A 71,917-nucleotide genomic window follows, 5' to 3' on the forward strand; every position below is an offset into this window, starting at 1 on the left:
TGCTTTTGGGTGCTGAGAACTTGTAACTGCAGGTGACTGTGGTGTTGTGTCTGCTGAAAATTAGGCCGTGTACATGCCAAGGAGACACAATCAACCCTAAGACCAAGGCTGGACTGCAGATCTTGCCTATGACTCTGCTCCACCAGCCAAAGACCTTGCCTGTCTTACTGCTCCTCAAGCACTTGAGTGAATGCCAGTGGAAGGATGGGGCCTTTGTGTTGCAGCATCTTTCTGGAGAGAGATTAAACCACTTCGGACTCAAAAATGGTTACTTAGGTGGGACTCCTGAGTGCAGAGTTGGACTCTGTGTTTCAATTTCCATGTTCTGTGGGCACCTGTGGCAAAACAGATTCCTTGGGATAACCCCTCCATTGTGCAGTGGTCTTCCCCATGTCTTTCCTTAGACAGCAGTACAGGCAAGGGGTTTGCTTTGAAGATGGCTTTTTATGGAAAGATGGAAATGCATTTACAGAATGTCTGAAATTAATAAAAGTTTAAGTAAACTTGATAGAAAAAGAACTCTTTCTCAATTACATGGTACGCCTGCAATTGATCTTCCCAATTCTTCATCTATCAGGGCAGTGTACCTCAGTGACATCACTGCTCATTGATAGCACTGCCACGACTCAGAGCTTTATCAGAATTGTTTCTGCTAGTCACTTTGTGGTGGTTGCCTGCTTTTTCTTTTTGTTTCAAGGCTTATTTGTTTCTTCTCTGTTCAGCATCATTGTATCCTGGCAGCTGAGTTGCAAGCAGATTAGATTATTTTATTTTTAAAACGTTTTTGTCCTAGAACAAGTAAATACATATGCACACTTCAGCTGTCTGCTGTCATCTGTTCAATGGGAGCAGACCTGAACCTTCTGACTTTGAGAGCTCAGCACTGGATCAGCCTGGAGGTGACCCAGCCTCAGCAGTTCATCCCGTACAGTTCTTATGAGGACTGCTTCTGGTCTTTTGCCCCTGACAGTATTAGGGCAGCATCTGGCTCTTCCTCAGCTTCATCTAATGCTACTATCAGCCCCCCCAAATTTTTCCTTTGTGTTCTGAGTTTTGGTTTACTGCTATATTTTCATTTACACAGCCCCCTGACTCCCTTTAGTTTTCTTGCCCCCTGCTCCAAAACTGCCAGTGCTTCTTGTGTTCAATGGATCCCAATTTGTATCATAGAATTTACAGATATGTGCAGCAATCATTTAACCTATGACTGGTATGCAGCCTTTTTTTGGTATTCGTGTCAGGCTTGTCTTCAGAACAGTGGTTAGAGATCATGCAGTTTACTGTATCTGGTTGTTGAGGTGGGGTTGTGGTTTTATTTCACCCTCTCAGTCTCTGTCTCTGTGTCTGCAGTAGGGTTTCTGCCTTTACGTGTGGATTAACAATTTAGGTTTTGTTTTACTCTTCCAAAATACATTACTAATCAAATATCTTAAAAGTTAAATCAGGTTTTGGCCCATATGATGCAAAACATCTAGAGAAAAAACCTAAGAAAACTACAGCTTGGATGTCAAAGACGTGGTGGTGGTGGTAGGCAATGCAGCTCTTTGCTGCAGCAGCTCTACTGAGAAGGGACTTGTTAAACTGTGTAGAGGCAGGTGTAATTGGAAAAGAGCTGTTGGACCATTTCACTGAACAGCTATTATCCACAGAACACATGCAAGTGAAGTGTTGGTTTGTAGGGCTTGGATCATACCATGTACCTTTATGTGAAACTCTCTCCTTTGCTTGTCCGTAAAGGAAGGAAGTTCAGTGCCATGATTTAAATGTGAACCTTGAAAAAAACCTTGTCCCTGTGACCTGACATGCTTTGTAACTTTGATCTGTGACACAGCAGTTCCTTGATATGCCAGCAGTTCAAGGCATTGGACATGCAGATAAGGTCCTTTCACTCCACTGAATTATGAATGAAAATATATACCTTCTAAATCATAAATCTCATCGCAGACAGTTTTCAAAAGAGAAGTTGTATTCTTGGTGAAGTTGCAGGTTAGCAAAGCAACTAACTGTGTCTTATCCTGTGTCATGGGCTAACTTTTGATCAATGAAATGAACATTGCTCTAGGGAAATGCAGTTCTTGGGATCATCACTGATCTGTGAAAGAGGAAAATTGACTTTAGAGAAGTCTTCTTGAGATGGGTTCCATTCACTTCACATCGATAGTAAGGCTCATTCTACTTCAGCTGGCATCGGGCACAACTGGTCCTTCCCTGTACAGCAGAGCCAAAGCATGAGTGCAATTTAAAGAAAATGCATACCAATTCAACAAATATATGTGTATGTGCTTAATTATGGGTTTTTTTTAATGAACCAGGGTCTTAATTCTGCTGTGATTTGCCATCAGGCAGTGAGATATAGTACACCAAAGACTGATTATACTTAAGCTTGTATGTTACTCCATTAATAAGCTGATTTTGTTGTTGTCTTTTGCCAGCTAATAAATCTGGCTTTTATAAGTAAGTTAATCGTTATGTAATTGGGATGGATATTGTCAGGAGCTGTGTTGTTTTTCCATAGCGCATTGAATCAAGAACAAGAGATCAGCAGAGTTGTTGCTGTAGCCTGATGGCCATATCAGCAAACAGAACATTCGTTCTTCCAGTCCTTTTTGGTGCTGCTATCAAGTGGTGGGGAATACAGACAGCAGGTTGGCATTGTCCTTGATTCCAGCCTTGATTCCAGGCTCCTACATATGGGTACATGTGTCCATTCTCACAGGAACACAGAATAAAGCAGCTGTTTGGTTTTATGGGTAAAATGTGACAAAGTCACCAGTGTCAGATCTCAAAGGGATTTCCCTCTGAGGTGTGGTACTGGTTTACTTTCACAGATCCACCCAGCAAATGCAGTGCTCAGCCTGGGATGAGCTGGCTCAGAAAGCTTACTGACTGCCAGGAATTGGAGCCATGGTGAGAGACTCCTGCATCCTTTGCATCATTGTTTTCAACCATTTGAAAGTGCAGTCATCTGAAACTTCTCTTTGATATCCTGTTTGTTTGTCAGTCAGTGGTGTCAGGAGCTTCATAAATATTCAGCAGTGTAGCCTTTCTGACTTTCAGCTGGTGCTTTAGCCTTCTTTAGCAGGAATGAAAGCTAAGCCACTGAGACTTTAAAAATGGTGCTGACTCATAACCTAGAAAACTTAAAGATCAAAAATAGATTGAGGTACTATATTCCTCTACAGATGCTCCTTTAATTTTGGTGGTTTGAATGACCATAATTATATATTTTAAAATAGCCATTTCCCATCTCTTCTGGCTCTTGAGAAAACAGATGCAAAATAAGCAAGGCAAGGGTGGGCATGGGGAAGGTGTGTGTGCAGCCTCTGTGGCCTCTCTGTTTTAGTTTAGTTTTTATTACAGGTGAAGCTCTTGGGGCTCTGGGAAATGTTGCCTCCACTTCCCATCCTGTGTGTGGCCAGATGTAGGTTGTCTGGACTGACAGAGCCAGTGTGTGGAGGCAGAGATAAAGACTGCTCACATTCCTAAAATCCTTCTTTTTATTTTTGTCCTAATGAACTCAAGGAGGGCTTCTAGATTTATAGGGGTTTTTTTTCTCTGCTTTTCTGGCCCAACAAAATCCTTGCTGTGCAGCATCAGCCAAGGGGGCAAGTGCCCATCACATGGATGAACTGCTCCAACCAAAGGCATGTTGAAGAGCAAAGGGGTACCATGAGCACTGGTGTAACAAAAGGCAGCAGCTTCCAGCCCATTTTGTAAGGAACCTGAATCTGTCTTTGACTTTAACATATGTCTTGAAAGCTCCTGTTGAGTTGACCCACTGTGGGAGCATGGAGGAATACTCAATTTCTTGGTCCACAATGGGACTGAAGTTAATGCTGACTTGCTAAGTCTTGTTAGTAGTTACATGAGGTCTGGTAGCTTTGAGTATGAGCAGTTGTCAGGGTCTTGGGAAGCTTTAAAGAAGAAAAATTGCAAATGGGTCACTTTCAGATTCAGTAACAGCAAAGTGGGTGTTTTCTCTTTTGGCTTGAGCAACTTCCTTGGCCTGAGTCTCAAACTGGGTGCCTGAGTCTGTTGATGAACCTTGCCATGATGATCATGTCAGATCCTCCGGCTTGCCTGAATAAATCCTACTTACTTGTCATCAGAAGAGCATGTAACTGTTTTCACTTGCAAAACAACTGATTATGTATCCATAGAGCATCCTCCTCCAGCCCCAGTTAGAGGCTGAAGCCTATGTGACAATGTATTTTCTGAGCGAAGCCTTGTTAATTGAGCATGTAAATGTGTAATTGTCTGTACAGTTATTCAATTGACACATTTTTAGTTTGCATACAAATAGGGGAGCACAGTCATGCAGTTGAGCAAACTGTCCAAGATCATATGCTTAAATAAATATGTGCATTCTGCCTACAGATGTAAACACCCTTAAAAAGATCAATCCAGTTGTGGTCACCTCCTCCTCTCTTTTTGTATGTGGATGTGTTAATCTGCTGATTTTCATCCAAGTCTGTAACATACCATGGATTCTGTGTTACCTCGGTCCTTTCCCTACTAAATATGTTTCATTGGTGTGGGAAATGAGAGTTACCATAGGAATTGTTCAGAGGTTGCCCTTAATGTATGTGCTTGCTTTTAGTGAAGCAGTACCTTGTGCTTGCAATGACTGGTGCCTTTAAAAATGTTCCATGCATACAAAATATTAATTTGAAGTGTGGAGGTTTTTTAGAGGAAAGGCTGCATTAACAATGGGAGTTGTTGGCAGTTGCAGTCCAGTGCAACTTCTGAGAAGCAAAAAAGGGCATATAATTTGCAAATAATTGTACAATTGGAGTTTTCTCTGCACTCAGTGGTTTCTCTGCTTGGAAGCTGTTGATCTTCAAAGAAAGGGTGATCTGGCAGTTTTGTTCTGGAAATTCTTGTCTGTTCCAGTGAATAAAACTCCTAACAGCTGTTGGAGTTCTGCAGTGTTCATTTACTGTGAAAGAAAACACAGTAATACCATCTTTCTTTATAACTCATCCTTTTTTTATATAGAATTGAGCACCACATTCAGTCTTTTTGAGGTGGTTTGAGATAGAAGTATATAGGAAGGTAGTTTCAATAACATGCAAAAAATTCCTGAATAGGGATAGAGCTGTGCCATGGATATGATTGACAGCTTTATCCAGCCAAGGGTAGTCTGTTCTTAAAGTAATGCTTTGGTTGGGGGTGTGAATGGTGTCAGGGTTGGGGATGACATTTTAATCTGAGTGAAAACCAGTCCTGTAACAGCCCTGTCTCTTCATTTCTCCACAGATGTCGCTCCTATGAGGATTGCTGTGGCTCAAGATGCTGTGTAAGAGCTCTCTCTATCCAGCGACTATGGTATTTTTGGTAGGTCCAGGGCATTTGGGAATTTTGTGTTTGTCCTTGACTGTTTTGTTGGACTTAAATCAGGGTATTGGCAGCCATGGTATTTTAAAGTACAGTAGGTGCAAGTATGCAGTAAGGTCTATGTGTACATCGAAATGAAAGGACTTTGGTTTTTTTCTTACAAAATTCTCCCGATTTAGTAAGAAAACACTGAAAGAGGAGGTTGATCATGTCAGGTTGATCTTTCCTGCTTTTGCATCCTGCTGCATTGTACAGGCAGAGGTTTCACTTTTATCCAGAGTTGCTGAATTCTTTATGCCCGTCCCAGCTACTGCCTAGCAGCAGCATTCTTCCTTTTTTGTTGGGCGCTCAGTTTTAAAAGTGGATCATATAAGGAGGATTGTGCTTTTAAGCAGGGTTTAATATATTCTTGCCAGCTGAATTGAGGCTTCAATTAAAAAGGAAGAGAAGTACATTTATGGCTATGAGGATTTCACTGGAGATGACAGCAAAGGAAAAGAAGGCAGAAAGACTGAGCTTGTGAAACTAGCAGCTCAGTAATCTGGATAAAGCTTAAACTAATCACTGTTATATGCATAATGAAAAAATAAGGTAAATTCCTTTTGGAGTGGAATTTATAAAAGCACCTGAATAAAACCGTTTCATTACAGTTGAGAGAAAGCAAATGCTCTCCTAGAAAACCTGATTTCAGGTATTTTTATGTGGAATTTGAATACTGATTTAAAACAAGCCTTCAAAATTGAAACAAATAAACAGTGAAAAACAGAAGCCTGACATATACTATAATACAGAGATTTCCCAAAGCTGACTGTGGGATTTCAGTGTAGAATCCTTACTGATGTAAGTGAAGAGCTCTCTATCTCAATCCCTGGGGTGACGTCATAAATCTCTGTTTTTCTGTTCAGAAAAAAATCCTTTGCAGGAACACTGCCAAAGGGGAATGTATTAATATTGGCTCAGGGAAAAAGAACCTCCTTCTGCTCTCATTTCTAATGTAGAAACAAGAACAGGGTTTGACCCTTTGCATGAAATAACTCTAGCTGCCATGCTGTGCCACACTCTTCCTCTCAGGCACCCAGGAATTCTCCAGAGGAGATAAGGATGGTGTGTAGGCTTGCTTCTGGCCAGCTTCCTTCCCTTCCAAAAAAGCACAGTTGTCATTGTCTTCCACTAAAAGGCCATGAAACAAGATGGCAGTTACAGGCAGAAGAGCCATTCGTGTTTACAAGAGCTTGCATGAGTCACTGGAGTGCCTGATAACTGATTAAGGAAACAAAGTGAAAGCCGCTGTCTGAAGAACAAAATCTGATGTTCCCTTGCTGCATATTCCTGTTTCCACAGCACCAGGGCAAGGGAATGATGAGGACAGTTCAGTTAGGTTGGAAAAGGAGCTGAGAGGAGGCGAGTCTTTTTTTATTGAAAATGTAATATCCCATGTAGGAAGCACAAAGCAAAGTTTGTCACCATCAGTACTGAATGTGTCAGTCTTCTGGCTTGAGCTTAAGTGTCACCTACCATATTTCCCATGGGAGACAGAATTAAAATGTTGAGTTAATTTAAGGACATCTGAGATTCTTCTTTTAATGGCAAATGCAGAATAGTATTCCTCTCTGTACTTCATAAACCTCCTGAGCAGCCTAGATGCTCTAAGCCTGGGGCCTGCCTCCAAGATGCATGGTTTGAAACTGTACTGACCTGGAATTTCAGTTTTGCATCCCAGTGGCCAAGGTCAGGCGTGAACGTGAACTTTTGAAAAGCGTTTTACTTTCGGGTTACATGCCGGAAAACATTGACAATAGTACTAATCACTGAAAATGTCCATAATGTATCCGTAAGTGTCCCATGAGTGCTATCCCAAATGACAGATCTGTTCTTAAGAGGCAACCTTGTTAAGAAACCCTGTTAAAAGTTGTAGGCTGACGTATTCTCAGTGAACAGTCTGGATTTAAATGCTGCTTGAATGTGCAGGTTTTGACTTCTCTCTTCTTTTTGCCTAGGTTCCTTTTGATGATGGGAGTTCTGTTCTGTTGTGGAGCTGGTTTCTTTATCCGGAGGCGGATGTACCCTCCTCCATTAGTAGAAGAACCTACTTTTAACGTGTCTTACACCAGACAACCAGTCAACACTGCATCAGGTCAGAGACTGCTCATACCAGTTCCACTGGTTTCTTAGTTTGGTCAAGGCACTTTAAAAGGGTGGGTTTTGAGCTTTTGTTTCGTTGGTTTTTGGAAACTGCGCAATTTGTACAAGGGATTGCACTGCACTAAAACATGCAGCCACCTCCTGCAGTGAATGATGTCTTCAGCCTTTCCAACAGCATAATTCAGCTGCAGTGTACAGAAGTGGTTTTGAAACATGGGATGACAGGACTTCCATTTCTGTTTTGGTTCCTAATACCTTTACAGCTGCGTGTCCATGCATGGAAGGAGGCTAGCAAGCTCTCCCTTTGCAGTGTAGACAAAATGATAGGTGTCCAAATTCAACAGTCGCATGAAGAAAGAGTTTTAAATACAATTGATATCATCTGGCAGAGGTGAAGGAAAGCCTAGCATTTTCTTCCACAATCTGGCCGTCTTGAAAGTATTTTGGTTTTGATTTGCCTTCAATGTTCCGTGTTGCAGTCTTTCTGTGGCAAGGTGCTCTTTTCCCCCTTGTTAGTCTGATTGCTGTCTCTCTGGTAGGTAACAACTGTGAGCACCAGGAGGACCTACCTAGTGAGGGCTCCTCTGGCAAAAGTGCTTTCTAAGTTTGTCATTTCTTCCCCTCTGTTAGGTAGTTCCAGTTGGGAGCTCTCCTAGGTCTAAATGGTTAAAAAGAAGTTACAGACACAAACTGACACTTTATTCACCCTCCTTGTTTAAATCCTAAGAGGTTTTTTTTAGGGCTTCCATTCTGCATCTGTTTTTCTCCTTGACTGAACAGAGAGTATTTTTCAGGTGGGGGGGAGCCAATCCAACCAGACTAATATTTTTAAGCCTGAAAAATAGCCTTGAGTTTATGTGAACAGGGAGTGTCTTTGGCCTGATTGGTAAACACCAGATGTAAATTTAGAGCACAGTTTTACTCTTTTGTGGTGCTTCATGGAACATAAATTGTGGGCAAATATAAAATAAGCACAAGCTCTTTGATGACCTGATTATGGCACCTGCTTCCAGACTGTCATTACTGTCACTTAAAAGTTTTGGGCTCTGAGCTAACGCCACCATTTATTTTATTTTTTAGTTTTAGTTTTTCTACTGTTCTAGAAATATTCAACAGCAAAAGCAGTGAGAATTAGTAGTCAAGCAAGTTCCCATTTTCCACTAGTTACTCTTCCATATTTGGTCCCAGTAGCCAATTCACTGTTGAGGTGGAGCCCTCAAAATGTGGCTCATTGCCTGTCTCCCTCCTTCCCTGCAGAGACAGCAGCAGCATCTTCTGCAATCCCAGCAGCATCTGCAGGGAGTGTTTTTCTGGTGGCCTGACTGGGAGAACTGAAGGGGAAGATCCCTTAGAAGCTGTGTCATTATAGGAAACACAGACTGGCACCCACAGAAGAAAACCTGTTGCTCAGCCATGACTTTTTTCCCAGTCCATCTTTATTTAAACAGACAGAGAGAAAGAGAAGAAAACTAACTTACATCTTGAGATGGAGACAATCTGTGACTTCAGTTGCATTATCTTCCACCACCCACTGCGATATCTGAGGAGGGTTGCACACCAGCTTTGTTCTTACGACAGCAATCTCTGTTACTCCTTATGTGTCATAGCCAAGGAATTTTGTGTTTGGCCATACATTCCCTCTCCTTGTCCCTGCAGGCTCCGACGTCATTTCCTAAATTTAATCTGTGCAAAGCAATCTTGTCCCATTGTGTTAGGCAGCAGTAACTGGCTACAGCTTGGCTCTTTGCTTCATGCAGGTTCACCTCTAAGCTGTATGACACCTAGGAGGGAAATTATTCATCTGAGCTGCACTCTGCCTTATCGGCAGATCCAGGATACCACAGAATAATATGTGAAGTCCTTTTGTAAGACCTGAGACCTGAGTCAGGGCCACAGTAGAGACTCCTTTGTCCATCTGGGATCCCACACCTCTCCTCTCTGCAGACAGAGAAGCTTTTCTGTCAGGGCAACTGAACAGAGGGTGCTGTTTTCCCTTTCAAATGGTAGTTGCTTGGGGCAGTGGTGCCGTTTGTTTCACTAAGTGATTTCCATTGGATGCAGAACTGAAACTTTCTGGTGGTATCTGAAGAACTGAATGCAGTCCTGCCAGCCTGGATTTTTTCTGGAAGGGAGAAAGATACTCCTTGTCTTTGCTCTGATGAACACTTTGAAAAACCTTGTCCAAGTGTGCAGAGCACAGGCCCTGGGAGAGCACAACTTGATGCTGCTGCTGTTGCTGATACTTTTTCTTTCCTTTTCTTTCTTTCAGGGTCACAACAACCTGGAGTGCCGTATTACACAGATCCAGGAGGACCTGTGATGAATCCCATGGCTATGGCTTTCCATGTCCAGCCCAATTCCCCACAAGGAAACCCGGTTTACCCACCCCCACCTTCCTATTGCAACACACCACCTCCGCCCTATGAGCAGGTGGTGAAATCCTCCACGTGAGGACTCTGGCTCTCTGACCTGACTGTGTGAGAAGGTGCAATTGCAAAATGACCAAGATGGAGGGCACCTGCCCTTTTGAACACTTGCTAGTTCTCCAAGTCCTCTCTCCTTCCCTTCCCTTCCCTGCACCTTTCCTCATTAAAGTTACTTGCAAAGGGGTGATTTTTAATTTTTTTTCTTTTTTTTTTTTTAGTAGAAGTGGATTTTTTCTTTGTCTTCAAAATGAGAGAAGTTGTCTTTGTAATGCTTTTAATGGAAACCTGTATTTAAAACCTGTATGTCTTTCTCTTTATTTATAGTTTGTTTCAATCAAGGTTTTAATTGCATTGTGGCAGGTTACTGATAGCAGTTCTTGCAACCCCAGGGTGATGTGCAGCCTCCTAAGACCCCACAGAAATGCCCTCATCTAAGGGAAACTACAGAGGATAAAGGTAGAAACAGCAGAGCAATGATTTTACCAGAAATTGTGACTATCATCTTTTGCTTTTATGATTTTCTTTTACAGTTTAGTTCTGATGTATAACAGAAAGATGCTCTGATAAAAGTCATTGTGACTAGAGTACCAGCGTTGGTTGAGTCATGGCAGGGGCTCTGCCAAGTGCCCTAGAAAAGAGGGAGTTGTTACTGTAAATGATGCATCCAAAAAGTTAAGGACTAGGACTTGAGTGTTTCTTGACTCTCACCTGCACTCTGCCTCTGTGGTTGGCATCTTGGCTTCCCTTGTTTTGCCAGTGCTGAGATTGTATGAAACAGACAATGACCTGGATGTTGGCAACAAGAGGGAGGTGTTAAAACCTCAGAGCTACTTGTGCCTCTTGACAGAACAGTTAGAAACACTAAAATACATAGGTTTTCTTCCCTAAATTGTAAAATATTTACAGAAAGAAGGGATGGGAGCATAGGTACAAGTTTACTCCATTTGATGTTGATGAGAGTTTAGTCCCTGAGAAACAGTATCTTTCATTATAGTCTTACTGCTGCCACAAAGTGTACCAAGTAAAGCTGTCATCTTCAGGTGACAGATGTGTAAATCTGCTCTCCTCTCTAGGTCAGAAAAATAATAACATTTTGGGGCAGGTTCTTAATAGCATTCTTTGACCTGATGCACAGATGGTTTGGCTTTCAATATCTCTTAGCTCTTCATGCATTTTGTTGTGAGTGCTCATGGTCAACCCTCTGAGTGACCACAAATGAACACTTTCAAATAAACACAAAGCCCCTTTGCCTCTCAGGGCTCTCACACCCATCCATGTCTAGCAAGAATGTGAAGCTGCTCTGAAATGACTTTGTACTAATGAGACCTTCTCCCTTTGTGCATATTCAGAGTCATGTCACCGAGCAGTGACAAAAAGAAGATGCCATTGCCTCCTGTTGCTGAAGGACCTGCAAAAACAGCATAGCTGAGGGTTAGGAGTCCAATGTGGTCTTTTGAGTACCAGGTGAATGCTCCTGTGTCATACCAGCCAGTGCACAGAGGTCACTGAGGTGGTTTGGAGTAATTTGAAGACCTGTGTTGCACAGGCAATCAAAGCTTTATTGTGCTGTTGTTCTATGCCATGGCTTCTGAGAACTTGTTTCTAGGTGTCAAGCTGGATTTGCAGAACATCCCTTTTGCTGTGAATATGATTGTCTAACAGAAAAAAGACTGTTTTCTGCTGGTGGAGTTAGTAGCCATCTGGAGCAGAGCTAGCCCTAGTTCGTTCCTGCATACCTGACTTGGGTGAAATGGTAACCAAGGCTTTCCCTTACTGTGCATCATAATAAGGGAAAAAGCAAAGTACTTCTGTGTGGGCAGTCTAGGCTTGGGGGACACACTTCAGATAACAAAAAAGTACATTTTATATATGAATACTAGGTCCATCTGCACATCCCAACTGTATATATTTTCTGAATTAGCATGCACTTGAAGTGTAAAAGCTGTGTATGTCACTCAGTATGGTTGTGTTTACGGAATAATTTTTTAAAAGGAAATCCAACCTTTTTTTGTCAATAGAAATGGCAACAGACCTCATGTTAGTAGGTAGATGTTGTTAAGTCCTTTTGTATTATGAAATGTATCTATGACAGCTGGCATTGTCCATTGTCCTGGACACATTGAATAGAAGCCTTTGTACAGTGAAATTCAACTTCAGGTGAAGTTTTCCTGAAGTCTGGCTCGTTTATTTCCTAGTCTTGATGGATGATACTACCTTGTACAACACAGGGAATTCTCTGCTAGCAAACTTGCTCAGTCTTTTCTTGAAAACACAACACCTGCATGGGCATCCATAAGCATTACTTGCAAATTGTTTACGTGCCTTTCCTCTAGTTGCCTCACCAATTCCAACAAGATTTTACTTGGCAGTGGTGATGCCCTAGGAGGTGCCGGCTGCTGCAGCTTTGCTGAAGTGAACTTCCCCATGGGGGTTTGGTGCTTTATCTGCTGGGATTCTCTGGGTGCAGCTACTGCATCCTCTCTCAAACACAAGAGAGATTTTAGTGCCTTGCTGATGAGGCAGGGTGGAGTCTTGACTGCAAAGTAAGATTGGTGGTGGTAGCTGGGAGCCCTGGGGATGTGTGGGGCACTCTCCTGCCCCTTCCAGAGGCACTGGACCAGTGTGCAGCTGACTCCCCGCCGGCCTTTGAGATCTCTCTACCTCAGGACGGTGATTTTGTGTCTTGTGCCCATCTGTCTCCTGGTTCTTGCAGTGAGGTTTGATCCGTGGGGGTTAAACACCTTGACAGGGCTTGGCCAGAATGGAGATGCTTTAGGGGAGCCACTGAACCTGGGTGGGGAGCCAGGAACATGAACAATGGTTAACACCTTGAGGTCCTTTCTTCAGTTATGCATCCCCAAAACTTGTCTGGTATACCTCTGAGGAGGCAGGGACCAGGCAGGGAAGGACACCTTTGAGGTCTCTGCTGCTGTGAGCTGGCAGCAGGGAGGAGGAGAAGGGAGTCAGTGCCCTTCTGCTGAAATCTCCAGCTACGCTGCTTTATGAGAAAAGACACCCCAAGGGACTATTGGTACACCTTGCCCAGAGCTCTGGTGGAACCTGTGCTTCACCACTTCGGGAAGTGATACTGTAGTGACAACTTTTTAGGGTTTGTGAGTGTTTTTCTTTTTCTTTGAAGCTTCTGTGACAGCTTACACTGCTGTGACAACAAACAGCTGGGCCTGTATTTTCCAAAAAGGTATTCAGATCATGTGAAGAAGCAAAGGATGTATTCTTTCTTCCCTGATTTATAAATATGCAGCTCCAAAACCTCAGAAAGGTTAGCTTTATATGCATATATCCAAAATGTCACTTCTTGGCACACAGGTCAGCCAAGAAGCCACAACACTTTTGCAGATAGTGAAGCCTATTTTCTTTCATTTTTCTTTTTCTGATCTAACATTGCTAATTGGGTAGGTGAGCCAGGGATGCCTTTTTAGGCCCTGTGGCTGTGGGAGCCCTCCCCTCTGATGCCCTGTCACCAGGAGCTGAACTGCCTTACAGTTTGTACTATTTGACAGGGAAATGACTACGGAGACACCATGCAGGGGAAGATCCAGCAAAGGACAGCTTTTACAAAGCAACTGCTAGATAATAAGGCAATTAAAGATGAGAGGTGCAACTGGAAGCCACTGTTCCAAGCTGCCATGTGCTGCAAGGTGAAGGGGACAGCAGAGGAAGCAGCGGGAACAGTGACAAGCAGCCCTGCCTTCCTGCACAAATCTGTTACTTTAGCTTTATTTAGTGAGAAAAATCACAAGGATGGATGTATCTCTACTTGTCCCACTCTGTTTCTCTCCTGCTGCCTAACCCTATCTTATCTAATAGCTACAAGCTGGATTTACCACAATCCACTTGCAGATGTCAAGGAGAAGCAGTGGTTTAAAGTCAGGTCCCTGTGCACAAATCACACTGGCCCTGAGTCTGAATTGACATGAAACCAATGGAAACAAATGGGAAAAAAAATGAACACTTTCACCAGGAAAGGCTGCTGCATCAAGCACCCTCCTGGGCAGAGCTCAGCTCGGTGCTGCCTGGCTATGAGGGGACACACAGCACACATACTTCCCACGTGTCTCTCATATGCTATTTACATGTTACAGAGATCTGCTGTGCTAGAAAAGCCCCAAGGCAGTTATGCACCTACACTGAATTTGTACAGATTATCTACAGAACAGAACTGATCCTCTTAATCCAAAAAAGCAGCAGTTTCTCTCAGTGGCCAAGATGGCCATGAGTGGCACAAAGGGCTCTGTGAAACAGAAATACTTCCCCTTGCTTGCAGCATACTTGATGTTCCCTTCTGTTAAAGCATAGCTAGAGGAACATTTCAAACTTCCTCAAAGCTGCGAAACGGCTGTTGGTCAGCTGCACATAGAGATTTCACACGTGTTTTAAAAACCAGCTCATCCTGAGTCAGGCTTTAGCTGCAAACTCTTCAACAGGACCTGTGTGGCCACAAAGGAAAGCAGGGCTTTTTTACACTAAAAATCACCCTTGAGCAGCAGCAGGAAAGGCACCTGCAGTGCTAGGAAAATGTGAAGGTTACAAAAAAGCAATCAGCCCTCTTTCTAGCATGTGTTTCATCCTGCAGGACTGAGATGGGGAAGCAGCTCAGCAGTCAGATCAGTGGGACAGCTATCACCACAGTGCTGGAGGGAAGGAAGAACCACAATGAAGAAAAAACCAGACTCACACAAATTACCACCACATAGCTTGATCTTTACTAATAAAGCCAAAGAACAAAACATCAGCATTTTTTTCCTCTTTTTCTGCCCAAAGAGCATTTCCATTTTTAACACTACTGCTTTTTGCAACAGATGGACTACACACGCAGACAAAGCAAAGCAGGGAATATTAAGACATTTTCTACATTGGTAGTTTGATGTCATTTTTGAAGACATTGCCTTGGTGAAATGCACTTTTTCACCTTCACACCGTATCTTTCCTTAATGGGCCACCTAGATATCAACGCTGTGACGAACAGAAAGGAGAAGCCATGGGGAAAGTCACGTGAGGAAGACGAGGCAGATGCACTGTCAGACACTTCCCTGCTCGATACTTTTCCAGTCTTTCTCAGTTCTGAGAGGATTCTGCAGAGAAAGATGGTGCCAGGCCTGCTAGGCCCCACCACGGCAGAAGGCTGGCTATGGTACAGAAAGAGCAGGTCGCTGACTTGCTCATTATCTTGACAGGTACACTCCAGCATCCTGGGGATCTGCTCAGCATTAAGCTGTTCCAAGTGTGTATCTACCTATGTATTTTTAAAACTAGCAGGCTTTAATTCCCTTTAGGCTCTGGCCAGCCAAAATCACCTCCCACAGGAGCCATTCCAAGCAGGGTAGCCAAGGCCAATGTGCATATAATTACTGAACAAAAAAACCTGCCAGGTGACCCCCTCATTACACAGTCTGTACAACAGAGGCATGGGATTTGTCAGGAGGGCCAATGGCTTCTGTCTGTTTGCAGGCAGTTCCTGTAAATGTGGTGAGCCCTTTCCCTGTTAACACACCCAACATGCTCTGCAGCCACAGTGGAGGGGAAGGAACAAAGAGGTGGGGGGTGATGTGAAACAGCATCAGAGCTGGCGTCTACCTCCTTTGTTAGTATTTCTCTGAGACTTCACCCTGGGAAAGTTTCCTTCTTGGCTTATCTATGGGCATGATCAGGGATCCACCGGCTGAAGAAAGAAACACAATTAGCCCTTGGCACTCTTGGCATGGAGGAATCTCTCATCGAGATGGTCTCTGCTGGTACACTGTGCATTGCCTCTGTGACCAGCTCTTCCTGTTCCTCACTGATCCCTCACATTAGTAACTCCCTCTGTTCCTCACTTTCTGCTGCTCTGCTTCTGTTTGCTTCAGCCATGCAGCATTCCCCATTCCCACTGCCTTTCAGCATTTTCCCCCATCCCTGGCTGTAGAGATGCAGCTGGGTTTGTTGCTCTCACCTCACCTTCTGCCCCCTTTGCCAGAAGGGTGGAAAAGTCTCTTCTGCTGCTCCCATGTTTTAATCCTACCTGAAAAACCAGCAGACAAACTGCTACACTGTGACATTAAGCCATTCCTGCACTGACACTGCTGCTGTTGTCCAACAGAACTGAATGGAGAAATTATTAACATCCCAACGGATTTGGCAACAGACACTGTAACGCACTCAAGGAAGTCACCTGCAAGGTGACGAATCCAGAAAGATTTATGCAGGAGCAACGATTCATCTCCAAGCACAACTGCAGACACTGGAGCTCAGCAGATGGCCCACAGGTCACAGATATCCTGACGTGTGCCCAAAAGGTCAAACTCTGCCATCTGCCACACTCGCACCCAACAGAAGATACCAATTAAAATCAGCACCTGGAATGACAGAGCACAGGGAGACCTGGGGGAAGGATGACCACAGAGCCTGAGCGACTGAGAGTGCGTGACACTTGGGTACTACCTGGACACACAGACCTGCTCCAAGAGTACTCAGAGTATGTCCCACTTCTCCCAAACCAATGGCCTGATATTCATGAGCACCTGGAGGCAGGTCTACTATTTCACAACCCCGCCACACTACACGGGGAAGCAAAGCACTAGCAGCAGTTAAGACTACAGGAAAAGAGCTTTTTCTGTGTGGATTTTAAGGTGAAATATACTTCAATTCTAGCTGCTAGCAATGGCTTCATATTGCTCAATAATCCTCTGCAGCCTGCACAAGCAGCTGGTATTTATCACTCCTGTACTGCTACATGGGAGGGGAGAGCCCAGAACAAATCACTACCTTGGTTCCAAAGTAACAACCATCCTAAGCTACCTACATGAGAAACTTGCCCTGGCGCCCTCCCTTGCTCATCTGTATATGAGATGCTGCAGGACAGGTTTATTCCAAATCCAGGTCGAGGAAAGGAGCAGCAGTTATGCTGTCCAGGCTCTGCTGTTGGTGGCAGAGCGAGCTTAGTCCAAGTGACTCCACCTGCAGTGTAAGCTCATGGCATGGGATGGGGCTTTGCAGCAGTGGGGAGAAGCATCTCCACCTAACACACTAACGAGCTGCAGGTATCAAAGGAAGCCTCTCTTTCAGACTTTCAAAGAAGCCTCCCACAACAGCAGCAGAAGAAAAGCCAGGTCCCTTCCAACCTGCTAAGTTTCTGAAAACAGAAATGGCCTCATGCCTCTTCATCAAAACAGGCTGAGCTCCACCAGCTTAGCTTGTAAGGACTGTGGAGAAAAAGGCAGGAAAAAAATGAACATAGAAACGTTTCTCATCCCTTTTTAGAGCTGCCAGCACACCAGTGAAGCTGTGCACCGTCCTGCAACAAACTCTATCTGCGGGTAACCACGCTGCAGAAAGCAACACTGCTCTTGTGAGTCATGCAAGAAGGTACAGGACAGAGATTCACACGGAGACCAGCTTTTTGCTAACAACAAAAGACTTGGATCAACACACAACACCAATAAACGTGCAGAGCATGGCAAAGACCTAAAGAAGACAAATACAACAGAAAAGAGAAAGTTCAAAACTTGACTTCTCCGGTCCTACATCTGAAGGTGTCACTTTAACAGAACTTAAAGTGTGGCTTCTCCTGTTCATGCTCTAATGACTTCATGGTCCTTTGGGGCAGGAGGGGTGAGAAAAGGGCTTTATCCATCTGTCAGTTCAGCGTCGAGTTGGTTACCTATCAGAGGCACTAAACAGTCTCATCTCTTTTGGCATCAGTTTCCTTTCAAAATGATGGTTTTAGCCATCCTGTTCCACTTTGTTTTCCCTCCTTTGAAGTCTAAGTTCAAACGCTGGAAACTGGGAAGTCTCCGGTACTGAAATGTCTGAGAGGAAGTGAATAGCTCCAGCCATGCCTAAAACATAATGAGAAAGAGATCTTTGTGCACATTAAAATAGCACGACTGACAGCAAAGGCAACAGCATCCATTTGAACACCTCTCTTACTAGGATCTTCTTTTAAAGAGGTGAATTTAGGCCCCATGGAAAGGCAAGTTCAGATGAACTTTGCTCAGGAAACCAAGTTTTATTTGAAAAGATCAAAGGCAAGAACCAAGATGTCTCTGCTAACCTCTCTTCAACTGAAGAACCTCAATGCTATTTCAAGTTAAGAGAAAGTTAATCCAGGTTTGGACTGTCCTTCATAATTTGAGCAGCTCTTGCGTATTATTTCTCTGGTTAAAAGAAAAAGCCAAAACTTTATTATACTTGTGAAGTACAGATTCATTTCCTCACTATTCATGAAGAGGTCATCCAGAGCCCAAAGTGCATTACCCAACAGAACTCGTAAGGTGACAGACAAGGGAAGCACAACAAGGAAATCATACAAATACAAGCTCCGTTTTATGATCAAGCTAAAATCCTATTTTATAAACAGCTATCCACAAATAAAGGAACCTTTCTATATTACAGCATCTGATGGAAACAAAACAATTAGAACAATCTCATAAGATGCACATGCAACTTCTGTTCAAAGCATGCATGTACAGGCAGTATTGGACAACTGCAAGCAAAATTTTGGCTACAAAAACAAAGAAAGGCCAAAATTAAGACTTTTTTCATCTCAAATATGAGACTTTTCGATTTTTATTTTAAAAATCCAGACAATTAAAAACTAAAATAAAAGCTGTAATCAGCATTAAAGCACAAATCATCCTGCTGTTGGCACTGTTTCACCTTCTCAACAAATTTCAAAGCTTTTATACAACAGACCGTATGCTTGCTTTTTTTCCCTCCCTACAAGAGCATGCAAGGGTGCTCTCAGGAATAAGAATACTTATGCTTTTCTCCTTTCAGCATTAAGAAAACAACTCTGTATTTAGAAGGGCTGCATGTAACTCCTGCTCTCTCGTGTTCGTTCACGCCCTGCATTGTTTATTTGCAAATATCCCTGCTCGGATGCTGTAATTTCAAGTACCAGCGGCAGGTGGCGCACGAGGCTTGTTGTTCATGGCGCAGCCGCGCCGCTACCTTAAGTCCCACTTGGATCTGTAATTCCTTGCTACTGATTCTGTAAAAGGGTGGTACACGGAATAGAAAATAAGCTACAAATAAAAAACCACAAAGCTCTAGGAAAGTATCTAGTAACATCTTGGAACTTACAGATAAGCTCCTAAGAACTCTGCATTGCTTTCCTGTTCAAGTGATTTGGGGTCATATTAAAACTACCTTGTCCTTGGTCAAGTATGGCAGCAGAGAAGGCCTAGTTCTGACAGGCAGCAACTAGTTTGAGACGCCCTGCCCACGGCTGCTTCTCTGCCCAGTCCCTCTGAAAAACCACCTGTGACAGAGCTGTTGCCTGGACTTCTCTTTGCTTTAAACCAAGTGCATCAGCACAGCAGAATTTTATTCTGGAGTAACACTGGCACTGATTTTACATTCAAACTGCTGAAATGCAACGAGGAATGAAAGTTGTGATTGTGAATGATTTTTCTTGGTCCTTTTCTACCCCCTGCCACCGTGCCTTCTTTTAGCCAGAGGTGATGGTGGGGGGGTTTAATAGTGGAGGAATCCACCAAAGACTTCCCAACTCCTATGCATGTGCCAAAATTGCAAGGATGCCCCTCTTTCCTGTAGTACAAAACCATTTGCAACACCATCACTTTACCTTCAAAGAGGGAATAAGGTCGGTCAGGAATACGACATCCATGTGCACCATACTCCAAACACCATTCAGCAAACTGGGGAACACATTAAAAAATATATTTTTATTTAAGACTGTTAAATGCAAGCTTGAGTATCTGAATATCATTAATAGGTACAAAATGTGAAGCAGTGTAAGCAGACACACAACACATAAATCACTGAGATCAATTTTTCCTCCTTCAACCATGACAAGGCCACAACCAGGTTTTAAAATATGCATTTACATAGTGTTTCAGTTTCATAACAATGAAAAAAAAGTGGGGTAAACATCTGCTTTTTGTAAATCAACCCTGCTACATATCAATGAAAAATGCTGTAAGAACAGATATACTCAGTCAAAATTTTACTAATATTGTATCAGTTTCTTATCTCTCTTGGTGCTTAATTTATCCACAAACTCAGGACTCACAGCTCTTAATTGCATTGTGGTTTTCTTTCATCTCTGTGCACCAATTTAGAGATTAAATCTTCAGCTGCCATTAATTATTTTTATTTATTTGCTCTCCCCAAGCCTTATGAAAAAGCATTATAAATACAGCTAGACAACTATGGTCATCAATATTTTGTTGCAGAAGATGGGTTACCATTAAGAAGAGTTAACAGTGTCTTTCTCACATTTGACCAACACTGCTGCAGCAGCTACACTGGACACACGTGACTTATGAACCACACCTGGATCAATTCAGTAACAACCAGCTACTTCCCCTGTATGGCTCCCCAGAGCATAAGGGGGGCACAAGTTCCCCTGGCATTTCTGTGCTGGGACGCAAACCACTGCTTGTTCGAAACACAGTGCATAGACTCCTGCAAAGCAAACAACTGAGAGGTCTCTCTCTGCTCCCTGCAATTTGGGCAACCTGCTAGCAAACATGTCAGCCTAACTAGAGGGTGCCCCAGCCCTGGAGTTGGAGCTCTATGGGGTGTAAGCTTGATCCCAGAGCCATTGCTCTTTCATTAGAAAGATATGGGTGGCATCTCCTCTCTTCCTTCCCACCCCACTCCATTCTGTTTAAATATTTAGCGGGGGATGAATTTCTCTTGTCTTGATAGAGGTATGTGCATGTGTGTGAGTGTCTTCAGGAAACACAAGGAAAAACCACAAACACAAACATTGTGATTCACACTGTTATTGAGAACTGATTAAACATTTTTGGGCCCCCTCTACATATAAATCTTCAAACTACAGTTTAATTCTCCCATATATCCTGTCTTAAATGTGAGAACCAAACACGTTTATGGCATGTTTCTAAGCTACAATCAATTCTTGCAACATCCACATCTGATTGCATACTAGACTTTATTATTACTTCTGGCCTGGGAACTGCAACAGAAATTTTTAAAATGCACCCTAGGCTACTGAAGCACAACAATCATTTGCAAGTTCATAGCTTCAGCACAACCCAGATCCTGTAAGGCACAGCATCTTTGTTTAACTGAGGCGGGGGCGGGGGGGAGAGAGAGGGGAAGAAAAAAATGTTAGGAAGACATCTGACATTATTTGTCTCACAGACTGGGCATACTTGCCCCGGACAGTGGCAATCACAAGGCTGAACAGCACAGGGCTCAATGCTGTGTTGCCTGGAGCCCAGGATGTCACAGCCCCTCTCTCCTCTTACAGACAGGCCAGCTAGAAGTGCCTCAGCCTCCTGGGACCCTGTCTGATAATCTGAGAGAAAAGCCGTGAAGGTGTGAAGCACAAAACAGGGGTCTCCTCTATTCAAGTTTTTGTGGCTCATTTGTGAAACCATTTCATGGCTTCCATGAGGTAACCAGGGATTCCGGGCAAGACTCCTGCCCCTGAGCCTGATGTTTTTGGTGTGAAGAAGCACCCCTGGGAGGGGAGCCATCTAGTTCTCTCAGTTACATGCCTCTAGGTACCAGCATAACTGCATGTTTGCTTCCCTGCACGCTGTGTCTCAGAAAGAAAAGATTTCAAAAATGCCAGACAAGCAAATTCCTCTGCCTGTTTCAAGAGTTCCCCTACAAGGGGATGCTGCAGATGTGAAGCAGCAGAGTGGCTGCAAATATGCTGCCTGACTATGCCAGGCACCTTCAGCAAACAGTGTTTGGGCACTGCCCCACAGCCTCCTTCTTAAAGGTATTTCAGGTATATAATTCTTTTTTCTGGCTTTGAGACAGATACGTTTGGTTTTCTCTAGCTTGGCGTGGACAAATATCAGGGCTCTCTTGGGCCAGAAATGCAGCACCAAGAGGAGCTGCCAATGCTGCACAGAGCTGCAGAAGGTGTGCTAGCATGGAGGATGGCCGGGAGAGTTGACAGCTGTGCTGCCAGTAATGCATGCAGGGTGCTGTGGCTCATGCATCAGCAGTGGGTGACTCCAGCGTAACAAAGTCATACATTCGCTGTGGGACTACTAGGGTTTTATTTCAATCTCTAGGATGCAGGTATGTCTACAGGTGTCCTCATAGCATGATGCTTTGGTAAATGTGAGACAAGCAGCAGCTTTTTAAAGCTCTGCTGACAGAGGACAGGCTGACTGCAGAGATGAATACAATAATTTTACGTATGGCCAATATTCACTAAAAAGCACCTAGGAAGCAACTTGTAAAATTTCATTTGCAATATTTTGTAAAAGGCCTCAGCTAAATAGCTGTGTACACAATGTGAAACCTCATGTCAGTGAATTAAACTGGAAAAAAAAACCCAACAAACCAAACCAAAGTCTTCCAAGGCAAGGAAACAGGCAGAGAAAGTCCTCCTTCAGTAACTGCTAGCACAGTCAAGAGCTGATAGCAGAACTTGGACAATTTCAGTGGAAAAATTCTGAGTGTGTCTTTCTCTGCAATTTGTATTAATAAAAAAAACTCTAAGTGAGCAATTTAGTAACTGCAATTCAGAGCTCTAAAAGCCCCAAACAGGCTCTGAAAACAAGTAATTACAAAAGACTACAAACAGTATTGCTTGAGGACCTGAGGAGGACAGTGGATCTCTCAGTGGAATAATTAGCACCACATAACATCACTCTGTTATTGTTCAGGCAGGCTAATTTTCAGGCTCTTCTTTTCTTCTGAATACATTTAGTCCCTCCCCTCTTACAGAACATTTGTGTGTTTCACTCTGCTTCTTAACACAGTGCTTGCCCCACATGCACAGCTGAAGTTGTCCAGTCAAAATGTAAGTGGAGCAAGTGGCGGGCCCTGTTATCCTACCCAAGGTCCCAGCCAGCCCCAGTGCACATCAGCCCACTCCCACCCCAGTTTACCCTTGCATGGGCACTGGCATGTGAAAGGGAACAGCGATTTTGCTGGGATGCTGCAGAGCTCACCTTGCAGGCTCGGTAGAGGTACTTTCTGTCCTGAGTTAGGTTATAGAGAGACAAGAAGGAGTAGCCATTGCCAGCAGTACCATGGCAGATCCCGTACCCTTTTCTCAGTAAACCTCTCTGCCAGATGACATCGCTGCAATCCATAGCATCTTTCAAGTATTTATCCTCTTTAAAAGTCTGTGGAATAAAAACAGAGAATAAACACACATCAATTGAAGTACTAATGAAAACAAAAGGAAGATGTCCCTGAGGGATGTTTTACTGTTGTGTGGGGTTTTTCCATATAAAATTTATTTTGAATTTTAATAATCCATTCCTCATAGACTTGCCTTTCTTTTCTTACTAAGTTGTTTCTCCTTTCCCTGCATGCTAAAAGAAAAAACTTTTCAGGTTTTTGTTTCTGTAATCAGGACCCCAAAGAAAAAACTCAAGTTCAAGGTCTTTCATTCTAAAGCCTACAATCTATTTGAAGGGTTTGTGGTCCTGTTTTCTTCATTTTCTATTCCCAAACCAGAATTTGGAAACACAGAAATGTGATGCTGCCTCCAAGAAATGTAAAATGGAATACTGGATATCAAATCTAGTCCTAAATTGCTAGGTCCTGGTCTTCATGACTAATTCTTCCTGATTACTCACTGTCTGCCTTCAATTCCATGCCAAAAATGCACAAGAATATCTCTTCCTATACAAGTACTCATAAAGGCAACGTAGGGTTCCTGCATGTACATCTCTGTCACATGTACAAGCAGGAACCATACATTGCCTTTATGAGTACTTGTATTAGTTTATCAGTATAGTATATACTCAGAAGCAGTAGCCAGTTTGAGCAAAGGAACAATTTTGCAAAGTCTATTGCAACTGAAACGCACTTAAACATAGAGAGCCCATCCAGAAAGAAGCACACGAAAGCAAGTAATTTAGCTGATTACCACCAGAATTCCACCTTTATAAAGCCACTTTGTTGCTGACCTTTACCTAAGTCACTTTACAGATCAACAAACAAACAAAACCCCACACCACCACCACCAAAAAAAACCTACCAAAAAACCCCAACAACAAACCTGATGCTCTACTGCGGACTTAATCCTCTGGAGATGGCATCCCCTGTCAAACTATTTAAGAAGGCAATAGTAGCAACTAACATGCAAGACTCTTAAATTCAGAAGCTTGATAAAGGAAGTGGCTCTCTCTGATCAGGGTTTGCCAGCTACTTAGCCGTAACATTTTGAATTAAGGCTGGGCAGCAGTACTTGATTTCCAGCACAAACACTGCTGTCTCTTATCACAAGTCCCGGTGCCTGGTACAAAAGCATAGCCAGCAAAACACACTCCGATTTTTTTCTTTCAGTGCTTCAAAAAGAGGAATATAAAGAGTAATAGAAAAATGTTGTATGTTTCATCACCTTAAACATAAAAAGAGGCCAAAAAGGAGACTGCAAATCAGAACTTGGTCCTATCCCTCCTACTTCCTGCAAAACATTTTGTGTTGGGGAAAGCATCACATTGACAAAGAAGGAGAGAGTGGAGAAGTGTTAAGTCAATCTCCTACCACAGGCCAAAGAAAAAGCAACTGTGACTGCTGCTACATGCAGCAATGCTTTAAGAAATTTACAGTTCACATTTCAGGTAGCAGCATGAGTAATTATTCCATAAACCAAGCCTGCTTTTCATCAGCCCACCCAGATGCCAACCAGGGAATCTGTCAAGGAGGGCTGTCAAAAGCAAGAATCGATTTGCATAAATTTAATTAAATGGCATACTTTCAAATGTCATGCAAATCAGAAGCACACAAGAAGACAGGTAGCAAATCTAGTTAAGAATGGAGACGGGCAAGCAGCAGGCTTGTGGTAGCTCAGCTGTTTTATTTGTGCTCTAGAAGAGGCCTGGGATCTTGGCTCTGACATTAAGTTCTCGAGTTATATCTTAACAAACGAATAATTTATGGAAGACATTCTTTGGCAAGGCACACAAACCTACACTTTTGAAAACCAACATAATTGTTAAAACTCTAGGGATGAAGATAGGTCAATATTCTCCCACCCAGGACTCTGATGCCAAATTGATTAATTATATGTCCCTTTCCCAAGAAAACCTAGTATCTAGTGCCCTGAGAAGCAATTTTACCCACTTATTTTCTCTTTACAAACATACCAATGTAGGTATTCTGAAGTTTTTAGGTGTCTAACCTGGGGTTTTTGTTTAAAAGCCTAGATCTAGAAAGATACTGAATTAAAGCCTTGCAATCTAACAGGCCTGCATACAAGTCTCTCTGTAAAGATAGAGGTATATATACATATCTAAGTGTGTTAGAGCTTACACCAAGGTTGTGGGTTTCATCCAACCCAGAATACTCAGTGAATCTGTGAAATCTATGAAGACAGAATGATTCACCTTATATGCTTGCATGAGCATGTGGATGACTCCGGGGGCACCATGGCACCAGTGAACCAGTCTGTCAGTCTCATTGCTGAGTGATGACGGGTAATTCCCAGACCGGAATTTTTTATGACGCATGTAGTCAATGCTTGGCTTCACCAGCTCTGCCAAGGTCTCCTGGTCCACATTTGCAATTGGCTGAAGAAAAGATTAAAATAAACATCACTAAACACATCAACAGAAGTAGTAACAAATTGTGTATCAACACTTAATTCTACAATCTGTTTTCAATCATCCTACATACGTGCCCTTGATCCAAATACTGTGACTCACATCCTAGAGATTTAATTAATGCCTGCTTATTATACCCTTGTGAAGAGCATTTTTACAGTTATTACAAAGAAATTGGGGCACCAAGTTGTTGCCTGTCTTAATGGAGGTGACACAGAAAGACTACTAAAGAACTGGGAACAGAGTATGAAGACTCCCAGACGGCTCTTTGTAACTTAAAATATGGAGAACACTTACAGAAGAAAGACAGTTTTGTAGATATGGTGCTCACAATACACACTCCAACATCCTGGGTTACTCATTTTGTTTTAAAAATAACTACTTCCCAACAAATGAAGGAAAGTGCATATAGCAGCATACCTGGTAGAGGTTTATGAAGGTCAAAGTTTTCCATCATAAACAAAGCTCCCTGAAGCTATGGGCCATAAATCTGCATTTCCAATTTCAGAAGCAATAGCTACCTCACCCGATATCTAAACATCTTTGTACTACAAACTCATCCTTCAATTGCTCTTAGGAATTTTCTTCCTAGCTTTTGTTTAATTTACATCCTTGTCAAATGCAGAATACATCCATCAACCTGCATGCTCCTTGTAACTAAAGGTTTAGAAGTCAAGTAACTTTTGGGTCTGCAGTTGCTCTTGGTTGGCATTCCCTCCACTAGCAGCCCATTTGACAGCATTTTTACAGCAGAGCTCTCTATTTTTACACAATCTACCTGATTTCTGGAATTTCTGCAAGCTGTCGGAACAACCACAGGCACTGGAGCCTATAGCAGCCTAATAAATGAGCTTATTTTTTTTAATAACTTGTCTTTATTACTGATTCAATGCCATACAATTTCACTGTTTCCCACCAGCTCCACCACATTTGCATTTAACAGGTGAGCACACTCCTTCAATTCAAAGTCTGACAGCCAAGTGAAGGAAGACTTTCAATAGTTGTATTTTGAGTAACCTGAAGAAACCAGAAGCCTCTATTTCACCTCAGCCAGGAAACCTCTGCCAGACTTCTACCAGGTCCCTCAAGCAGACTCCACCTCTGCACTTTTCTGAGCAGAACAGAAATGCTCATGCTGCTCATCAGAAGTACACCTGAACACAGAGCAGCCTGTCATGAGAAACACCCCAAAGCTGATGAGCCCTCACTCAGACTCACCCAGAGCCCTCCTTAGCAGGAAGGTTTGGTTTGAGGCTCTTGATTTCACACTGCACTCCTGCAGAAGAAGGCAAAGAGGATGCGCACCAGCAATAAATGCCTTCAGTCTTGAGCTGTGCAAGGCAAGCCCAGCCCAGTTCAGCCATCCTTAGGAGGTAAATCCAAGGAGAGCAGAGCTCTTTACAAACCTCTTTACCTTGCGCTTCCAAGAAGATGTGAGTACAAGTGAGTTTTTTGCCCAAGCAGCTGAGATTCCCAGCAGTTACTTCAAACAGCTAAAGAGTAACCTACAGGTGTGTGTCCTGACTTTATGGCCAAGAGCAATGATATGCAGACAGACACTTTTGCTTCAGAGTTAGTAAAAGGATCTTGGAGCAGACACTTCCTAGCTAGCACTTCAGAATTCCCCCTCTGCCTCCTGGATGAGTTATATAACATGGCTGAGCTCTTATTCTTCCAGTAGCCTGTAAGTAACTCCAGCAATACATGCTTCTCCAGTTTAAGAAGTGTTTGGACAACACTCTGGGCACATAGTGTGATTCTTGGGATGTTCTGTGCAGGGCCAGGAGTTGGACTTGATGATCTTGATGTGTGCCTTCCAACTCAGCATATTCTGTGATTCTGTGACATAGGTGATGTACAGAAATTACCCTCAGTAACCTTCACATCCAGGTGTGATGTTAAATGCCTTTTTTTTGTTATCAAATAACCACTCAACAAATCATCTCTTGAATTCTTCAATGAAAATACAGCAAAATTTACACCATTTGGCGTGGGAGGGATGGGGAGAGGATGGGACTTTGATATGACATCTTCTTCTGCAGTGGATGACTCAACTTTGCATGACTCACAATATTTAACATACAGTGAAAAGATGGTAATCTAATGCTGCATAAACAATGGCTTTCTGGTAATTCTTAAAAGCAGCAATTATATGTAAAGGAAAAATAGCTAGGATTTGAACATGTAGACAGAGTAGCTTCTGCTCAAACCAAAAAGCACTGTGCAATTATTTCTGTTATCAGCCTGGAACAGTAAATGAAGGATGGAGCCTTTAAAGAGCCTTCTTTAGAAGACTAGATGTTTCTCTGAAAATCTAGCACTGCCAGGGAAAGAAAAATGGAAGCCAGAAAGTTGAGGGAACCAGAAGGGGGTGGACAACCTTGTTGAAGAAAGCAGTAGGTAAAGATAGGAGCATGGTAAATCAGAGCAGCCTGAGGCCCCAGTGGGATGATCACTGCAGAAAACAGGTGTAGTGAGGTTAAGACACACCCCCAGGTAGCAGAGCAGTAGCTACTCCCATAGCAAAGTCAGCCAGTTTAACCAGAACTGCTGGTGGAAGTGGTGTAAGGTAATTTGAAACACAGCATCTTTTCCAAGCAAGGAATGACTTGAGCAGTGGCAGCACCAAATACCATAGCTCAGTCACTTCTGCAGTGAACATCTGTACACAGCTTCAGGCTGTGAGGATGTACAGTCCTTATATTTGCCTGAAGAAAACTCATTCCACATGAGTTGGTAAGGAAACTGATATTTACAAAGATGCACGGACTGGCAGGGGCACCTTCAAAAACCAGAAACAGGTGCAATAAAGTTTTTCAACTCTGTGGCCATCTTCTATAATGGCCTTAAGGCTCTTTTTCCAGACTATACAACAGAAATAAGATACAGGTCTGTTTGGAAAAACATCATAATTCTGTTGCAAATCTCAGGGCAGGGGGGAATTGATTTAAGTGTGGGAAAGAGAAGGTTTACAGAAGAGAGGAATCTCACTAAGGAAAACAAAAAGAGGAAAGCAGCAGTTATAAATACACTAAAGAACATCACACTTTTGAGTGATAAATAGGTGAGATAAAGAAGAAGAAAAACATCTAAATAATAAAAGCATACTGAAGACTAATATGTGATTAAGGGTAGTCTTCCAAAAGCACCAAGACAGTGGGGGAAAAAAAAAATCACTAAAGAGAGGAAGGGCACAGAGGACAGGAGGCATCAGCGGTGCAATAATTTAAAAATAGCAAAGAATTGAAGAGTGATGGATAGTAAGTGAATTTTTAGCTCTTCTAACTGCAGACACCAGAAGAAGTAAGTATGAATATGAGAAAAAGCACTTCACTGTCTTCGCTGAGGACAAGAAACCAGATCCTGAAAAGCTGGTGCTCTGAACCACAAGTCGAGTTAATTCATTCTAATGTGAGGATACCCTAGTCACAGTTTTCTTCTGCTATCAAAGCCTTAGGCAGCACCTCTGCACAGTTCTGCGCTGCAATCTAACTCCAAATTGTGAGACCCTGATCCAGCACAACACCGCACATACATGAAAGCTGATGGAAAACAAAAAATCACTGCTATTTCACCCCTGCCAACAGAAGATGCTCTTACCTGCATGAGCATGTAATAGATCCCAGCCACTCCATGGGCTGCTCCAACATACTGCTTCCTGTGCCACTGGTACAACAGAGGACAACGGTCTGTTTTCCGCTCCTCCTTCGAAAAGTTTTTCCCCGACTCAATAATAGCATCTATTACCTAAGAAAAAGAACACACCCTGATCATCTGTCTTGTTTACTTTGATTTAGAGGCATGACTAAAACCACAATAAACAGTAAGCCACAATACAGTGATGGGACAATATTCAATTAATTTGGATTTGAGTGTTGAGGTGGAAACGGTATTTTTCCTTAATTATGAAATCACTTCTATTTTTAAGAGTAGAAATTTAATCTATGAGTATTTCTCATTACTTTTTTCCAGCCCTGCCTTCTCTGGTTCTGGTATCTGCAAAACAGTCATGTATGCTCCCCACACTAATTCCCATTCTTTTCACTTAAAGACTTTCACACTTCTGTCTTAAGGTTTTTTGTAACAGTGTCTCAAGTGCTTCATAACTAGTTACATATTAGACCTATTTCCTTGGCTGGACACAGACCCACCCTACACTTGCCTGTCTCAGCCCAAGCTGGGCAGCAAGGAAAAGGGGAAGAGACAGGACGGCCAGATGAGATTGGGTTCCCAGCTCTAGGTCCTTCTTCTCTCCAGCATCCCTCTCTTAATTGCTTGAAGTATGCAGGAGAGTGATCCCAGATCTCACTGATGCTGTGATGCTGGAGAGAGAAAAGTGTCTTACCTCTTTGATAACAGACTGTGGGACAGTGTCTGGACCAATTTCAGTATTCAGGTACAGCAAGGCATACAGGTAACCTGCTCTGCCATAAAGCAGCTCATCTGGAAGCTCGGCATCCGTGCTGATGACTGTCCTTTGGAGCTGCAACAACCTGCATCAGACAAGGAAGGTGGGGAGAGAAGAGTATCTTCTGTAGAGACCATACTGGACTGTGCATTGTACAAACCATCAATCCAACCAGAAGCAGAACAAGTGGCGAAGGAAGCCCCACCACTCCCCTTCAATCGCCCCCAGTCCAGTTGGCTGCCATGTATACACACAGGAGCTCTGCACACCTGCCATCCCTGAGATGGGAAACTCTGAACCAGAGCCAGGTCAGCATCAGCACAACTGTCAGCATTTTGTGCAGACAGAAACAGATGCAGGGTAGGAGTTGGAGAGGCCTGGAGAGCCACTCCAACGAAGAGAAAAACCTCCTGGAGCCTCTGGGAATTTCACCAAAGTGAGGAACACTTAATTGTACATGCTTAAGAGGGAAAAAAACAAACACACAAAAAAAGCCCAATACCACCACTCGTGATTCCCTCTCCCAAGAAAACACATTGTCTCAAACATTAGGCACCTCAGTTTTGTAAAGGACTCTGCTATAATGCACAAGTGTTTTGCATGCCTTTAGCAATGAAAAAACAAGAAAACCCTTGTGCTGGCCATCGTAACTCATGCTCTCCAGAAAGATTCTCTGCTAATACTCTACCAGTCTGTATTAGCACTGAGGTGAATCAGAGATCTGTTCTCCTGCCACTCCCTCCCTGTCCCTTCCTATCTTTTTGGATTAAATTGATAATTAGATGAAACCATGGTGATGATCACATTTTAAATTGGGGCAGGGGCAACAACAACCTGGATTAAGACCAAATTCAATTCCTAGATTCCCCTAGCTGTTATTTCTCAGGAGAAATGTTAGCATTAATATCATGCCATAGCAAACCACTGACCTCAATTGTGTGTTTATGCTGTCCCTGCTTAATACCAGGGAAAAGCTACTCACAATAAACAGTTTTAGATTTCCTTTCTCGGAATTACGCTTTGGGTTTAGAATTAAATTATTTTCTTCTAAACTGTCCACTATTAAGTTTTATTGTTGCAATCATACAAATGGACAAGGTAAAAAGTAAAAAGTGAAATCACAGATTACATTTTGACATCTATAAAGCACGACTCAGCTGGTGTCATGAATATATTTGTAAACAAAAAAGTTATAAAATAAACAATCAAACTAAACCCTTTTCACTACTCCTCCTAGAAATTACTTTCCAAGGAGAGGCAACACTAAAAGATTTACTGCTAATCTCATTTTGCTAAACTCATGCTTCTTACCTTACAGCAACACTGTTTTCCGAGCTACATTCAAAATGACACGCCCAAGTTTACCGCTGGTTCTAAAACCAAAAAATCCCAAACCTAACACTCATTTCCAAACTGAAATATTCCTTCAGGAACAGCAGCAGAGAATAATCGCACTAGGATTCTAGACTAGAAAGAGACCAATTACATTTCCAAACATAAACCAGAATGGAGATGAGGACATAAGCCTCGTTGCAAATTCTGCCAGCCTGAGGTATGCTGCTGGACAGCTAGCAGGTGGACTGTGGTTGCTGAACGCAAACCCCAGAGGGTTCCAGGGCTTCCATCCCTTGCTGGCACAGAATCAACTCTGTACCACCAAAGGCACAGTCAGAGCACTAATGAAGCTACATCTAAATGGGATTTCTTGAGACATTTGTTACTTTCAGATTACATTGAAAAGGGGCTGGAATTTTTTCAGGCCACCCTTCATATGCTCTGACCTAATTAACTCCCTTGCCTTTACAAATTTGCTCCTGCAAGTACTTCCTCTTTGTTTTATTAAACTCTTTTACGTATCAATGCACTGTGTTTCTGTCTGGCTGCTCCAGATCCTGCAGTGCACGTGTTTTGTAATGAATTTACAATTAAGATCCACTCTTTACAGAAAGCATCACACACTGCACAAGCACTACACATTGCCGATGACAAGCGTGCAGCTTTTGTTAAATGTCACTTCAATGTGACAAAATCAGAATGTGTATGCACTACAGATATGCCAAGGACATCCTGTCCTAACAGCGATAGAGGACTCAAGATAACCCACTAAATATGAATCAAGTGTAAGCCAGCTTTAATAAAGATAAAGCCTACTTTGTATTCTTCTACTGAAAACTTATCAGGGGAGAAAGTGTCCATTCTTTAATCCTGTCCTCTAAAATATCACTTGCAAAAGTTACTGAACCAATTCTCTCTACAAATGAAGGGCATGACTTTTTCCCCCATCAACCACTTACTTGGCAACACATTCTTTAGATTCACTGTCATTTTTCAGTTTGTGGTAAACCACCGCACCCACTGCCAATGGCCCAGCATCACCACAGAGGAAAGTAACTCTTCTGCCATTCAGATTGCGAAGGATTCTCTTCACGTAATCAAGAGATCGCTGCAAATGGCTCTGGTTTTTCGTGACGCGGTACAGTTGCAGATATAAGAGGGCAATACCTGAAATGAACATATGAAAAAGAGAGAGCTTCATTTACTTTTCCTTCTAAGTGTATCATATTCCCCTCTTCAGTGCCTCTGAACCAGTAACTCCAATGTGAACAGGTATTTTGACAATAAAAACATGTAGGTCAAGGGTCCTACCTTATGCAGTGTGAAGGCACTGGTCCACTATTCAGATTACATTTCAATTGGATTGTGGCAAAAATAAAAATTATCGGACTGAAGCCCAATGGTAGAGTCTCAATTTCCAAAAAAAAAAAGAAAATTCATGACACAGCCCTCAACATCTGGCAAAGTGTATTGGGTTTGCATGGCCAAGCTTTGGTAGCAGGGAGCTACAGGGGTGGCTTCTGTGAGAAGTTGCTGGAAGCTTCCTCCATTGTCTAGCAGAGCCTGTTCCTGGTGGCTCCAGTGGCTGATGTGCCACTGGTCAAGGCTGGGCCAAGTAGAAATAGTGGCAATGCCTCTGTGGTAACAGATTTAGGAAGAAGAGGGAAAAAAGTTATTGCGCAGTTGTAGTTGTGGCCAGAGAAGAGCGGGGTGAGAACATGTGAGAGGAGCAACTCTGTAGACACCAAGGTCAGCAAAGAAGGAGGAGGAGGAGGTGCTCCAGGCACCAGAGCTGAGATTCCCCTGCGGTCCATGGTGCAGACCATGGTGAGGTAGCTGTGCCCCCACAGCCCCTGGAGGACCATGGGGATGCAGAGATCCACCTGCAGCCCATGGAGAAGACTCATGGAGCACGCTGGAGCAGGCAGATGCCTAAGAGGAGGCTGTGACCTCATGGAAGGAGGCTGTAACCCCTGTGGAGAGAGGAGCCCACACTGGATTAGCCTGTGTTTGAAGGACTGCACCCCATGGAAGAGTGATCCACACTGCAGCAGTTCGCAGAGAGCTGTTGCTCGTGAGATGGACTCACACTGGAGAAGTTCATGGAGAACTGTGCCCTGTGGTAAGGACCCCATGGGGGAGCAGAGGAATGACTCTTACCCCTGAGCAGCGGGTGAAACCATGGGTGATGAACTGACCATAACCACCATTCCCTGTCTCCCTGTCCTGCTGGGGGAGGATGTAGAGCTGGGAAGGAGGGAGTGGTAGGAGGAAGGCGTTTTGAAGGTCTTATTTTTCTTCTCATTATCTTTTTATGATTTTGTTAGCAATAAATTCAATTAATATCTTTAATTCTAGCCTGTTTTGCCCATGGTGGTATTTGGTGAGTGATCTCTCCTGGTCCTTATCTCAACCCATGAAGCCTTTGTTATATTTTTTCTCTTCCCTGTCCAGCTGTGGAGGGGAGTGAGAGAGAGCCTTTGGTGGGTGCCTTGCATTCAGCCAGCATCAACCCACTACACAAAGAAATCACTGAAGATTCAAAATTTGAGCTAATAAGCACATGTGTGACTGAGTACACTAACTGTACCATACTCATCTATTATATGCACAAAGTGACTTATTTCCCATTTAATTTGTAAAAGGATCTTTTGATGAGTTTTTGGATTCAACTTGCCAAATTGCTCATAACCCCTAAAAGTATTTCACAACAAGATTACAAGATTGTACAAGTCAAGCTGGTTTGTAAAAGCCAGAAGTCAAACAAGGGCTCAGAGTATGCCAGGAGGTACTATCAAGCTCCACTTCATTAAACTCATTACATAGTTTTCCATTAAAACAAAACAAAACCTTAGAAATAACAATGTAGGCTGAAGGAAGTGAAATAAATCCATCTGACTGGATGTCTATTGGCCAATTGCAAGCATACACGTGCAGAAGTAAATCACTTATCTCCAGACCACACTGTAACTCAAACCCATCTCTCAGCATTCTCCTGAGCCTCAACCAAAGCTGAGTACACACAAGGCTCACTTAGCTCACAGAGAGGCTAGCTCAGTAGTACAAGAACAACAGCACCACAAGAGTGCTGGTACATCCTCAGATGTTCCCTGGGCAGGCTCTGAGCAAGCCTTTCTAGGTGAATCTAAGAAGAAACCTGCAGAGCTTGGGTAGCACAGTTCAGCATCATGGGAACTTGTGGGTTATTTACAGGGATTTGTGGAACCCTTTTTTTATGCTGCAACAAATGTGTAAATATCTTGGCTTGATCAAAGGATGATCAGAAATGTAGCCACAAAGCCCAGTTCATCTAATCCTTCCTAGTGTTTCTCAGTGCAACACCCTTAAAATGGCTCCTCCAAGACGTCTGGCACACAAAAAAGTACTTGTATGAGTAAGATGGACTTTTACATGTGTCCTATGTGCCAACAGTATGTGTTCCAAGATTTTAAGGATGTTTGACAAATTACAAGCCAATGCTTATGACTGCACTGCCAATAAGATTTGTCTAGATTTGGTACATAAAAAGCAGGGCAGTTGTTTACAGCACTACTTTTACCTTCTGATTTGCACACTAGCAAAATGCAGCAAAGAGCAAGTTTGGGGAGAAAGTATCTGCACTAGGTATTTTAAAAATCAGATTATTTAAATACTTTTATTCAGAACCATATCCACAGGAGCCTTGAAAGAAGTTCACAGTTTGGAATAGATGTAGATGGCAATCCTTCTACAGGATGGAAAAATCCTACTCCCATTAGATGTCACTTGTTCATCTATATTCCTGTTTCAGCTAATGATGGCTGTGTAATAAGTAATTTTACTTATGACTCATTTTCAGCACGCTCTGGTTTATCAGCCATAATTTCAGTTGTCAGTCACTGTGTCAGAACACAGCTCCCCGGGAGCCATTCTGTACTGCCAGCATGAGAAAGCCCACCACTGGAGATCGGCATGCACTCAGTGGCCAGATACTTTCAGACCTTGAAACACATCTATCTTTTAAGCCTGAGTTGTCTAAAAGTTCCCCACCCATCCATCCACAGCACCATCTGTACTGAAACATCAAGAAAGCAAAGAAATTTTACCCTTTAATTGCCAGATTTAAGCCTAAAGATGGGTGAAGGCTGGAGAGCTTTTCCAAGGTACTCCTCCCTCATGACATAAAGGTAAAAGAATAGATCTCTTCAGGGCACATTTCAAACATGCGGCGCTAAAAGTTTAAGTATGCCTGAAGCTTGAGCTAGAAGAGCAGGAACAGAATATGCCATTCTATCCAGCCAAGTTCCACTTAACAGGCCTAGATGGACATGTCCTGGCAACTTGAAGAACAGTGGCCACGTCAGACACAAAAACTGCAGGCTCCGCCTAAAGGATCAGTGTCCTGGTTTCAGCTGGGATATAGTTAATTTTCTTCTCTGTAGGTACAGTGCTGTGGTCTGGATTAAGTGTGACAGTAACACTGATGGCACACTGATGGTTTAGGGGTTGCTGAGCAGTGCTTACCCTAAGTCACGGACTTTTCAGTTTCCCATGCTCTGCCAGGGAGCAGGCGCACAAGATGCTGGGAGGGACCATGGCCAGGATAACTGACACAAACTGGCCAAAGGGATATCCCCTACCACAGGACATCATGCTGGGTACATAAACTGGGAGGAGCTGGCTGGAAGCCACCAATCACTGCTTAGGCATGGGCTTGACTTTCACAAGCAGGTGGTGAGCAAAGGCATTCTGCATCACTCATTTCTGTTGCATTTTAGCGCTCTCCCCTTTTCATTGCAATTATAATTAGTACTGTTGGTTCCATTATTATTATTGTTTTATTTTATTTAATTTCAATTATTAAACTGTTCTTATCTCAGCCCATGGGTTTTACCTTTTTGTTTTCTAATCCCCTTCCTATGCAACTAGGACATCCACTCCTTTTGCAAGACAATGATCTCCATATACAAAAGCCAATTATCATTCTGTATCTTTGCCTGCTGAAGTCAATGCAAGTTCCAGACAGCAGTGACCAAGGCTCCAGAGTTAAAAGAAAAACCAACTCACAAAAATGCCTGTAACAGAGTATTTCTGCCACTCCTGTGAGAGTATCAGAATCTCCTATGAATAAATCTAATTACATCATTTAACAAATACATTTCATTCAAATTCCAGCTTTCTCACCAGTCCAGCCAGTATAGGCAGAGCAGTCATGTGGATCTGCCGTCTTCAGCCCTTCCTCCATTTGTTGCAGAAGGTCCTTGATTTTTGCCTGGATCCGTTTTGAGAACTGAGCATTGACCTGAAAGCAGGAGACAGAGAATAAGCCAGAAAAGAAAAGAATTCAAGAATGCAAAGTGCCTGCTCCACTTTCTTGTTTGGGAAGAAAACCAAACCAAACCAAAACCAATCAAACAAAAAATAACTAGTAAATAAAAAATACATACAGCAATCAGCAGCATCAAGGTGGTTTATCTTAACTGAGTCTCATGTAAATGCATTCTGACTACATTTTAGAGTAACTTACAAGTTATCTACATGAGACAAAAATTACCTGTGGATTCTTTAAAGTCACAGAAAGACCAGCTATGGACACTGTGACAGTATGTAATTCTAACCAGGGTCCTGGTACCAAGACTATGTTATGGACAAGCACAAGCCCCATGTTACAGGTGCTTGCTCTCATTATAAGGTCCCTGCACATCCTTTGTAGAACTACAGAGCAGGAAATAGCCCAAGGAAAATAAATGTTCATACACAAGACAAGCCAAAGAGGATGAGTAGAAGCAGCTCAGCAGCTTCAGCTCAGGCATGAAAGCAAAGAAACAAGTCTTTGATTTTACACACTGTTTGCTTTTACTTTTGACAAATAAAAGTTTATATAGATGAAATATATGAAATATAACAGAGGATACTTTACTCTTGCCAACATTTCTCTCTAATTATGCACACTTTATAGGAAGATAAGTTACTGATTACTCCTTAAAGCCTATGGAACATGGAAATTAGCATGCTAGTAAGGTAAGTCCTTGCTTGACTACAGCACTTCCCAAAAGTGCAGGGTTTGGATAAATTACAGGTCCTGGGCACCAGCATGCAAGTCAAGATGTACTACATTTTGTACTCTTGTTCAGAGTAGAACTTCAAATAAAAACCAGTGATTTCAAACATCCATCCAACAGATTCAGAAATCAGAAAGATTGTAAGAATTGCACAAGGCTTCTGACACACCAGTAATCTCCAGGGTCAATGGTTCAAATCCATTTAGGGATATCCATGGAAGGATAGGAAGGGAGAAGGAAATTGTGCCATTATATCTCACACTGAACACGTATCATTCTAGAAAAAAGCTAGAGCCACCTTAACCTTCTCCAATATCTCTAGAAATAGCAACCAAACACAGTAGGTATCTGAAGCCTGTTACTCTTCAGCCTCAATATGGTGTTAAGCACCTTTCTGTTAGGGAACTGTACTATCCACATCACCACCACCCTACCACCCTCCCATTTTTGACTAGTTCAGTGAAGTCTCAATACAAAGCAAAACCTTCCCCAAGGGCAGGGCTTCTCTCCTTCGAAAGACAGCTATGCCAATGCTAAGGCATATGGTGAAACAGCATGAGGATATTCACACGGATGCATCCAGGCATAGAGCTCAGCTTATCGGACAAGAGTGAACTAAAGCTTCAGACTCCCCATTTATTTACCTACTGCACATCACAAGCATGCTGGTTATCTTTTTGTTCTGACAGTACACCTGCTGCCACCAAATCAGGATATTTTATATCAAACACCAGATTAAATTACTTAGAGGTAGGAAGGGAATACTAGGACATCAGGATGCCTGGGTTCTGCACTGAAACCTCAGTCCCACAGAAATAATTTAGCTCAGGTTGGTAACCCCTCTCTCTCGAATGTGAATTGTAACTTACTTGTCTTGATTCAGTGCTTGAAAAAGCACAGATGAAAGGATATTTTTATTAATATTTTTATAATTATCTGTAAGCCCAAACAAAGCTACTCCCAAGTTTATGTCAGTGTGAATAGGTTATAACTGGCAACAAAGTTTTCCCCAGCTATCTACTCCTCCATCACTGCCTCTCTTTTTTCTGGTTGCTCTCAAGCTTTCATAACTGAGCACTGTCACTGATTATTTTATAAGATTCCCCTATAAACTTGTAACAGATGCGTACATGCACTAGAATAAATTAATTACATGAAGAAATTACATTAATGTTGAAATGTGGATTTAAAAGATTTAAAAACTTCCTTCAAGGAATCTTAGGGCAGCATTACAACTGAGCATAACATGCTCACTTGTGTGGAACGCAGATTGATTTCCATCAGAAGCACATTCATCTCACAAGGATGTTTCCAGCTGGCATTCAGCCCTTTCTACCCGTGACTTTTCATTCCTGTAGGGACAAAACCAGGAAGCCTGATCTCGGATAACTAGTGGCACATTTACTTCTGGTTCACAACAGACTGGGTGATAGCAGGAGCTGAAGAGTATCTTTAATTAGAAAAGGCTCTCTCCAGTAATTCAACTGTTGCATTACTCCTCTGCTGCTGCAGAAAGAAGAACCACTATCATCTCAAACACTGCTCAAGTTTTGTATTTTCAAAACACAAAAAAAGAGAGCTCATTCCTCATTATACCAAATACAACCTTGTGCCATACTGGTTATGGTAACTAAAAAGGCTCATTATCAGCACAAAACAAGAGCAATATAGAAAAAATGAAATATGTTGGTTTGGAAATTAATCATTTTGTTATTTATTTGAACCACATCACTTTTTCCATTGCAGTGAGACAGTAAGCAAAGCTACATCCCAATACAAAGTCTTCCAAAGCCAACAAAAAATGTGAAGAACGTACTTATGTAACATCACTCACCCTTGGCACTAATCACAGGGTGTCTAAATTATGCTGTCCTTGTTAGCAATACATTTCCCCTACCTGCTTTCTTTCATTTGTAGGGTTTCTGAAGAGAATTGAAATCTTCTTTTGTAAATTCAACACTAGAACTACACACCTACATTAGAGCACAGTGCTTTCACTTAAGAGTCAGACTCAAGGGTTGTAGGTCCATTCCAACACAGAATATTCTGTGATACAGTTATTACAAAAAATACATCACGATGCAAATAAAAATCTCCTAAAACCCCCAAACATTTCACTTGCAGTCAGCATTACAATAACGTACCAATTCTTACTGATCTACCTCTCCATTGCAGCCATATCCAGCTTTACAGCCATGGCTTTAAAACAAACCAGAACCACGAGCAGATGAGGCAATAAGAAGCTGCTATGTATGTATTTTATATCATGATTTCTGGTAGGTAGGAGAAATCTGTAATTTTAAAGTCTTGCACTCACATTAGGACCAAATATCACAGTGCTGATGTAAGTGTGACAATGCAATCCTGAGGCCTCATGGCACTCCTTTTGTCATTAAAAAGTAACACTCTGGTTTGACAGACACTGGATGAGTAATCTCATTTGCATTTGTCAAAGACATTTAGATATCCACGTGTTGTTGAAAAACACCTCTTGGCATTTACTTGCTCATGACCTCTACGATAAGGAACTTGTGCAGTATCACAGCAGGGCAATGGAGACCTGAGCTCACAGCTTCCTCACAAGTTGCCAGTGTACCAATCTTTCTTGCCACCACCAGCTCCCAAAACAACCACCTTGCTCTTAACCCTGTTTTAATTCATCAGGTTTTGGAGGACTGATGCTACGTGCAAAACCAGACTGCAGAAGTAAGCAACTGATTCTGCAGAAGTAGATGACCTATAGCACTGTGTGTATCTACCAAATAAGCAAAATACACTTCTATTTCATCTCACTTTGTTGCTGGTGATGTGTAGAACAGGACACATAACATGGTGCTGTGTTGTCTTTCAGCCAAATTGCATTTCAAAGAGAAGAAAATACAGCTCAAGTTGGTACTGCAGCAAGAACTCGTTCAAAAACCAAACTCGCACAGAAGATCACAGAAAGAACACTGGTGAGGAAGAATGGAGTGAGGGAAAACTCACAGTTCTACTGAAATGAGGAATCCTGGCTGTACTGAAGTCATTGGGAACTTTGCCACTGACTGTAAGGGAGCCAGGTTTCACACCCATGCATTGGAGCATGGATTTATTGAAGCGGGATGAGGTCTCACGCTCACCTCCACAAGTTCCTGCAAAAGCAGACCAGAAGGGATGGCAGTAGGATCCCATATGCAGAATCTAGCAAGCTCTGCTAGGAGGTGACCAGCCTTTTCGTACAGAAGAACAAGTTCTACTTTATTTTTACCTAAGTCAAAAGACTCTTACAGCTCCAAGAGCAGCGCTTTCTTCTCTGAAAATACCAGATATTATGGAAGCTCATCAACCAGCCTTTGAAACACTCAAACACAGTTCTCTGATACTTTTCAGACAAGTCCTCCAGAAACAAATGCCAGTTATGCAAAACCACATGCTTAATAAATTCTTTGAAACATTGCTGTCTGTAGAACACATTGCACTGTTTTTCAATGATCTGTCACTTAGTGCCATACATGTGATAATGGGGGAAAAAAGTAAAAAGAAAAGAAGAGGGAGGGAAGGAAGAGATAGAGAAATCATAGCTATAGACAAATTCCCACACTGCTACAAATGCCAGCCTAGGAATAGACTTTAAACAGAGTCATCACCCTATCTCAGAGGATATAAGGGTATGAAAAACATCATTAAAAGGCAAACATTCAAGTTACAGAAAGAATTATTTAAAGCACGTAAGAAATAAGAAGACTGTCTCTAATGCATTTGTGTGTGAAAGAAGCTCTGTGTCTCATTGGTTATAAGACGGCAAAAACCCAAAGCTTAAAGATTTAGATCATCACAAAGAATCATCAAAAAGCTCCAGATTATTGGTAACAAAAATAAACATGATTAACAGATATCCTATGTTTTGGGAAATGGAGCCTGATAAAGCAAAAGAGCAATACTGAAAATTGCTGGTCCTCCAGGTAGCGTAACAGCAGCATGCTACTTCTTGAAAGCTGAGAAAATAAAAGTCTGTTGTGAGTATGGTTTAAAGTCACTCACTACACTGAAGTCTCTGGCCCAGCTGTAACATTTTTAGGTGGTCTTCAAATTGGAAAAAAAGCTAAAACCTCTACCAACTCTGCCTAAATTACCTCAATGCACGGAGAGCAGATATATTCCACATATTGAGCTTGACAGCAGATCAGTGCAGCTAGACCCAAGCAAAATTTATTTTTACCAGGAAGCAAGTACCTGTTGTTGCACAGGTAACAACTCATTAATGTGCAGGTCTGCAAGATAAAACTAGAAACTGACAAAGAGTGGACATATGTGAGACAATTTAATCAGAACTTGGGGTTTGATTTTACAAAGTATTCTCATTCAGAACTGGTTGACTAAAACCACACAGGCCTAACTCTGTGGTTAAAGTGTTGTCCTGCATAGCAGGAGAGGCTTTCGCTACAAAAGCATCAGAAAAGCCCTAAGCGGCATTCAGTGCTGATCTGTGCTGTAGAAAGGAAGCAGAAGGCCTTCCTCTTGGGCTGAGTACAACTGCCAGGAGTTAGTGAGGGACAATCAAGTACAACAAATTGATTTTCAGGCTCAATTTAAACCAAGACTCTCAAAAAGCAAAACAAACTTTACTCCTGAAAAACGACAGAGAATCCTGCAAATCTCGTTTGTTTCAGAGTCCCCAATCAAAATAGCATATGCCTGAGATGGGGAGCCAGGAAACAGCCAAAAAAGTAACAAGCTCAAGCAATGCTGCTACCTCCTCCCACATCCCTGGGAAAAAATGGGAAGAATTGTTTACTGGCTCTGGAAGTTGGATTTTGCCTCCAGTGCAATAAATTGTATCATTCTCACAAGTATAAGTTGTTCCTGAGTCAGTCCCAGAGCAGAGCAAACTTGCTGCTCCCAGTTGGATAACTAAAATGCCCAGTGAGACAACCCAAAAAAATTTTTAAAAAACCCAAAACCAAAAAAAAAAAAAAACAAAGGGAGAAGAAGAGTGAGGCTATGACAAAAAGCCATATATATATATATTTTAAAATATATTTTACAGAAGGAAGACTGAAAGCCACATAAAGGAATTATCAGAAGTAACGGGAGATTGAGAAAGCATTAGGAAACGAAACACTTCTAAATCACCCAAATGATAAATCTAAGTAAATATTCTGTATCACCATTAATACATATTTGCCAATGAGCACCATTATCTTTGAAACAGGTTGCCCGTAAGGAGCCCCCTGCAATGTCTTATTAACTACATTGTATACATTTCTCAGAACACACCAGTTCTTTCTAATATTATTAAAACACCATGGCAAGTCAGGAAAAAACGTAAAAATAATTGGCCTAAAAAAGAAATTAAAGTTTGGGCATTCTAGTGACCAATCCATAAAGTTTGAATCTAATTTTGCTGCTGTCTTGTGATTCCACAACAAATTCAGACAATCTTAAAGTGAGGGCTGGGATTGTGTTAATTTCTTAACGACAAGGATGCTTTATTTTTCTTGCACAAACACAAAATTCACATCATTGTCTAGGCTTCCACCTTCCCCTGGCTGAGCAGACAATACCAGGCTGTCTTTTTTTCCCCAGTCACTGGCCTGTAGTCAGTGTGAAAGAGGATCCCAAATCACATCTGACTATACTATAAATGTAGCCATAGGGCTGCGGTGGCTCCGAGGACAATGGGCAATCTGAGGCTGACATTGGTGGGTCACCCATGGAGATGGGTCCTCAAACAAGCCATCACCACCCCTCAGCAGCAAGCTCTCTTCACCCTTTTCCTTCCCAAGAAGGAATCTGTTAGAGCTTTGTAACTCTCTACCACACTAGGGAACTAAGAACCAGGGAGTGTTCTTTGTTATGAGTCTATCTATTAATTTCCCTGCCTCCCCTGACCATCTACACTTCCATTTTGAAAACTTTTGGACCACTTTGAGATAATATCTATAGGTACCTTTTTAGGCTAAGGTATCACTATAGGGTCCACATGAAAAGAAAAAAGGCTACAGGATATATATTTAATTGAAAGATTCATCATTTATTAAACAAAGATTTACATTTAAAATAATGTTTCTTATTAATCTAGAATTAATGCTGTCTGATGAATTATTAGCTTAGCTTTCTCAAACAAGCTACAGAAGCAATTTAAGTTCATGATACTTTAATGGTGAAGAAATCTAGTTATGCAAACAGTGAATTTCAACTACATGAGCAGAGCCCACACAGATAGCTGCAGTGTTTACTGTGACTATTTATAAGAAATCAAATCAGCAACCTCAAATTCTGCTTCTCCTACTCTCAAATCGTCAAGATTTCTGAACTGTATTTTACCCACACACACTTCCATATGCAGCACTTTGTCCCGATTGTCTCACATTTCAGACATTGCCTTCAAGAGCTTCTTGTCCTTTTATCAACCAGGTGAATTTTAAATAGCAATCATGACAGACTTAGAAATCAAATGGAGGGATTAATAATGCATTGCCTTCCATGACAACGGCAGAGCCCTGCACACCTCAGGCTGTCATTACATGAGTCACGCAGCGCTCCTCGCTCCACTCAGCAGCAGATGGGAGGAAGGAATTATGCAGTGCACTGAGGCCTTTTGAAAGATGCTCTCATTTTTAGGAAACCTGTGTGCTTGCGTACAGAAGTTTACAGAACAGACTTCCTACCCTGTGTAAAGTCCTTTTGTCTTCACTGGGGCTTTAGGCAAGCAAAGACACTTCTCTGACGGAATGGAAGCCTATTAAATGCAAAAATAAAACACTAAAACATAAACTGAAAAACACAACAACAACAACCACCACATCCCGAAGTACCTATCACAAAGTCTCATAAAAGCATAGCACTAGGAGTGGCAGCATGCAAATACTTTAAAGAATATAAATACACATAAATATACTCACAGCTATATTCTAACTCAGAAATATGTAAGAGGAATCCTCAGATTTTGCAGATGCAAAACCAAAAGAAAATACACTTGCTTCTGCCTTCTTCTATGAAATGCACAGAATTGCTGTTCTTACATAGTTTTAAGGCAGATTTTTTTTTTCCAGAGGCACTTCATCCTTCTGAATGTAACAAAGCCCAGACACCACCTTTTATCAAATACAGGGCAACTCAGGTGCTCTAACATATTTTCTGAACACACCTGCACAAATAGCTGCTGACTGCCACTCTGTAACAAGGAATGTTGTCCACCATTGATGCTGGGAAAAAGCATTTCCACCCACTGTAAAACAGCATACTCATGCACAGGAGAGGATAACAGGCATTCCTAATGTGAACATAGGGCTAGAAATTCTTGATTAACTCATTTCAGCTCTGCCATAGAACAATGTCTCTGTATTTAGATTCATTCAAAAATCAAACCTGAAGTAAATTAGAGTTGAACTATTCTGCAATACAGCTAGTATACTCTAAACCATAATTTTTAAGGATGTTCACCTTCTTTTGATATCTCACTACTCTTCTGGTTATCTCACTTGAGAAAGCTGTAGTCCACCTAGATTAGCAGTTAATGAAGGAGTATTTTCTCTTTTAAAAAATGGACATGAAGTGTAGGATCTAAAGGAGGTACACAAGAAGGATGACTGGCCTGTGAAGGCCTTAGAAGGAAGCTCTTGGTATGTTTTTTACCAATTTACCAACAATATATAGCTACAGCTGTTATGCCATCTCCTCTCTGTCTTTATACCTAAACTCATCATACTTGGATGATTTTTAAATACTAAGTCAGATACAAAAGAACAAAGAAATAACAGTTCCCTTCCACCAGGAAAAAAAAATTAGTTTTACCAACACTGAGCATACTACCAGCGACTTGTGTAAAAAACAAAGCGTATTTCACTTTCGAACCTACTCTTGCTTTTTAAACCTTCTCAAATGCCCTGCTTTTGACAGCTGCAAGCAACTGCAGCAATAAGACACTGAAGCCCCAAAGCATTCTCTTCTGTGCACTCTGCGTAGCCACATGTAACTTCATAAACCTCAGTCAGAACAATTTAGTGAAACCCTTCATTGCCTTGATAGTGAGCTGATGGCGTCCCACTGGTACTTACGATGGTCAGAGAGAATGCCTCCCTCGCTGTTTGGCATCACCATCCTTGTCTCACTCTATAAGTAAATCAAGGTAATTCCATATTGCCACAAGCAGAAAAATACAGAGCTGATAACGACAGCTTTGCTATATTCACCCCAGCATACAATCAAGAGAGTTAGGAAGCTAACTTCCCAGCCACAACGCATTTGTGCTTGCAGCAGTGTCACCACACAGTGTTTTCTACGCAAAAGATGACAAAGCTGCACAGTATTGAAGGATGAGGCTGCACAGGGGCTAAATGACAGAAAGTCCATATTCTGCCATTCCTTCTGCAGCTTAGTCCAGCCTGCGTGGTAACAGACCAGGCCAGAGCAGCCTCTGTACTTAAAATCTAAGACACTCATAGTAGCCCAAATAGCAGCATATGCCGTCAAGAAGATATGCAGAGCAGGAAGACTGCAAACCTTGTGTGACCAGTCCCACCAGGCAGACCTTCTGCGGGCATGAAGCGACTGCCAGGTGCCTGAACCTATAAATGTGTGTATGTCAGTAAATAAACACGTGAGAACAGTCCAGCTTTACCTAATGACTGAGCGCGGCTGTTACCTGAGAATAAACTCTCCTTTTCTAGATGGGCGCTCATCTTTTCCCTTCCTTTATGCACTTTCTCTGGTGAAACTCGGGCAACTTGTGCTAACAACTTCTGAGACACAGAACCACCGTGGTAAGAGCAGCTATAGCTGTTCTGCCGTACAGCGTTCTGTCAGCCCCACCTGGGGCACCGCGTGCACTCCCGTACGGAGTAAAACAAACAGCTCGAATACACAGCCGCTCCTGCCGACTCCGAGCCGTGCGGCCGGGCTCAGCTCCCGCTCCTTTCCCCAGTTCACCCAGCCGCTCCCTCTCCTTGGGCACTCCCGAGGCCGCGGTGGCCGCCCTAAGTTCGGCCGGCGCGCAGGCCTCGGGCAGCCCCACCGCCCCCGCCGCCGGGCCCGCACCCCGCCGGAGCCGCCCCGGGGAGGAACCCACGGCCGCCCGCACCGCGGGACCGCCGCTGCCGCCGGGAGGGAGCGACCCGCGGGTGAGGCCGGGCCCGCGGGGCCGGGACCCGGCGCCTGCCCGCCACCCGAGACTCACCTTCCCATCGGCGCCGAAGGGGAGGGACTCCTCCTCCGCCGGCGGCTGCAGCGCCCTGTCCCGGTGGGTGTCCGCCGCGCTGGGGGCTGCCACGGCTCCCTGGGGCTGGTAGTCGGGGTAGGGGTTGGCGAAAGCCCGCTCCTCCATCTCCGCTTCACCACCCAGCTGCAGCTTCAGCCTCTTGGACATGCTCTCTCCCATCTCAGCCGGCCCCCGGCCCGCCTCCCCGCACGGCGAGCCGGCGGGGACACACTCCGCCCCGCAGAGCGGCGGCTTTGCAGCAACGCGAGCGCCGCGGCCGCCCCCGGCTACAGCAGCCGTCCCGCGGGCGCTGTGGCTGGGTCAGGAGGGCGGCTGCGACGACAGTGCCTGCGGCCACGGGCCCATCGGGGCCGCCTCAGGGCGGAGGCGCTGCCGGCCCCGACCCCGAGCCACCGAAGCCCAACTTTGGAAGGCGAAAGGGAAGGCTGCGACGCCGCGGCTCTGCTCGGCGTCCCCGTCAGCCGGGGCGGGGGAGCGGCGAACGCGGCAGCATCACACCCTGTACAGGGGCAGAGCGCGGCCGGGGCCGCGGCGGGGCCCCCCTGCGGGAAGAGGCAGCCCGCCCGCCCGCGCAGGCTGGGTGGCACCGCTGCAAAGCTCGCCCCAGCGCCTCATCCTCCCCCGCCGGGACGTCAGTGCCTCGGGCTGTTGCTGCCGCCGGTCGCACGCCGGGCGGCGGAGCGGGGCTGCCGCCGGCTCCTCCCGCCCGTCCCCCCGCGGCGGGGGCGAGCCGCCGCCCGGCGCATCTCAGAGAACAGGCAGCAGCAGCAGGAGGGGCACGGACAGCCCCAGGAGCAGGCAGTACGCCACCAGCTCCTTCGCCCGGCTCATCCGCAGCCGCCGCCGGGCCGCGCTCATCCGCCGGCAGCCCCCGCACCCGGCGCGCCGGCCCCCGGCCAGCCCCGGCGGCAGGGAGGGACGGACGCGGTCCTCGGCTACCGCCCGGCCGGGACGGCGCAGCCTGCGGCGACCGCCCCTCAGCTGGCGAGAGGAGGCAGCTCCCCGGGGCCAAGGGGGGTGGTCTCCTTCCCTCGGCCCGCCCCCGGGCTGTAATGTTGGCCTGGCGGCGCTCACGGCTCTGCCGACGGGAAGCCCGCTCCAACAAGCGAAAACATACTAAAAAACCACGCCCAATCCCCCCCCCAAGACATCAGAAAACCTCACAGCCCTGGAGGGGGCTGGCGGCGGTGGGTGGGGAAGGCCCTCAGCGATCGGCGGTGGCGGCTGGACGTGAGGGTGGGATCGCATCCCACCTGGGGAGGAGCTGCGACTGGACCCGTGTGGATCGCGCGTTTGTGTCTCAGATCCAGACCTGGGAGGGGGGGGCTGAATGCCAGGGCACTGTGTCAACATAAGTTTAGTCCGTCGTTTTATGACACCTCCACTTTAAGCTAGGAGAAGAGCTCCAGATGAGAGGATAAATCTTTTCTAGTCACAAATAAATGGTAGATGCCGTCGATATAGTCATAGCTTTCAGGAACTGATTCTGCGTACTGAAACACCGTTGTGTAGAAAGAGCCAGCAGAAAGCCTGCAGTCCAGCCAAACACTGCACACAGTATTGTGTAAAAATACGGGCACAGGAGACCTCATTATCCCGTGAAATATTTGCTCCCAGCTATGCCATTCCTTTTGCCAGTAACTGTAAGCCAGACAGACCATAAAACATTAATTCAATAACTGGGCATTGTTCAGACTTATTGATCTTTAGTTTTATGCATTGGGTAATTTTATTGCTATCAAAATACATATCTAGTGTATTTTAAGATTAAATATAGGTGACATCTGTCCTGGCATTGGCAAGACAAGAAGTACCTTGTATTTGCTCTGGAAGTGAATATAACCAGTCACTTAAAAATTAGAGTAATCTATAAAATATCCTCTTCGGTGATAATTAAAATATCACTTTATGCATCCTGTATTCTTTAATGGGTAAGTCTTTCGTGCTGTATTGCAGTGCCTGAAAAGGTAAATGCAGAACCTTTTAAAAACATCTCTTGTCTCTGTGTAAATGTTTCAAAGAACATGTTTTCATCTAGAATGGTTTCCTACCCTTAGTGGAGACCAGCTGCATCAGTGCAAGTAACTGCATCCCCATAATGAAGATCAGAGTTAAGGCTTTAATATGAGTGTGCATGGTTTCTGTTTTCTTACACCTTCTACTCTCCTTGAATCAAAATGATGGGAATATAAAAGCAGGATCATACCAACTGGTACCTACTCAAGGCCTACAGATAAGGAAAATGCTCCCTGGCATCTTGCAAGAGCAGTTTCTTCCCTTCTTCTGGAGTCATGGGTTTGTGGGTTGCTGGGTTGGCATCTCTTCCCTTTTGCATCATTGCACTGTTTGATTATCTGCACGCTGCTGTGTTTTACACTCTCCTTTCTGGAGCATGTCTTTTCATGTTCACTGTTCTTCACATTTGTTGCAATGTGGTATGTTTAGTTCCAAGCATACAAGGCCTTCTTTTGTTCTTAGCAGGGTGGGAGAGAGTTCAAAAGACTTTCAGGCTTTTTTTCAGGAAGAGTTTCTTCCTTTTGCTCTTCTACCCTTGATGCATGCAGAGCTCCCACAGCCTGAATGGGAATCATGGATGAAGGAGGAGGAAAAAAGTTGGTCTGAGTGAGGTGTCAACCTGTAACTTAAGTTTTAATGCAATAATAAATTCACATCTCTCATCTCCAGCAGTATGAAGCAGGAGGCTTCGCCTACTGAAATCATGATTTCATTTGTGCTTTCATCCAGAAAATGTCTAAATGCTTCTGAAAGCACTGAGCCCTCACCCTTACTTCCCACTCCGGCTAAGCACTCCTGTAACCTACCTTCTGCAGCATTGGCAAATGTGCAGCCCTGCAGCAAGGTGATCTAGCTGAAAGCTGTCCTTTTCCTTTCTGTGATGTAGGTAAAATCCAACTAATGTCTAAACAAAGCCTGATTCTTACTTAGAAATCAGTTTCTTCATGTAAATCATGAAAGTTTTTGCTTATCTGATCAGTGGGCTATTTTTTCTTTACACAAGAGGAAATCACAAATCCTTCTCTTATGGCCTTTCCTTCTCTCCAATCCTCTTCACATCCTGCAGTGTCTGATACTCTGCTCACGATGAGACTAGTGCCAATCTTTTTAATAGTAAAATAAAATGTCTGCTACATTTTCAGTCAGCACTAAATAATCAGAATCCATACATAAACCATTAAGGATGCTGTGCTTTCCTGTATATTTTGCTTCTTGATTCCCAGCATGCATTGTAAATTAACCTAACTAAGAAGGTGGGAAAGAGCACTGGATAACACAGAGTCAGCCCTCTGAGGACTAGCACACAGCTGCCCTTCCCACTACACTCCGTGGGAGCTACCCCATGATGCAATGATATGTGGCTTGTGGAACGAGTGTGAGCAATCATCAGGAATCTCCATAGCTCTAGCTGTGACATGTTCAATGGTTCTTTCAGCATCTGTGATCATTCTTATTACAGCATAATAGTGCTCATTTATTTTCATGCACAATGGCTCCACATACGTGCAAGCAACGGCCCCGTCCATCCTTTGCTCCGTGGAGGCAGGATGATGTGTGTATGACTTCAGCACCCATACTAAAGTGCTTTTTAAAGTCTGGGAATCAGTGTGGCAGCTGGCATTAATCTAATTTAATTTCTGAACATAGAGATCCAGCTGAAATTAACTGAGAGAAGCAAGAGCTTCAGGAATGGACCCTGCTGATGTGATACAGAATAAAGAACAAGGCTGTGTGCTGCTTTATTTAGTGTGGAAAAACAAGGTATGGCAATTTCTCAGCTAATGTCAAGTAGGACAGCAGATCGGTGGAGATGGGGTAGTTTATACCTGCTGCAAATCAGGGGTCATACTTTCATTGAACATAAATAAAGTCTTTCATACGTTCATACAAATCTTTTGCTTTTTCTCTGGTCATCTCTTCGGGCTGCATTCTGTCTATGCTGCATCCTTTGTGCTCTGAAGCAAACCTTTTACTGCTTGATCACTACCATAGGCCTATAATAGCCCATAAGAAAGGACTTCCTAATTCCCTCTTCACCTCCCTTTAGCTGTACTTCCTAGTTTCTTTTTTACCTCCACCATTGTATAATAATGTATTCTGCAACTAGATTGTATAAAGCTGTTTAGGTCTAATGAATTATGGGGCACTACTGCTTATAATAAACATGATATTATGAAATAAAATCTGCAGGATCAGGTTTTGCATTTTAATTGCAAAGAACTTGCAGGTTTTGGACCAAATTCAGTCCCATGTTTAGAAATGCATCATAAAACTAACTGGTCTGTGTGAGACATTATTATCATATTGTTATCAGTAGCAGCAAATTTCTCTGGCTGTTGTAAATAACTGATCTCTAGTATTGTATAATGTTGCTATTTAAGATCTCAGAGATTCCTGTGAATCTGAGAAGACACTTTGCTACTTAACCACAAAATAAATGTTTCTCTATTATAGTTGTCTTCTTAATTTCTGTTCTTGTCTTTGGTCTTGTAGCAGCAAAAGCAGTGTCATGAAGACTTGCATTTCTGTTCCGATGACTGTCTGCTAATAAATGATAAGCCTGAACAGCAGTTCTTGCACTTCAGCTTGTTTTTAAAGAATGGATTTTGTTATAATCAAACATTTATATTTCTTATCTCCTTATTGCCAGTGGTTTTTGATTTGCACATCCTGAACAACTGAAATCATGCAAAGATGCCTGTAAATGTTCTTAGAGGTCTTTACCATCTATGATGAAAATGGAGACAGCTCACTGCTAGTAAAATGTACCCTTCATAAACACTGGCTTAATGTTGAATTCTAAAAGTTCTTTCCAACCCTGACAAGGTTTGGGAGTCTGGGAAAAGAAAAGTTCAGTTAGTCGAAGACAAATGTAATCCTCCTGAAGCATGAGGAACAGTGGTGAAAGATGGGTGCTGTTAGAGTAGCTGTGGCTGACCAGTATCAGTAAAAGGAGCAACAAAACAAGTGTTGGACAAGAGGATTCCTTTTGCCTAAGGAAGCTGATGCAAACTGGATGCCTTCTTATTTCTTCTGATATTCTTTGAATGACTCAATGTCAGGGGCTTAAAAAGCAGCCCTAGTCACTACCTTGAGGTCAGGACAGATGAAAGACTCAGGCCTAGGATTCACCAGAAATCATGGGCATGTTGCTGTGATGCACTGAGTGATCTCAGTCCTGTTTCTTCAGGGTTCAATTATGGAGGCTTGCGACCTTCAGAGCATACTCACAAGTCCACAGGTTTGGATTCTGTCTTCAGTGGCTTTTGCTGAATCAGGACAGAGTGGGGAAGAAGCACCTTCAAGCAAAGTAGCTTATAACTTTTGCAGGATATGAACAAACTACAGCAGTACAAGAAGGGAGAAGAAGAGAAACAAGGGGAAACAAGGGATTGCAAGGAAAACTGGACAAAACACTGTCAAGGACTGTACTGCTCCTACCTAGTGAAAGATCTCACTGACTTTAAATGAGGCACATAGCTTATCTCTGCCCTGACACTGAATGTGCAAATACAGAGAGCAGTGCTCAAGATAGTACAACCTTGATAGCGATAGTAGTGAAACGTCAGGAGAGTCGCTAACACAGGATGTACCATCCCTCCCTGTCACTGTGGGTAGTCACCAGCCTTTAGAATCAGCAATACAGCACCAAGACGGAGGCCAAACAAATTTCTCATCCATCTTCCAGCTGCAGGAGGTTGGGGCTTTTCCTGACATGTTTGCTTGACCAGGTTTTTAAAACCACCACCAAGAGGGGTCTCCTCCCCAGGCAGCCGTCTCTGCCGTTGTTCCCTTGATCAAGTTATCTCCCGTCAAACTTGAAAGTCCTCTGCTGCAGTGTCAGATCGTGTAGAGAAGTGTTTACATGGTTATTCATGCCTCTGTAGCCTTGCTAAGGAATCAAAACTAGCACAGGTACACCTGCCCTCAGCATAATGTTGGTATGTGGATCATGGTGCAAGGTGGGAAATGGGCTCCATGTCTGAGCAACACTCTTCTCTTTCCCCTGCTTCCTGCTCTCTCCCTCTCCCCCCCATCTTTTGTACCGTGATATTTTGGATCCCTTGGCTGCCATGCATCTGATAGCTATTGGCTTGTCCAGATAACCATGCTGTAACTCCCCTTGTTATGTTCATCTCTATCCCAAAAGGGCCCTAAGGCTATCTAGATTGCTGCCCCCATTGAAAAGGCTGACAGGTCATGCATTTAACTGGAAACCTGTATCAGAAAAGCATCTAAGGTGAAAGAAGAGCCAAATCTACTTGTGTATCTCTGTTGATTACCACTAATTGCTCTGAGAGCGCTTGGGATTGCAGCATTTGTAGAAGCATAGAAAGTCTAATTTTCTGCTGTATGTTATGCGTGTGTTCCTGCAGTTGACCATATGATTTTTCTGAAGCCTGGATCTGAAACTAATTTACTAAGATGTTATTGGAGGCATGCAGTACTCAGCAGAGTTTTCTTTCTCATGTATACTGCCATGTATTTTACTAGAAATATAAAATTTCTAGATTCCATTGGTGAAAACGTTCTGCACATTACCTGTGGAGAGCACCAGGCAGTGGGCTTTTTGTCCTTCACTGTGGGATCCATTCCCCAACCTTAGTCATGGAAGCAGAAACTGTATAATCTTGTGCTTTAGCTACAAGCCTGAACTGAAATGCAGCCTTAAGGAGATGTATATGGGTCAACAAAACAATAAACCTTTTCCTTACCTGAAAGGCCAAAGGAGAATCACATTCATGTGGAAAGGTTCCTAACACAGTCCTCCTACAGGCAGAACCTCCATGTGGATACCAGTCTCTTGATTTAGATATAAGATATCCCTTTTTCATCCTTGTGGAAACAGCATGGGGAGCTGGTGTGTCTTTACAGAAGAGCAGTGGTGACCAAGGGAGTCACAGCCCCCTTATTACCATTGCCTAATACAATCTTGCTCACACATTAGAAGATGGAGTCACAGGTACAAGGTGGTGCTGCACATCCCTCCCAGCTCCTCCCAGTCAGTGTAGGGCTTCATCTGTCTCCACGAGGTGTACTTTAGCACCATAAGCATTGCTCTTTCCATGATTTCTACATTTTGAGGCTAGAAGGAAGGAGAGACAGAAAAAGGAACAGATCCACTTTCCCATTGGTCACTGAAATGGTCTGTGTTAGCCAAAAAACTGTGCCTGGATGATTTTATCTTTTGAACACTTCTTGGTCTTCAAGTTCTGATTTGCATCTTTAAAAAAACCCCATGTTTTTTTAAGAAAGGATGAGGAAAAAGGTCAGATTTCCAGAAATGACGGTGACTGGGATCTTACAAAAGAAACAACTACTTCTGTAATGACGGTAAAACCCCTTTAGCTATGTAAGTAACAAAGAGCAAAGAAAAAGGTGTGAGATTTTTTTTTATTTAAGGGAAGGATAAAGTTAAAAAACATTAGGGATACTAAAGGTAATCTAAGTCTAGTGCAAAACAAAATTAGTATTTTGGCTCAGTGTTTAGTCGCGGAGAGATTACAGAATGTGGCTGTGAAACAGGGTAATGGGAACAAGTGAAGGAGAACAAATCACATTCTGGGTTTGGGTGAAAACTAAGATTATTTATTACTCAGTTTAACTGAGATTATGAAAATTGGCAAATGAAACTGCAATTCCCCTAGTGATGTTTATCCGTGCAGTGAGCAAATTAGCCAGTCCTGTGTGGTTGGAGAACAGCACATACAGGACCTGTTTAACCAACAGAGGAATCATGAAGCCATCCATTACCAACCATTAGCTGACCTTGGCAGGATACAAAGATTTAGTGCAGAGGCTGAAGAAAAGATTAATAGGGAAGATGAGATAAATGGAAAAAATATTATGTGGGTTTGTAATATATCAATCACAGTGGAGAAGCTCACTACTGTTCTTTGGCAAGAAAAGAAATTCTGTAGCTGTCACTCTTTGTACAGTTGCAATAATATAACTGGTAATTTCCCATGTAGCCCAGTAGCAGGTTAATACAGTTATTTTACAGTAAGTGAGGATCTAGAAGAAAGGGAGGCAACAATGTGCTATTGTCAAAGGGGATGCATGGGGCTAGAGGAAAAGCAGTAGGGCTGATGGTAAGATAATAAAGGAGTGGATTTGGGAGTATTTTTAACAGACATTTGTATTAACAATGTTTGTACACATGGTAAGGAAAAAACCCAGTTAATTTTGCAGAGGATGATCAGAATGCTGTAGTATAAGTCTTCAGTGATAGAAAAGGGCAGTTGGTAGTTGTAACAGGGATAAGGGTGTACTGACCACAGTCCAAGGTCACAGCAATCTGCCTGCAGGAGAGCTGGTTAGTTGTACTCAAAAAAAAATCCGTTAAAATTGGTGCAGATGCCGAAAATGGGATGGAGAGTCTGTTTAATGAGGAAAGCTAAGAGCATTCTGGCTTGTTTAGAAGAATGAAGGCTGGAGTGGTGTATAGTTGCTGTTCATAAATAAGAGAGACATACAGATATATATCTGTATCTAAACTAGGGAGGTGAAAAATTATTAAGAACCATACTTGCAACAGAAAAAAATTATTATATGTTGCCCATGATGAAATTCAATTTAAAAAACCCAGTGGTTAACTATCAGAAGGGGAAGATTTTGGAGCAACCTACCAGTGAGGCATTTTGGAAACACTTCAATAAACTTCTTGGGGAAAAAGTGCTATAATGTGGTTGTTGTTAGCCAGTAAAGCAAGATTCTCATATTTCTATGACTTGGGGAAGTACAGTCGTCTCAGGGGACACAAAAGAACTTCTCCTTACTCATCCATAGTGACAGCTTCTAGGAGCCAGTGAATATACCAACAAAGTTGTTTTTTTCTTCATAAATTCCTGCTGAGGGAGGTATATTGGCAAGTGAGAGGGTTGTAACATTCACTAAGCTTCTGTGTGAGATTTCCCACAGCAGGCTTTGAAAGTCTAATTGTCATTAACAGTTCTGCTCATGTTGAGTTTATGTGAGGATGGAGAGCAGGCCTCTAAACCTGCTTCGAATTATGCCAAGGGAATGACAAGCCAAATTACTGGTCTGACAGATAAGAGAAAGTTAGCAAAGGATGGATCTAGGCAGTCTTCCACTCTATGGCTTGAAGGGAGATTTCTGTCTCAAGTGAACTCCCCATTCAGACAGTTTCCTGACATGTGTGTTTATTTCCTCAGCTCTCTCCTGGTGTTTAGCTGTACAAATATTTCCGTCATCTAGTACTGAGCTTCCAGGTCTAACAACAATGAGACGACAGCTGAAATATGAAAGTGGGGCCCTCCTGGAAGCCATTTAAAATCTATCAGTCTGACATAAAAGAGGCTGTATATAAAAGAGTGCTGCATTTAGATTTTTTCCTGACCTGAACAGGTAAGAAACTTGTGTGGGATGTTCTCCCCCTTTTTCCTCTGATATTCTAGCTTTGAAGAGCATTTTGGGTCACAGAATAGAGGAATGACTTGGTTGTTGTTTAGTCTCTCCATCACTGTTGTACTGGATGCCATTCACCATAAGGCTGAGTATCCCTCTGCTGTTATGAAGTTAATAAGAAGTTTCATAATACAGAAGTTTGTGTGCTTGAACAATGGGAGAGGTGACTGCTAACACTATAGAAAATCTAAATTCTGCTGAGGTAACTGCACTGACTGGTTTAGACTTCCTTAAGTAGTTAAATAAATTAACATTGCTTCTCCATGTGTGTGTTTCAACTCAGTTGTCATATCACATCAGAATTAAACAGATAACCTTTGTGCATTTCTGGAGTAATGCTGGCCCTTATCAAGTAGTACAAACATTGCTGCATCCAGGCTCAAGCAGGTCATGATTTATTATTTCATATCTATTTTTTGGACCGTAAATGGCAGCATCTTTCTGGCCCAGGGGCTCCTTAACACACTGGGCCAACTTCTGTAAAAATTACAGATTCTGGGGACTAAAGGGGAGGAAATAATTGCAAAACTATTGATCATAGTTGACTATTTTAAGAAAAGGACAGCATGAGAGAAGCAAAATAGAGATAATGGCTTCAATAAAGCAGATGTTGATAAAGCTTTAAAAAGTATTCTTTTGGAGGAATAATTTAAGGATGAAGAAGTACAGGAGAGATAGCAATTATGGAAAGAAGCTGTATTTAAGACACAACAGCAAATTAGTTTAATGTGAAGGAGAAAGGAATCAGCATAAGAAGGAATAGCTGCAGTAGAAGCTCTTTAAAGTCTTGAATGTTAAAAAAGGATTTATTTACAAATTAGGAACAAGGACATCTGGCTAAAGCTGGATAGAAAAAAAATAGACCAAAAGTGTATGGTTGAGCCCAGATAGATAAACTGCACAATGACTTTCTACTACTGAGGGTGATAAAAATTAATGTGAAAAGATTGTATGAACACTGACAAAGCAGAAAAAGACAAAGAAAAATTTTGGCCCGTTCCTTAATAGGCAAGGATTACAAATAATAGACCATGATGAGAAAGCCAAGATATTTAATGACATCTTTGCTTCAGGCATGACAAAAATTGTTAGCAAATGCCTAGAGCATTTAGGTTGTTTACAAGAGCAAAGAGTAGGGAAAGAAGAGGTTATAAAATATTTAATGTGTTACATAGAGCAGCCTGATAAAACTGACCCTGAAATATCTAAGAAACTGAAGCAATATCTGAACCAGTAACACCCATTGGTAACAAAAGAAGAGAAGGTTCTCTAGGAATGAGAAGAAAACCCACAGAACCCATTCTTCAAAAGAGAAAAAGCAAGATTCAGGGAGAGAAATCTGTATGTGTTATCCTGAAAGATACACAAGAATCAATGTATAAAGTACGTAGAGAACCATAAGCTAATAAAAACAGAGTATATTTGTCAAGAAAAAATCAAGTTAACTAATGGTTTCCTTCTTTAATGGGATAATTGTTCTCATGGATAAGGGAGAAGCAGTAGATACATCTTTACTCTGCTAAGGCTTTTGGCATGGTCCCATGTAACATGCTCTAAAGGAAACAAAAGAAGCATATATTTACCCAGGGTCATGGTACGGTGAGCACACACTCTCATGCTTTGAGGTTAAACTGGGAAGGCATTACATGCAGAACTCTGTAGAAATCACATTTCTACTCAGCATTTTCATCAACAACACGAATCGTGAAACACACAAGTGTTCAAACAACATGAGGCCACAATGGATTACAAGCTCTTTGAGACACAGGATCAAAATTCAGAACCATATTGAGATACAGCACAAAAGGCCCAAAATCAACAAGGGAAAATTCAGTATTTGAATACAAACACTTAATCTTGGGAAAGGGAAATAAAAATACTAATTATAAAACCGGGAATGAAGGTGCATGGTTGTTCTTATGGAGCTGTGTAATGGCGCCATGACAAATGATACTGCCATAATATGATACTGTTACAAAACAAAGCAAGTCTCATGCTGTGAGGCACTGACAGAAGTGTTGTGAGTAACATACACAAGGTAATTATCCTTCCCTGCTTGACCCTGGAATGCTGACACTGGCATGGAACAGTTTTGGACACTACACTTTCTCAAGTGTTGCCGAACTGGGAGGAGTCCAGAAGAGGGAAATGAAAAAGGTAGGAGGTAAAAAAAGCATGGCCAAAAAACAAGAGCCAAAGTCGTGACTTTTGAGAAAAGACTGGAGGAAATTGCTTTGTTTGGTATCGAAAAGAGACGACTAGAAATAAGATGTAAGAATAATTCTGTATTCAAGGCCTGTTAAAAAGAAAAATGGTGATTTGTTCTCAAAGACCCTTGCAAAACAGACCGTGATGAACTCAATGAATTTGCATTGCAGATATTTTCTAGTGTGGTATTAGGAATTTATCTGTGGTGCAGTGCCTAAATATGCTACACAGGAGAGTGTTTATGGAAGGATTTTTAAATCAGGCTGGACAAATTTTTAGACATTATTTAGGTATAATAGCCCAATCCTTCAGAGAGGAAAAAGCACTTTTAGATCCCAGGATGCCCTTACCAGGCTTGCATTGCCATTATTCTATTAAATTAAGACCAGGAACACAGCAGGATTTGACTTTATTATCTTTGCAGAAAATTTTCAGTTCCAAACTTCAAATATACAAGGCTATTTTAAGGCATCTTTTGTTTTATATGGATGTTAGACAACCAAATAAGAAAGCAAGGTGATTAATTTTTTTTTTTTAAACTGTCTTTAAATTTGAGGCCAGTTAAGGAATAATGACATGTGGAGAACAAGATGTAATTAAGGAACTGTGGGAGGCCTGTAAAGAATTAAATCTGGTGTGTGTAATGAAATCCCAATAAATTCAGCAGGCTGGTTGAGCTGGTAGCCTCGTTGGCAGAAATCAGGCTAATTACACCTACCTTGGAAGTCCATTCTTAGGGTTATTGCAGAAGAGAAAATGGAGTATAAGACAAAACACAACCTTAATGTGAAAAACCAAGTATACAAGAAATGGAAAGGTGAGGAGAGGTGTAGGAAAACCTAAAGACCTTAAGAACCAGAAGCAATAGTAGAGAAATATGTTTAAGCCCAAAATCTTCTCTGTGTTTGTCATAGAATCACAGACTACCCTGAGCTGGAAGGGACCCACAAAGATCATCAAGTCCAACTCCTGTCTCTGCACAAGACAGCATCAAAAATCACACCACGTGCCTGAGAGTGTTGTCCACATGCTTCTTGAACTGTGTCAGGTTTGGTGGTGTGATCACTTCCCTAGAGAGCCTGTAACCTGGGCAAAGACTGTAAAGGTTTCCAAAATTGTCATTTACTTGTTTGTGTTCTCCAGTCATGGTCTAGAATGGTGGTCACTGGAGGGCTGTGACCCTAGCCCTCTTGGGAAGCTGTCACTTCAGTGCTGCTCCATTCGTAGGATCTCTCCCAGATAAAGGGTCTGTATGTAAAGACTATGCCAGTGCTGGTTTAATCAGGTCTCTTAATGCAGCAGCAGCAACGGGCATTGCTTACTAGATGCTGAAGATTATGAGTTTATCAGAAGAGCTCTGGGGCTTTGAATGCCAGTGGTGGGGCCCCAGATGTGAAATGCAATACAGGAGTTACCCATGAACAGCGAAATGTAGTGCCCTTCTTCCTTAACTGCTGGATCCATGTACACCACACAGTGGCTCTGAATGCTGCTGACAGCCTTGGAGGAGGGAGGCTTCACTGATAGCAAACTGTTGATGCAAAGCTTTGGCTGGTGCCACCAACACAGCCTCTTCCAGCCAACCTAAGGGTGCCTTAAAATGCAGTGCAGACAACAAGTGTCTCTGCAAACACAGTGTCCCTCCTGGGACCTCATCTCCCAGGCACTGCAGCCTCACCCAGTCAGAACTGATCCTCAGAGATGAGCTGATGGAGCAACAAAAAAGGACAGAGCTCGTCCAGGAGCCTTACAGTGTGGTACCTGGGCTTCCTTCCCCCAAATACTTTCCCAATTGCAGCATTTGCATCTGTTTGAACCCCTCTTTTGTGGCAGCACTCCTCAAAGGACAGGGCACTTGGGATCTCTAACACGAGTCCTGGGGCTGAACCTAGGCTACATGCCTCCTTTCACATGGGGAAGGCAGATGGACAACCTCAGCAAAATAAATGGGTCTGGGATGCAAATGAAGCTGCCCAATGGTCTGGGGCAGAAAGTTTTCCCTTTCCCACTCAGTGACCAACACACTGTACCCACTGCACCCTGAATCTTGATGCTTGGCAGCAAGAGATCCATTACAATGAGGTTTCCCCTCTTTAGCAGAAAGCCTGGCATCTGCTATGGTATTCTGTTTAGAAAAGGCACAGAGTAGGAGGGAAGGAAGAAGCTGTTCTGAGGGAAGTATGTTTTCTGAGAAAGCTTCCGAAGTAAAGGGAATTAAGTTTGAATGAGTTTTAGCTTTATTCCACATGAATCTCCTGACTGTTAATCTGGAGTCATTATCTTTAAACACCAGTGAGGGCAAATGCCATTTTTAGCCTTCTGAGCAGAGGCAGGGAAGTACACACGTGTTGACATGCCCCTTGGAGAAGCAGCAGTAGACAGTGGGCAGTAAGAATTGGGTGAGGAGGTAGCAGGCCTTAGCAGGTGGGATTTGTTAAATCTTTGTTCTTAAGCAGACTCCTGCTCGTACTGAGAAAGGAAAAAATCTTGATATTTCTGCATGTAGCTGAAGCAAGCAGAGTATCTGAAATATCTGATGTATGTCTACTCTGGTTTAGAGGGACTCAAGAATCCCATATGTTGTATGCTTGGGGATGAAATAGAGCTAGGCCCTAAGGCACAGTGACCTGTAAGTCTTGAATGTGTCCACTTGATTTTTGAAAAGAGCCAGAAGCAGCCGTAAGGTCAGAATCCTTGCCTTATAAAGCCTGAGGCTTTGAAGAGTTATTCAAGGCAATCATTTACCTTGTACCTATGAGGAGTTAAACAGCAGGGTTTTTTGCTTAGGGGAAATAACAGCAAAACTTTGCTCCTGTCAAGATAAAAGACATGGTATCTTAATTAGCTAAAACCAGACTTAGTTAGCTCTTCTGCTAATGGTGCCTCAGAAGATCTCACTGACCATCAACAATAAAATAGGCAAAGACTTAGCATATGTAGGACACATTATTTCTCTACAAAGGGGAGGATTTATGCATCGTGCTTACTTTAAACCTTGGATATTCTTTTTACTGTATTGCAAACGAATCCTCCCCCATAATGAGTAAGACTAAAATTTAAGAAAAAGCCTTTTAGTCTGTAATTTCAAGCACCTCAACAGAGAAAATTTAATATGCAATGATGTAATCTCTGTTTTCTATATCTGGGATGCTCATTATTGCACCTCCAGACAATGAAGTTGCCTGTGCTACAGCCAGTTAAACTCACATTTTCTTGAAGAGATTTGGCCAACACCCAGCAGTGCGTTTCCTGGAGAACATGATTGGATTATCTTCCTTATATCAGGAGCTATTGAAGAAACTTCTACTCTAAGCATGTGCTGAGAAACAGTGCAAGCATCTCTACTTATCCAACAATAAATTGAGCATCTTTTGTAACAGGAGCACTACAGGGAAGGGGAGAAATATTTGTAACAAGAGAACACTGATAATTTGCAAATACTGAAAAACTCAACGGGATATAAGAGCATGATTCCCCACCACGCCAGCTTAATCATCATCACCAGTGATTAAAACTTGCTTATAACACGTAGAATCCTTTAGCTGGGATTTAATTAAGCAATTCTCTCAGTGTAAAGCAAAGCAAGTTAAAATTTGATTTGGGCTTTCATAAGTGTATGGCATTTTTGTAGCTCACAGGACTAAGATTCAAACAACAGTATCCTTATCTTGAAATCACCACAAAAGATTCTTAAGAAATGGCTGGATAAGATCAGCTGAAAAATAAAGAAACATCTTACATAAACGGCTACTTTCCTGATTTCACTGACGGTAAAAGCATTGTGAAAAAGAATTGGGAAGATTCAGTTTTAATGTATTTTGACGTATAAGAATTTCTTTCACTGCTTCTTTCTTTGCCTCTAAGTTTACCAATTCATCTCTAGCATTCAGATTTCTATGGTTAATATAGACTGCTGAGCATCAGTCTTTGTAAGGAATGCAAACCAAAGGGCATCACACAGCAATGTTTGCAGCTAGCAAAGAACTTAACTTTGAATTATAGCTTGTTTTAAAAAGACATCTTGGCTTGTTTTTCTCTTTGTTACAAATTCTATTAGACTGCCTCAGTCCTTATCATTAGGTATTTTGGATTTTATTAGTGCTTCAGCATACCAACAAAGTATCTTTCATTGAAAAGCATGCATGTGACTCCTAAATAAAAGGTGGATTAACTTTATGATAGTTAAGATGTTCATTTTACACATAGTATTGTGGCAATATCAATTAACTCCACACCTGGTAGCAACATCAAGAAAGAGCTAAATGGGCACACAGACATCCTTGTGATGGTCCCATCTTATCCAGGGTGAAAGTTGAAGGGTTTGGTGTTACAAGAAAAGCATCTTTTTTTGCTCTGGTCTGGCCTCTCATTAGACACATTGATTAAAAAAAAAAAAAAAAAGATGTGTATGCTTGTGACAACTTCAGAATTTGCAGTACTAAGTAAAACATGGAACATTTATTTAGAAAGTGTATTCTCCAATAGATCTGCCTCTAGTGGAAAAGATTGACCTTAGTTGCGATTGCTCCCCCATCAAAGATATCACATCGCTTTTGGAGGAACCATTATTAACAACATCCAACCACTATGGATGGTGACTGTGAAGAGCTCACTGATTGCGAAAGCTGATTACAATCTAGATCATCTCTAGATTTTACTCTGTGTTCAGTGGAAATTCATTCCTGTGCTATTTTGGGTCTAATAACAACATTAGTGACATGGTATTTTCTGCCTGCTGCCTCCTGGTTTGTCAGTGTTGTGGGTCTTTTTATTCTTGGTATCTGAGTTGAGTTTGCGTTGCTTAAATAACCTCTCTTTGTTCTTTTTTCTCCCCCTTAAAAAATAAATACTTCCCCATCTTCCAGTTGATCAAGGCTTAGAAACCCACTGCCTCAGGTGTTTTCAGTCTCTTTTGAGTTTAACCTTGTTTGTCAGGATTCTTGCCAAGTGCCTCAGGATGCAAAAGAATCACAGACACATCATCTGGGAAAAGATTTTGTGTTCAAGGCGAGACTGAATTGACTTACTGGTTATGTAGGGTACTAGGGAATACGCATTCACTACATCTGTCTTCAGCCAGGACTTCAATTAAGCTCAGGAGAAGCAAAACTTAAGATACACGTTTTAATAGAATTGTCAGTTATGTTCTGTTTGCCAGATTTTTTAGTTCTTTTTCATATGCTCAGTATTTAAGCGGATGTTTTGATGTTTTCTGATGCCTAATGTTTTCTAACAAATTGAATGTCAGTGTCACTGTTCAAACTAATAAAACATAATAAAAGTTGTTTGATCACAACACAATTTATAATTCAGTCTTCTTTAGTTCTGTTTTCTAAATTCAAGATGAGGTTAAAGATGCTAAACCTAATCTTTCTAACCTGAAGATTGGATCCAAATCTTGCCAAATCGCAAGTGTATCGCTTGGATATCCTCTATAATAGTGTTGGTCAAAACCCATGCAATTTCACAGGGACCCTTTGCCACATGGAAGGAAAATGCCCTTTTTGGTGACATTACTACCAAGATGTGCTGGACAGACAACATAGGCTGACATTGTGGGTTTTGCAAGATGTCAATATACCCATGTAGTAATTCTCATTTTCCCTAAATTTCATGTGCTCACATCCCTGCATTGCCATTTGCTGTAGTATTTGAACTTTCCACCCATACTAATTTTCTTATAATGAATAATACCAAGCCCTTGCTTTAAAAAAGTTGAAGGTTGGTGTTTGGATACCGTGAGAGAATTAGACCACAAATGGAGTCCTTGGAGTATTTGGAGCCAAGGACATCTAGGGGAGCTATTAATATTTTCTTTGGCACTTGTCAGAACTGAGGACGTGCGATTCTGGGCTACGAAGTCTCCCACATACAGGAACCAAGTTTTGGGGAAGCTTTAGATCTGCAGGCTGGGAGAGGTTTTTTTGGAGGCTTACAAATGCATGAAATAGGGATCTGCAACAAAATCAGTTCATCCCAGCACCAATGTACTTACTAGATCACAAAGCAGTGAAGTTCGTACAGTGTAGCTGCTTCTTCAGAGATGGATGTCCCATCCTGGCATCCTGCTCAAGCTCAGGCTGGATGGGCCTCTGAGCAACCTGGTCTGGTGAAAGTTGTCCCTGCTCATGGCAGGAGGTTTGAAACTAGATAATCTTTAAGGTGGCTTCCAACCCAAACAATTTTACGATTCTATGATTCTTCAACACACAGTTTGAAAAACTGAGGAAATTTCCCTTTTATCCTTCCTTCCTTCCTTCTCTGAAGTATTCAGTCTGAAGACCACGTGCAATCTGGCAATATATTATGTAAGTATTTAAACCACCTTGACTTCCTCACAGCATTATCCAAATTAAAAGCAGTCAATGATTGTCAGATGTTGCATGTTGACCCACATTGGTACTTCCTATATTAGACATCTATGAAATACAGGACTCATCTCAATCTTCAAGTATTTGAGCATGAACGTTATTAGGGCTTTACTTTTGTGAAACGACAAAACCTGAACAAAAATAGTTTTCTGATAGTCCTTCATCTCACTTACCCTGGATTCAGCCCATCAGAAATCACCCTGAGGTGCTCTAATGGGCAGTGATACCTCACGTGACTTGTTTGAGGGAGAAGCTTGTGCTCAGAGCCCTCTCAGCAGCAATGTGCTATGGAAGACCTATTTTAGATTTTGCACAGTGATGTTTATAGGGGCCAGCTCCAAATCAGCACCCACCTTGATGAAATGCTGTGAGGATCTCTTTGCCTTGCACAGGATGGAGATTTCCCAACAGCGCTTCATGTTCTGACAGTGTCTGCCCAACCTTCACAGCCCAATGAGTGTTGCTTCCAGTCTGGTGTAGTGACTGGTATCTGACGTGCACAGCCTACTAGCACAGCAGAAGTATTTGCTCACTCTGAATCAGTTTCTCCTGTGACACCTGAAAGCTCAGTTGCCATTGAAAGCCTGGTTCAGTGCCTAACTGCTTTGTTTTTCAGCACTGGTAAGAGCATGAGATTATTTTACTCACAACATGCCTTCCATCCTTCTCTTCACCTCTGACAACAATATTCCTGTTCCAAACGGCTAAGATGCTTTTGCTGAAAATTTCAACAAAAATAAGCAGTTTTGTCAGGCACTGAAAAGGCAATACAGCCAGAAAACAGAAAACCTGTAGCACACTGAAGACTATGGGGAATTCTTGCTTAATTTGATCTAAAGCAGCCTCTGTGACTTCTGTTCCAATTACTGCTCCTTTTTGACAAATCAAGGATAACCGATGTAGCATTAAACCACTTGGGAAGAAGAATAAATCACAGTAATCAGGCTGCAGAGTGCTTCATTAAGTAAGTTAATGTATCAGCTTTACATGGAAAAAAAACATAGAAAAAAATTGCCCTTCAACCAAAGCAGTCCTGAGGGGAGAAGGCAACATCAGCATCTAGTATTCAGTGACTGACAGGATGGAGCTACAGGCTTTGGTTATGAAATCTTCCTCCTCAGCAGGTTGTCTGCTTCTTGTGGCTGTGTCAGATCTGGCCTCCCAAAATACATACAACTCTATCGCGGCTGCATCATAATGCGAAAGAGCACAGGACTGAGGTCAGAGACCGAGAAGGGGTGAGAAACTGCAGAATCGAGCAGGTGGTCTGAGGATGTGATGGAAAGGTGGGAAGAGGGTAAAGGATCCCATAAGATGGAAAAGATGATGGCCCAAACAAGAAGACGTAAAGGATTAAAAAGAGAAAAAGAAAAAGCAAGCCAACAGCCCAACCTTCTACTACTACTTTAATCAGGAAAGTCTCCTTGATCTTGGCCAAGAGTTCTTCGGTCATGTAACACAAGTAGGCGGTGAGAGTGGGCTGAGAGAAAATTGAAAAGCCTGGGCAACATTCTCAGAGAGGCACATCTTGCTTAAGAGCTATGATAGTGGAAGCAGAAGGTGGTTTTTAGTGTTACATTAAGCTGTGTGAAATGTGATGTGGCAGGGGAGGTGTCAAGTGGAACAAAAGGACCAGATATGTTACTGGTATGAGTGGTACAGATTTAGCATCCCCATCCTAGTGAGGTGGGATGGGGAGGAGAGGTGTGCTCTTCTCACCAGGAGTGTTTCCTTGCACCTTTTCAGTTATTGCTGAGCCAAATGATGCTGCAGGATGGGAAAAAGGAGTGGATTGATGCTTCCAATCCCAGTCTGGATGTGGGCATACTGGGTATGTTTTCTTGATTATTTTTTCATCTTGATGCTCACAGGAAGTTATATTCTGGCAGTTGGAGAGGCTGAAATCTTTCGTGTGAAGTACAATCAGACATTTTAAGCTTCTGTGATCCTGAGGTCTCCTAGAGCTCGTTCTGAGGATAAACAAGCAGGCCTGTTTTCAGGATGATTAGACTCAACATGATGTCACAATTTTATTTCAATCTTTAAACTGAATTGATCTTCCTACCTCACATACTTGAAACAGTCATCAGAAGATGACTTAACTTGTGTCAAACACTGATTCTAAGTAGCAGTGTACCACCACTTTAGAAATTCATCCCAGTACCCTATCAATTCCGTTGGTTTTCCAGATCTATGAATATTTCTCTTTCCTTCCATCTCTGGTTTTAAATATAAACAGATGGAGGGCTTAGAAAAAACAAAAAGGAAATGCTGTATGGTTTCTAGCCATTAGTAAATACCCAGATAAAGTGCCCTCAATAGATTAAAGAAGTAAGCTCTTAAGAAGCTTATCTAGTCTCATCTCCTACTATTTGACCTTCATTTTTTTTTCAGAATTAGCACTGATTTGATTTTTTCCGGAAATCATTTGCTTCTGGAGTGATCTGTCTTTACAATGTGTGGCTCTGTATGTTTTGGTGTGGGCTGCTGATGAATGGTGGCACCTCTGAGGACAGCAAGTGTTCAACTACCACTTCAAATACTGGAAGAAGGGGCAAAACAGGGAACAAATCATAATGTAAATAATGTGACGTGCTGAAAGCTGATGAGGCAGTAGGAAACACACAGATCTTGTGCTAGCATATTTCTGATAGCAAACTGCTTCATCACTTAGAGGAAAGAGTGAAGACGGGGCTGTGAACTTGGCTGTACTTTGCTCCTTGTTGCACAGGGAAAAAAATCAACATAAACTTTGGTGTACTACCAAACCATCTGAAAAAGTAGCTCTGCAATTTTGAAATAGTGGGTCAAAACTTGTGTGAACTCATTCAGGGCCGGAAAGTTTTTAAAAGAGTTCATTTGGAGCAGGAACTCAAATATCCCAAGACACCCAACCAGTACATATCAGTACTGCTAACTTCCAGACTAAGCCTGCAAGTCGGGCAAAACAGATCCACTGTGGAAAACAACTGTTATGGGGAAAAGTGCTGGTAGTCCAGGAGCTTCTGTAGTCCCACAGAGCTCCGCATAAGGAAGGAATGGTGTGGGTTTATAAGAGGCGAGGATATGCCCTTCAGCCATGTGGTGTGAACTCAAGTCCTCTTTGAACTTTCTGGTGCTGAAAGTTTCCCTGAAAGATGAGAAAACCTTTTGTATGATGGAAACAAATGTTAGCTATATGCATCAAAGAAGTAAAGGATGTGAAGATTTGTTGGGGAAGATGAAACAGGAAAGCCTTATAAATATGATTGCCTGACAAAAGATTTTGGGAATATGAAAACTACAGGCGACATCGAAATGAAAGCCACTTTTGAAATACCAAATCTTACTTACTCAACAACTGGAAAACAATGGTATGGCCGACTGAAGGTAATCCCCTCTTGATTGAACAATACCCTCTGCTTGCAGGCAGGTCCAAGGGTCAGAGCAGACCCTACTAGCTCAGCAGAAGGGGTCCAAAGAGTAGTTTTTAGAAGTTAAGATGTAACACTCTATGGTAATATAAGAACTCTTACAGGCTGTATGTAAACGCTATAGGATTTGTATCTTGTATTAGATTGGTTAGTGACAATTAGAATATTCAGTACAGAAGATGATTTATTGTATTGTAACCAAGACTTCACCATTCCTCTCTTACTCTTCACACACTCTTACACTCTCTCTCTTACTCTTACTCCCTCTCTCTCTCTCTCCTTACTTACTCACTTACTCTCTTGCTCTCTTGGGCCTGCTCAGAGCTGCCAGCTGCAGCTCTAAGCAGTGCCCCTGTACCCACGCCCTTTGCAATAAACCGCATGTTCCAAGATCTGACTATAGAGATCTCCCATCAGTCCCGACCATCTACGCCCGGTCCAGACTGAACCCCAAAGCTCCTACAAAGATTGCCTTGTGTGGAGCTGAGATAAAAGCTTCAATGAAAACATTTCAGAGATATAATGAACACTGACATCCCTGTATGCAGGCCTGCTTAAAAGCTTTCACCTGTATCAACAGATGTACTCTTCTGCCCACAGGAAAGTTTAAGAGAAAATTCCCATTAATAGTAGCCCATTTCATGCTTTAGTGTGTGTGTCTCGCAACCCTTTGTGCACCACAAAACCGAGAATGTCTTACCCCATTTGGACAACTCTGCTTTGCTTCCAACACTGTCAGCGAATCAGTGTTCCTGCTTGAGGAAAAGTTTCTGATATTTCCAGTTACTCGTTAGAACCTTTACAGATCTAGTTTTTCACTTGCATAATTTCCCTTAACTGACAAGCTGCTGAAGCTTGCAGAGGACAGTTTCTGGTGCTTGACGTGAGGCAAGGGGAAGGTTCAGCCCAGCAGTGGCTGTTACCCCTGGAGCCTTTTTCTTTGGGAGCAGCTGCTGCAAGTGGGCAAGGGAGCTGCGAGAGTGCATCATGTGAGGAGGGCACGTCTCTCGGAGAAAGAAGCTGCCTAGGCACAGTGTGTTGTGCTCAGTTTCAAGGCTGCTTAGAGAAGGGGTACTTGAAGAACGCCTTCTTTCTGGACGCGTCCTTCTGCGTGCGCTCAAGCTGCGTGGACTCTGCAACACTGCGGGTGTAAGAAACTGTTTCTGGCCAGCTTGTGTGATGGAGTGCAAGGGCTGCGCCTTACTCTCTGAAGCTGCTGCAGCATTCTCAGCTGACTGTGCTTGTGAAGCAGCTTTGTGCTGAACTTATGCAATTCGGTGCACTGAGTGCATGAGCCCGGTGCCCGGCTGCTTCGTTCTTCGCCTTCTGTGCTCTGGACAGAACTGAAGCCCAGCGATGGCTTGGAGCTGTCCCGCTCTTCAGAGGGTATACTGCACGCATCCACAGGGTTCTGTGCACGGATTTTCCTCAGCTCGAGGTACAATCATTTTTCTTGCTGCTTTACAGTGTCCAAACCGTGTGTGTGGTGAAGATTGCAGCTGGACTTGTAGATAGCAAATCTTGCTGCTCTTGTTTAATTTTCAGTGATGCCACCTTATAATTATTTTGTCACTCTGTCATGGTGATCACTGCAGAAGCCCAAAAACTGGGGAATTGGAGTATTCACAGAGACTGGCATGTACTCTATTGTGGCAAAGCCTTTAAAATTTTGCATTTGAAATTAACTATGTAATATGTAATATGGTCTTAAGCAAAGTTGTGTGACTCTAAAGCAGTCACAACAGTATCAGCCAACAAAGTATATGAGAAAGTCGTAAATTTCTGGAGATTAATTGAGTGCAGGAAGAAACACCTTCTATGGAGACATTACTCAGTATTGAATGGGAAACTAAACTTTATGACCACTTTTCTAAAACAACCTAAGAAGGTTTATGAGAAAAGAGTAAAGCAAAGTTTCTGTAAATGAATCAGAACACATTTGAAAAACAGTGGGAGTCATATGGTAATCCAGCTGCTAGGAGACTGTCTAAATGTCTAAGTGCATGTGTGCTTTGAAGAATTGGGTCATAAGTGATCTGGTTATTCAAAATCTCATTGTAAAAGAGAGACAGCTACTTAGAAGTCTATTTCTCTGAGCCTTCATCAAGGGATAAACATTATGCCATACAGTATTTTTTATGTCCATCTAAGAAGAAATATATGCAGAACTGTGTAGTTTAAAAATACAGATTTTACTGCAATTTTACCTTTTGGATGACAATCATAAACTAGTGAGTTGAACTCAGCTTTTACATCATGCACAAATGACTGATGCTCTTATTGGTCACATGGCAGCAAACCCTGCTGTGGTGAGGCTTCTTGGGGCACACTTTGGCTTGTGCCTTCAAGCAAGCCACCAATCTGCCTACCCAGGATGTAGGGATGCCAAGAAGAAAACCAAGTGAGAGTAGTAACCTCAGCAGGGCTGAAGGACCTAGCAGCATATGCCAACAAGAGAAATGGTCCCAAAGGCTGTTTTACACTCCTCATGGCTTTTCTCATGCTAAGGTTGCATGCTTGATTACCCCAGGAACGACTTCACTGAGCTTCTGTGGGACTACTACAGAGCTAATCATGTAGGCAAGTCTTTGCAGACCCACCTAGAGAAGTTCACTCTGACAGAGAGGGTGGTGTGCCATTAGTCATGCTTGAAAGACTTAACAGGGACATAAATGATGTATAACTTTTTACACAGGTTGTATACACACATATGCATTTCAGTAGTATAGTTAGTGCTGTTTGAAGTATTTATAGAAGTGCTTTGCATTCAGTGGTGAGTTTTAAAAAAATCTGTGGTTCAGCTGATGTCTCAAAGGGGTATTTTGAAGCTTTACTACCATTTCCCCTAAGGCCCTTCCCATGATAGCTTCAATACTGAGACATAAAAGGTTAATTAGTGAATGTTTGTAAAGGACTTTGAAGAGGAAAAGCTTTCTTTCTTTCTTTTTTTATCTTTTTCTTTTCTTTATTTTTTTGAGCTAAACATGCTGATGATTATAAAGGTGGGATTTCTGTCAGCTTCTTTGTTTTGCATGCTGCTCTGAAGAGGTTTGCTATGAATTCAGTTTGCTGCCAGATTTTCAGTAATTAGTTTATCTGCTTTACCTGGTGCTGCCTTTTGCCATGCTGCCCTCTTCCCCATGGACCAGTACTGCTGAGGTGCCGGCTGATGCAGGAGGAGGCTAGGCTCAAGTGCTACCCTGCACACCTCCAGGAACCCCACTGTGGGCCAAGTGAAAGAAACTCATTCCCTCTAACTCCACCAGAGTTACTCCTTGACTTCAACAAGCAACAGAAACATAACCTTGCAACCCAGGAAATGAATGAAGCTTACTGAACAACATCTGTGGGGCTAGCTCATCTACAAAGGCAACCCACACTGGCATTCTGCTTAGTATAATACATCTTAACCATGTAAGATTGAAAAGATGACAGCAGCTCTGCCCCTGGCAAGTTTGATAAAACCTTCTTTCCCGGAAATCCAGTACAAAATAACAATATTTAAAAGAGTCAAGTACTAAACAGTCTGCACTAGTGCATCTTATTCATTTAAACACAAGAGCTCAGCAGCAAGAGCAGGCTTTGAGCCTAATTCTCAGAGTTTCCCACTGTTTCAATAAAAAACTTCCCCTTCACTGAACTCATTAGGTCGTTCTTTATCTACTACCTGTGCTTCCTCAAGAACCGAAGCCTGGAACAAGACAAACAGCAGTCTCCTTCATCACGCAACTTAGTATACATTCATATTCAGTAAAATTAACTAATGTTACTCTACCAGCAATCTTGATGGACCTGATTTATTAATTTTTCATTAATCAGACCGCTGCAGTATTGAAAAATTTTATACCTATACAAGTAGGTTTATGAAACAGCTTATATTGTTGAAAATATGGTTTAGGGCATTTGCATATTTGAATGTGTTTACAGCTGAGACATGAGGATACCTTGAGAAGATGCAAGCAGCAACCATTGGACTTCATCTTAGCCAGTGCTAGTTACTGTGTTGCTTTATTTGCCTGCATTGCTTCTGCATAGGGTGAAATGCACCTTCCCTGGTAAAAAAAAACCATCCAGA

The 71,917-nt window shown here is 42.6% G+C and overlaps 3 protein-coding genes across 4 annotated transcripts in view; 2 read left to right on the forward strand and 1 right to left on the reverse strand.

Annotated features, from left to right (window-relative positions):
- Positions 1 to 12,078, forward strand: part of VOPP1 (VOPP1 WW domain binding protein) — a 64,055-nt gene extending 51,977 nt beyond the window's left edge. The window contains exons 3-6 of one of the 2 annotated variants that reach the window (XR_006018511.1): positions 5,260 to 5,337; positions 7,335 to 7,471; positions 9,749 to 10,361; positions 11,255 to 12,078. Coding sequence is in view for 1 of the 2 variants with exons in the window: in XM_042043034.1 (XP_041898968.1) it covers positions 5,260 to 5,337; positions 7,335 to 7,471; positions 9,749 to 9,930 (397 nt within the window). In the remaining variant the exon portion in view is untranslated. Of the gene's footprint in view, positions 1 to 5,259; positions 5,338 to 7,334; positions 7,472 to 9,748 lie in introns of both variants that reach the window. The other variant, XM_042043034.1, reaches the window with a different exon arrangement.
- Positions 12,079 to 14,606: 2,528 nt separating this feature from the next.
- On the reverse strand, positions 14,607 to 46,738 carry LANCL2 (LanC like 2). Its single transcript, XM_042043027.1, has 9 exons — positions 46,365 to 46,738; positions 36,330 to 36,447; positions 32,126 to 32,333; positions 29,769 to 29,916; positions 29,024 to 29,170; positions 25,208 to 25,390; positions 22,817 to 22,993; positions 19,492 to 19,564; positions 14,607 to 17,740 (listed from the first exon to the last, which is right to left on the reverse strand). Exons 1-9 carry the CDS (start codon positions 46,563 to 46,565, stop codon positions 17,625 to 17,627), a joined length of 1,371 nt encoding a protein of 456 aa, XP_041898961.1. The 5' UTR covers positions 46,566 to 46,738; the 3' UTR covers positions 14,607 to 17,624.
- Positions 46,667 to 50,996, forward strand: LOC121671907 (translation initiation factor IF-2-like; the record flags this gene model as incomplete). The annotated part of the gene is made up of 1 exon (XM_042044223.1): positions 46,667 to 50,996. A coding segment is annotated over one exon (1,095 nt), but the record flags the coding sequence as incomplete, so codon positions are not given.
- Between the last annotated feature and the right edge of the window lie 20,921 nt (positions 50,997 to 71,917).

Source organism: Corvus kubaryi, unplaced genomic scaffold (genome assembly GCF_017639235.1).
Source record: "Corvus kubaryi isolate FWS band 111438036 unplaced genomic scaffold, C.kubaryi_AGA036_p1.0 37398, whole genome shotgun sequence".
In the NCBI taxonomy this organism is placed as follows: domain Eukaryota; kingdom Metazoa; phylum Chordata; class Aves; order Passeriformes; family Corvidae; genus Corvus; species Corvus kubaryi.

What these genes read in the sequence shown, in the direction of transcription:
- LANCL2 (XM_042043027.1), bottom strand. Translation starts at nt 46,565, where the DNA reads ATGGGAGAGAGCATGTCCAAGAGGCTGAAGCTGCAGCTGGGTGGTGAA. An exon ending in TCTAAAGAATGTGTTGCCAA is followed by an intron (nt 29,917 to 32,125) that starts GTAAGTGGTTGA and finishes TGTCTGATGCAG; the next exon opens with GTTGTTGCAGCTCCAAAGGA. An exon ending in CACAGTCTGTTATCAAAGAG is followed by an intron (nt 29,171 to 29,768) that starts GTAAGACACTTT and finishes TCTTTTTCTTAG; the next exon opens with GTAATAGATGCTATTATTGA.